Here is a 71,774-nt window from a genome sequence, read left to right as displayed (position 1 = left end):
GGTGGAACTTTGATGGGTATTGCATTAAATTTGTATGTGTCTCTGGGAGAATATTCATTTTGATGATATTTATTCTTCCAATCCATGAGCATGGGATATCTTTCCATTTCTTGGTATCAGTTTCTATTTCCTTGAGTAGCGACTCATAGTTTTCAGCATACAAGTCTTTCACTTCTTTGGTCAACTTTATTCCTAGGTATTTGATTGATTTTGCTGAAACAGTAAATGGGAGTGATTTCTGGATGTCTTCTTCTTCAGTTTTAGTGTTTGCATAAAGAAATGCCACTGATTTTTGTACATTGATTTTGTAGCCTGATACCTTGCTATATTGCCTAATAACTTCCAGTAATTTTCTACTGGATTCTTTAGGTCTTTCTATGTATACTATCATATCACCTGCAAATAGTGAGAGCTTGACTTCTTCCTTTGCAATCTGTATTCCTTTGATTTCTTTCTCTTGCCTGATTGCTATGGCAAGAACTTCCAATACTATGTTGAAGAGTAACGGTGACAGTGGACAGTCCTGTCTAGTCCCCGATCTGAGGGGGAATGCTTTCAGCTTCTGTCCATTGAGTATGATGTTGGCTGTAGGTTTGCTATATATAGACTCTACTATCTTGAGGAATTTCCCATCTATTCCCATTTTTTGTAGCTTTTTGAGCATGAATGGGTGTTGGATTTTGTCAAAGGCTTTCTCTGCATCTATTGAGATAATCATGTGGTTTTTGGCTTTGCTTTTATTGATGTGGTGAATGACATTGATTGACTTATGGATGTTGAACCAGCCTTGCATTCCTGGGATGAATCCCACTTGGTCGTGATGAACAATCTTTTTGATATGTTGCTGTATCTTGGCCAAGATCTTGTTTAATATTTTGGCATCTATGTTCATTAGAGATATTGGTATGTAGTTTTCCTTTTTTGTTCTGTCCCTATCAGCTTTTGGTATCAGGGTGATGTTGGCTTCATAGAAGGTGGAAGGGAGTGTTCCTGATTCTTCAATCTTATGGAAAAGCTTAAGAAGTATGGGTACTAACTGTTTCCTGAAAGTTTTGTAGAATTCGTTTGTGAAGCCATCTGGTCCAGGACTTTTGTTGTTGGGGAGATTCTTCATAACGGTTTCAATTTCTTTGTCTGTGATTGGTGCATTTAGATTTTGTAGTTCTTCTTGGTTCAGTTTTGGAAGGGCATAGGTTTCTAGGAATTGTTCCATTTCTTCTAGATTCTCTAGCTTGGTGGCATATAGTTCTTTATAGAAGTTTCGCAGGATTCTCTGGATTTCTGTGGTGTCAGTTGTGATATCTCCTCCATCGTTTACAATTCTATTAATTTGAGTCTTCTCTCTTTTTTGTTTGGTGAGTCTGGCAAGGGGTTTGTCAATTTTGTTTAATCTTTCAAAGAACCAACATTTGAAACCAACATTCATTAATCTTTTGTATGGTTCTTTTATTTTCGATGTTGTTTATTTCTGCTCGAACTTTAGTGATTTCTGTCCTTCTGGTTGCTTTAGGGTTCCTTTGTTCCTCTTTCTCTAAGTCCTTGAGGTGTGCAGTAAGGTCGTTCATTTGAGCTTCTTCTTGGTGTTTAATATGTGATTGTATGGCTATAAGTTTCCCTCTCAGTACTGCTTTAGCTGTGTCCCAAATATTTTGATAGGTTGTGTCTTCATTTTCATTTGTTTCCAGGAACATTTGAATTTCCTGCTTGAGTGAGTCTCTGACCCAGTGGTTCTTAAGGAGTATGTTGTTTAGTTTCCAAATTCTGTGGCTTTAATAATTTTCTGTTGTTAAATGTTAGTTTTACTTCGCTGTGGTCTGAGAAGATACTTGGGATGATGATTTCAATGCTCTTGAATTTATTGATGCTGTCTTTGTGGCCTTACATGTGGTCTATCCTTGAGTATGTGTTATGTGGATTTGAAAAGAAGGTGTTATTCCAGTTTTTTGGCGTGGAGGAGTCTGAAAATGTCCAAGAGGTCTAGTTTGTCAATCTCTTCATTCAATTCTCTTGTATCTTTATTGGTTCTCTGCTTTGTTGATCTAAGTGTGAGAGTGGGGTATTGAAGTCTCCCACTATTATTGTATTACTATTGATGTATTTTTGAAATTCTTTCAGTAGATGCTTAATGTATTTAGATGGTCCCTCGTTGGGTGCATAGATGTCAATAATTGTTAAGTCTTCTTGGCTGATTGAGCCTCTAATCATTATGTAATGTCCTTGCCTATCTTTTATTACTTTATTTAATTTAAAAATCTATCGTGTCTGAGATGAGAATGGCTGTTCCTGCCCTTTTTTGTGGTCCGTTAGCCTGTATGATAGTTTTCCATCCTTTCACTTTAAGTCTGTGTTTATCTTGTTTTGACAGATGGGATTCTTGCAAGCAGCATATGGTTGGGTTATGTTTTCTGATCCATCCCCCCACCCTGTGCATTTTGATGGGTGAGTTTAAGCCATTGACATTTATTGATATTATGGATTTAATGTATTGTAGTGCCATTGTTCTAAAAAAAATTTGTTTGCTCTGATATATTGTAAGTATTATAGTGATGTTCTTGTTTATAAGAGGTCTTTTAGTACCTCTTTCAGGGCTGGCTTGGTGATGGTTGCCTCCTTTAACTGTTGTTTATCTAAGAAGGTTTTGATCCCTCCATCTAGTTTGAATGAAAGTCTAGCAGGATATATTATCCTTGGTTGAAACCCTTTTTAATCCAGGGCTCGATAGATATCTTGCCATTCTCTTCTGGCTTTTAGAGTTTGAGTGGAGAAGTCTGCAGATAATCTTATGGGTTTTCCCTTGTATGTGACTTTTTGTTTCTCTCTTGCAGCCCTTAGGATCCTTTTTTTAATCCTTACTTCTTCTCATTGTGACTATGATGCGTCTTGGTGTCTTCAGGTCTGGGTTGATTCTGTTTGGTACTCTCTGGGCCTCTTGAATCTTGATGTCCTTTCTGTTATTCAGGTCTGGGAAGTTTTCTTCTATTATTTCCTCTAGAATGTTTGCTTCCCCTTCCTCTCTTTCTTCCTCTGGCAGGCCAATTATACGAATGTTACTTCTTTTGAGATCATCTCATATGTCTCTGTTGTTGTTTTCAGTGTCTCTCAATCTCTTTTTAAGCTCTTTCACCTCTTTCTTAGTTTTCTCTAACTCATCCTCTGTCTGACTAATTCTGTTTTCTGCTTCTGTTAGTCTTCTTTCCCTTGCCTCAGCTTCTTTCTTCATTACAGCTATTTCAGCTTTCAGTTTTCTAATTGCTTCAAGATAATCAGTATTTTCCTTGGGGGTCTCAACTGTTGTTTCCCTAATACTGCCATTCCTTTCCTCCAATGTTGTTTTCATTTTTGTGATTAATAAGTTTATTATTGCTTGCATACTTTTCTTAGCTATGGTTACTTCTGGCTGATTTGTAGTTTCTTCTGGGCTCTTGTCTTCATTCATTGGAGTAGCAGTTTTATTTGTTTTTGATCTACCCATTTTTTTTTTGATTTATGTGTTTCTTTTTTTTATGCTCTGTTGTTCTTCAGTTGTTGTGTCTTGAGTACAAGTAACACTGTAATAAATACCTTTATGACAATTGCACTCACCAACCTCAGGAATTACAGTAGCAACTGAAGTAAGTATTGAAGTAGTTTAATCCTTACCAGTTAGCCAAACAATTTCTCCAGTCCATGAAAAAATAGTAACCAAATCCCAGTGAGGAAAGAGAAAAGAAAGAAAGGACAGCAAGAATAGACAGTTATGCAAATCTACTATCCGTTGTATATTCTAGGGGTAACAAGAGGGGAAGGGAACTAGAGCAGAGATACACACATAGAGAGTCCACTCTGAGTCAGATTTATTCCCCAAAATTATTCACAAATTCAGAAAGGCAATGAAGAAGGAAGAAGTGTATGACAAGATTTAAAAAAAAAAAGAGAGAGAGAGAGAGACAAGAGAGAGAAAAGGTAGAAGATAAGAAAAAGAGTTGTAATTAAAGAGCAGTGAAAGGAAATTCCCAAATGTGTATCAGTGAATTCAAAAAAGCACCCTGTTTGGTGGTGTGGGGGATCCTGCTAGGAGCTGGTCCCCAGGGACTGCTTAGGTGGGGGGCGGGAAGGAGGTATGCTTGAAAATTAAAAGGAAGAAAAAAAAGTTTTTTTCCCCTTTTTTCCCTACTCTAATTCTTAACCCAAATTAAGTTATAGTCACCTCCTTGGTGTCACCGCTAGGACCCCTTATTGGTTGGCCTGATAAAGGCAGAAAATCCTACCGTTTCCAGGAGATGTAGTCGGAGCTCAGCTGCTAGCAGCTTCTCAGTCCGCCATCTTCCGGGAACCCCCCCTCTCCAGACTTTTTTAAAGGATTTCTCGAAAATGAAAACTAGCTCCAAGTCCTTTGACCCAATGAGAGCTGTACTCAAGGATGTCCTCGGATCCGCCCTCAGGGTCACGGTGGTCCCCGGAGACTCCCAAGAGAAAGCCCCCGAGGTACAGTGCTCCCTCCCGGTCCTCTGCCGGTCACCCATCAGTGCTCTGCAACTGGCGGAGGAGCCGCCTTCCTGGGCAGAGGACAGTGCCCGGCGCACCCACCTTGCCTACTGCCGCCTGGGAAGTCTGGAGCAGCTGCCCGCTAGTCTGTGCCACCTTTACTCTAATTCTTAACCCAAATTAAGTTATAGTCACCTCCTTGGTGTCACCGCTAGGACTCCTTATTGGCTGGCCTGCTAAAGGTAGAAAATTCTACCGTTTCCAGGAGATGTGGTCGGAGGTCAGCCACTAGCAGCTTCTCAGTCCGCCATCTTCCTGCAGTCCTCATTCATCAGTCCCCCCTTTTCTTTTTAACTAATTGACCATAGTATCAGAAGTGTGGGGGTGAACAGAAACCTATATCTTACAGGCATTTTCAAAAATGAAACTTGCACAAACATGGAGGAACAAGTAAGCGAGCAACAAGAACCAGTGTGCTGCCAAGGGAAGGCCTGAGGGGGACTTTTCTTGCCTCTGTGGACAAGGCTTTATCAAGCTAAAGGACCTTTCTTGCCTCTGTGGGCATCTCTTGCCTCTGGGGCGTTATTTGCCTCGATGGGCCTTTCCTACCTCTGTGGGCATTGCCTAGCATGGGGGATGGTATTGCTTATAGATAAAGTCCCATGGCAGCTGGCTGCAGTCAGTCTTTGGGAAACCCAGAAGCATAAAGAGAAGCTGCTAGTTTTATGCAGTGTCCAAGAGGTGTACCAGTGAGTCCGATAGAAGTGCCAGTCCAAAGCAGATGTCTACGGAAGAATGCCAGGGGGTGGAACGTTGTATGAGGAAGGCCAGCTGCTGGAATTCTGCTTTTCTGTAAAGAACTTGACAGCTGCAATTAACTTACTATGAAACAAAATTTGTAGCAGGTTAGAAGTTTACCACAATTGATAACTTGATGATTATAATTGGTTTAAGTATAAATTTGGAAGGTCTTTTTTGTTTCATTTTAAGACTCTTTAACCAATTTAAGCTCAATAAAATGTGGTAAGGCAAAGAACCACTGCTAGAGCCTCAGGCATGAGAATCATTAGCATAACCATTGTGCAATCCACTGTTTATAATTGAGAAGGTATTTGAGAGTTTTACATATCAACAATGTCTTATTTAACCTTTTGTTATACTCATTCAAGATAAAGACACACCCTAGGTGTGCACAGATTTCTTTTAGACCAACTCAGTTAAAATATATTGATTTTTAACTAATTTTTACCTCAGACTTTAAATGTAAGTTAATTTTACCTTTATGAGAACTATGTTGTAAACCTTTTTCATTTAACTTTGCCTGGTAATATTGTAGCCTTAAAGTTACATTTCTAACCTTAAAGTTAATGTTTACCAAACTTTAAACACACACATAAACATGGTCTTCAGTACACAAGGAGAAAAACTTTTGTTACGAAGACATGTCATTTTAAACACGATTTTAGATCTGTACTGTCTAGTTGTTTGGGGATGCATTGTCCGGCGGTGGCTTCTTGCGCAACTTCAGCTCCAGGAATTGTAGGTTGCGATCTCTGCAGGGATCTCTGTGTATTCTAGCTCCTCTGCCTTCAGAGCCGAGCTGGGGATCTCGGCCAGGGGGCCCAGTCCCGGCAGGGAGCCCGCGGTCTCCAGGTGGTCCAGGATCTGCCCAGACTTCATAGCAGGAGGGCGTGTGGGCCAGCTGTGCAGAAGGCGTGGGCCGAGGTTCCCCGGGGTGGTGGCCAGGATGGGCTGCACCCCTGCCCGCCATGTCTGCTGCCCTGCTCCCGAGCAGCGTGGAGGGAGCCCACACCCAATGCCCTGCGCCACACGGTGGCGAGCTGGTTCTTGCGAGCTGGCATTGGGCGGAAACCACAGTGTGGCCAAGAGAGAAATGTTCCAGAAACAGAAAAACAGTCTCATGAATAAAGGGCAGAGGCCTTTGGAAACCTCTTCACAAGCAGAAAAGCAGCCCATAGTAGATAAATAGCCAAATTGTCTTCACTTAGCTGAGAGACGCGCAGGTCAGGCCCCACGTTGTAGCACCATATGTTGTTTGCGCTGGGCTGGCTTCATGGGTGGGTAACAGATGACCAGAAACACATGGCTGAGCTGAGAACACAGTTTTATCTTTATTCACCAGCAGACAAACAGTCCAACACCTAATCACCACACAGATCTGTCTTGCATCTTTCTCCTCCTGTGTCAGCGGCAGGAACTCTGGAAGTATGTAGGGTAGGGGGTGGGGAGAAGGAAGAAGTGCAAAACTAGCAAGGGCTAAACCAAGTCTCCTGGAGATGGGGATAGTGAGAACAAACCAATGTAACAGAAAAGACCATGTAAATAGACGACAATGTCAAGCAATGTAAGAGAGGCAGAACTAAGTCCCAGAAGCAGAACTAGAAGCATACCCACACCCTGTAATTCATAATGCTTGTTATTTATGGACTTTGCATTAGAACCAGTCATGTCAGAAATTCTTTGCTTTGCCATTCCTGTCTCCAGCCTCCAGAAGTGTTTGGTCATTATCAAGGTGAACACAGATAGATCAAAAGACACTGCAGGTGAAAGAAGTCTTATTTTATGCCCCTGAACTCTGCCTATGTTCTTGAGGTGAGGTGAGGAGTTGCAGAGTAAACATAGAATCTGATGTAATCATTAGAATTGGAGATGACCAGTCTGATATAGAGTGATTTACATACTCGGAGAGACATTCTTCAAATATGTAATCCCCTAAGATGTTTATATGCCCCTTAACATGTTTATATATGACACAGCTTATATGCACATGATCAATAAAAAGATGGATGGGGAAGCCTCTGGATGTCATACTTGGAGAACTTTCAGCTCAAGAAGAACCCCAGTGTTCACCTCTCCAGACTTTTCTCTCACCACTGATGGTGTGATGAATTAATTCTTTCTTTTGGGATATTTATCTATATATTATTTTTTAGACAGAGATAGAGATCACAGCACAGAAGCTGCCTTTAATACAGTGGAGACTGGGCTTTCATATGACAAAAACTATCCACATGAGCTATTTTGCCAGCTTCTATTTGCTCACTCTTTCAGGGCAGACTTTGAATGAGCACTTATGTGTTAAGTGCCAGCAGGTGAACAGGGACTGGGCAGCAGTCCCTGTCCCAAGGAAGCAGCCAGTAAGTGGAGGTGGCAGGGAGTGAGGAGAGTTGGGCCAGAGGCTACTGTGGATGGTATGAGCTGCTGGTGAAAATGGCACTGAACAGGCAAGGCCACTGCAGGAGGGGAAGTGGCTGATGCACAAAAGTGAAGACACAGGTGGGGGACAGTGAACTCTGTGTCCTTCTGTGAGTGGTGGCTTGAAGTCTCCAAATGTTAGATCATGAATGGCGGGCTAGGGAATCTAAGTGCAAAGGAATTCAAGGTTCACCATTTAAAAATATTCTATTTATTTATTAATTTGTTTATTGGATAAAGAAGAGAGAAAATGAGAGAGGAAATGTTGGGACTATGTGTAAGCCTGATAGAGCTTAGGTAGAACCACCCCCATCCTTAGATGGAGGTCTGAGAAGATAACCTCTTGGTAAGTCTTTCTCAACCGAGGTGAGCATAAGGGGGGAAACTCAGACTTGGTTCTTTCCTTCTTGACTCTCAGGCCCACAGAAACCCTAGTACTTCCCTCCATTAACTGCAGGCCACATGGTCGCAGATTCACTTATTCAAAGTCACCTTCTGATCACAGAAGAACACACCTTATCACACACTTCATCACACACCTCAGACCCCAGACAAGAGAAATTCCAAACTATATGGCCTTTTGATATCCATCTTCTCTTGTCTCACCCTACGGGTTTAACCCCTATGCTTCTCTCAAATACCTCTGGATAATTAAGTTGCTTGCGTCATGGAGAGTAACTGTCTTGTATCTCAACAATTCCTGTCATACCAGCTCCCTACCTTAGGGGCATGCTAACCATTAAGAAATCTGTAATTTCTGACATATTTCAACAATAATTCCCTTCATTGTTTTTCTGTTTAACTCATGTCTACCTTGCTAATAAACGAGTTCTGAGTTCTGAGTTAACACGCTGAGGAGCTCCCTGGTGTCTTTTACTTCGTGTCACCCCTGTCGTGAGCGAGAAAGAACCAGTCTGTTACCTTTCCCCTGGAGATCACCCCGCCAGAGAGATACCCCGAAAAGGAAAAGCAGATAGAGAGGGAAAGAGAAGGAGAGACACTTCACTGCTTGTGAAGCTTCCCACCTGTATGTGGGGTCCAGGGGTTTGAACCCGGGTCCTTATACATGATAGCATGTGAGTTTGGGCAGTAGCACAGCTGGTTCAGTGCACGTGGTACATGATAACATGTGAGCTCAACCAGGTGCACTACCCAGACTCCTATAGAGGAACTCAGACCTCCTTCCATCTGGGTTGTTGTCCAACAACATCTCCTTCAGGATAGTGTGATGGCGGCTTGCAGAAGGTGATGGGGAAGCCGAGGAGCAGACAGTGGTATCCCAGATGCCCTCACTCATCACTGATAGTCTCATATTACTTTATCATTTAAAATATTACATTTAAATGTTATATTGACTATTTAATGATATCATAATCATAGTAAGCTAGCCCCCCTTTTTACTGGATAGAGACAGAGAGAAACTGAGAAAGGGAGAGATAGGGAAGGAGAGAGACAGAGAGACACTTGCAGCCTTGTTTCACAGCTCAAGAAGTGTCCCCCTGCAGGTGGGGACCAGAGGCTCAAACTTGGGTTCACATACATCATAAGATGTATGCTATACCAAATGGGACATCCCTTGCCCCTACCATTAGCTTTTGTCACCAAGGTGGCTGCTCTGTTCTCCTGATCCTTTGCTGGGATTGATAGTTGGGGTCTCTCAGAATCATATCCCTGGCCATGTCTGTGTGGCATCAGAGTCAGGCAACTCCCCCTGCAGCCTAGGCAAAGACCCCAGATACCATGGTATCAAGCAGTGACCTGACTGATGCCAGACTACCTAACCACATGCCTCCTCAGATAAAGTTCAATGTGATCTTCTGGATAGAAATTTCATTTTCTTTTTCTTTTTGCAGAGCCTGGGCCTTGCACATTTTACTGTTCTGGCAGTCTTTTAGAGAGATTGGGGAGAGGTACAGAGTCTACCAAGGGCTGGAAGTGGAAGAGTGGGGAGCCAGCATTTTCTGGGGATGGAGTTTTGTTCATGGAGATGAGAGAATTCCAGAGCTGTATGATGGTGATGGTTGGGTGAAGGCACTAATGCCACCAAAATATACAGTTAGAATGGCTCCAACAGATTTTGTTATGTATATTTTATCACACAATTAAAGCTACAGTCTGAGAGTCTGTAATGATCTTTTTTAAAAAAACTATTTATAAATTAAAGAGAGAGAGAACACCAGAGTGGTGCACAATGCTAGGGGCATTACTGTCAACTAAGTGCTATTACAAGTATGTTATGTATATCATTTAATTGAACTGTCACAAGGATTTTATGAGATAGGCATTCCATTTTATGGAAGAGGAAACTGAGGCTAATATAGCTCACTTGGGATTACACATCCTTGAATGGCACACCCAACCTTGAAGCCTCAGAGCTCATATCTGTTGGCCACACAAATCCACACTCTAAACCCATGCTAAGGTGGACAGAATTTATGCATGTTTTGCTCAACTGGGACTTGTGCTCAGTATCTTCTCCCAGTTTAGACTAGCTCTTCCTTTTTTCCATGTGCTTTTCCTCCTTGAGTCTTCAAATCTGTGTCACTTCTTCTTTGAATCTTTCCATTCAGTTCACACTGGGAGTCACTTTTTCATTTGTAACTTCAAACTGCATTCTGACTGAAAGTAGTGTTAGCTGAGCACTAGGTGACTGTCCTCCACACAGAGCCATGAGGTTTGTAGACAAGGACTATGACTGGTTATATATATACACTCAGGGGCTGGGTGATAACACACTGGACTAAGCACACAGTGTGAAACACAAAGATCTGGGTTCAAGCCTCCAGCTCCCCACCTGCAGGGGGGTCTCTTCACAAGTGGTGAAGCAGCTGCAGGTGTCTATCTTTTTCTCCCTCTCTCTGTCTCCCCCTCCTCTCTCAGTTTCTCTCTGTCCTATCCAACAACAACAGCAGCAACAACAACAACAGTCGGAAAAAATGGCCACCAGGAGCAGTAAATTTGTAGTGCAGGCACCAAATCTCAGTGATAACCCTGGAGGGGAAAAAAAAAAAAAATCAGCATTCAAGTCCCATCTCACAATTGACAGTCTCGGGATCTTTAGTGAACATCAGTGAATGAGATCTCTTGAACATATTACTGTTATGGAAGTAACCACAAGGGGGCAGTACCATAGAGTCTGCTTAGGAGTGCCCTCGTTTATATCATAGCAGGGAGACTGGAGTCCTGTGTAAGAGATATTGTCTGACAGGAGATGGGAAGTATAAAGTGGTGGGCAGGGGAGACAGCATAATGGTTCTTCAAAAGACTTTCATGCTGAGGCTCCGAGGTCCCAGGTTCAATCTCTAGCACCCCTGTCAGCCAGAACTGAGCCCTGCTCTGGTATGTATTTCTCACTTTCTCCCTAGCTCTTTTTTTTTTTTAATTCATTTTTTATTTTGGATAGAGACAGAGAGAAATCAAGAGGGACGAGGAGATAGAGATGGAGAGAGAAATAGAAATAAAAACACCTGCAACACTGCTTCACTACTTGTCAAGCTTCCCCTTGCAGGTGGAGACTGAGGGCTTTAACCTGGTTCCCTGCACACTGTAATGTGTCCACTCAACTGGATATACTATCACTTCTCTCTCTCTCTCTCTTTCTCCCTCTAAAACACATACATATATACAATCAAAATATGCTTAGCCATCCAAACAATGATGTGAAGTACAGGAGAAAAAAATTGTAAGAAAGTAAGATTTTTTTTTTACCTTTATAAGAATCATCAAACAGGTAAGTGCAGTAAAACTTGTCAGGAGTGGGATTTGAACCCACGAAGTGCAGTAAAACTTAGGGTTAGCTTAGACCCTACTAAAATCCTAGGAGTATTTTATCCTTAATTTGAGGCCAGACCCCATAAACCTAATAACAGTTGGGATATAATAAATGACACTCTGATTTAACAACTAGGATAAAGTCTAAACTTGTCTACAAAGTAAGGACTACAAAAGTTGATAAGGACAAGAGACTGGCTCACTTAATGATGGCTTTTTGGGTCAATATCAGGCCACCCCATCATCTAAGGCTGTAGTCAGGGAATCCTCCCACATAAATACAATGGGTCTAGACCTCTACAGATCCCTCTCTTCAACATCACTGGTCATTTCCATCAGGAACATCATCATAAGCCTTCTTGTGGCCCTCTTCAGGGCCTTGCCTTCAATGTAGAGCAGCAATGATAGGGACTGCCCCACTCTCCAAAGGAAGGCTGGGTCATCCTACTCTGCCACTCAAGGAAGACTGGTCCTGAAATGAGTGCAGCCTAGAATGTTCCCAGCTGTAACCATGAACTGTGAGCTCAGACTGACAGGGACTCGGAGGTTACACAGGCTCCTGTGCTAAATATGAATATATATGGGCCCTGAGTCAGATCAATAGGGTAAACAGTTAAATGTATTTATATATTTTCTTCAATATATTCTTGGCCCTAATGCAGCCTTCTAGCCCTATTTTCAACTTTGACACCATCTTCCCAGAAATATTTCTAGGTCACCTGCATGTTAGCTATCAAGTTCAAGCAAAAATTACCATAGTCACGCCCCCCTAGGAACATACATAAAATAGACTCCTAGCTTCTATTCACCCTAAGATTCCTATTCTCATCTGCTCTACTCCTACTTTTTGTTTCCTGTTTATTAAACATTTTGTTCTGTTTATATTTTACTGCCTTTTAAAAATTAGTTATTTAATGATTATTGATAAGATTGTAGGACAAGAGATGTACAATTCCATACAGTTCCCACCACCAGAGTTCCATATCCCCTTTCCCCCTATCCCTTAGAAGTTTCCCTATTCTTTATCCCCTGGGAGTATGTACCAAAATCCTTTATGGGAAGTAGAAGATGGAAGGTCTGGCTTCTTTAATTGCTTCTCTGCTGGACATGGGCATTGACAGGTTGGTTCATATCCCCAGCCCATTTCTATTTCCCTAGTGGGATAGGGCTCTGCAGAGGTGGGGTTCCAGGACACATAGGTGAGATTGTCTATTCAGGGAAGTCAGGTTGGTGTCATGGTAGCATCTACAACTTGGTGACTGAAAAGCATTAAGATATAAAGAACAACAACTTGTTTAATAATCAGGAACTTAAATAGTGTAACAGGTGAAATTAGGGATTTTCATTATGGAAGAATTTAGGAAGTCTATGTTAGATATATTCAGATAGGCCCATAACTTTATTAACTTTTGCCTGAGCCCAACAGCTAACATGAAGATGTAATAAGGGTATTATTTGGGAAGATGGCCACCAGATGCTACTATCAGCATATGCTACTGTGATTCCATCCTAACTTCTCCCAGCAGAAGACCTCACCAATGTGCCCCAGGACCTTACCTCTCCAGAGCCCTACCCCACTAGGGAAACATAGAAACATAGGCTGGGGGTATGATTTGACCTGCCAACATCCATGTCAGAGAAGCAATTACAGAAGCCAGAACTCCCATCTTCTGTAACCCAAAGAGAATTTTGGTTCATACTCCCAGAGGGGGAGAAATATTAGGGGAAGATGACCAGAGGTCTATGGACTTCAGTTCCATCAGGACCTGTAGAGAGAAATGGAAAAAGAAAGGACATTAGAAAGTAGTAGCAGATATAGGTGTGACTTAGAAAGGAAGAGAAGGCAGGACCATAGAAAAAAAATAATAGTCAACCCATATCTGTGACCTTGGGAAAACTACTGCAGTTTCCAACAGAGGTAATGGGTACACAGAACTTTGGTAGGAACAGAGGGGTAGGGAGAGGGAGAGGGAGAGGGAGAGGGAGAGGGAGAGGGAGAGGGAGAGGGAGAGGGAGAGGGAGAGGGAGAGGGAAAGAAAGAAGGAGAGGAAGGGGAGGGGGAGGGGGAGAGGGAGAAGAGAGGTGGAGAGAGAGGGAATCAGAGCACCATTCTGGTACAAGTGATGCTGGGGATTGAACTATGGACTTCATGCTTCCATGTTTAGTGCTCTAGCAGCTGTGCCACCTCCCAGATCCCAAGATAGAGAGATTTTTAAAAAATAACTGACTTGATTAAATAGTGATTTATAAGACTATAAGTTAATTGGAGTATATATTAGTGCCATTCCTGCCACCAAAGGTCTGTATCCTTTTAATTAGTGCTTAATTAGTCCCTTTAATTAAGGCTTTGATGATTGCGACCCCACAGAGATCTTTTCAAGACTGCAGAAGGCTAGAAGTAAAGGGACCCAGTGGATGGTTGTGCGACTCTTGCCTAGACATCATCAAGGTGGGCAAGAGGTGGGTTTCCGGCTCCTTCCAAGATTAAAAAGGCAGTAGTCTGATGCCACTCAGATCTCCACCTTCACCCCCAGAGTTTGGAAGAATGTGTGTCTTTATTGGGACCTAGTAAAGACCACTCATAGGAAGGAAGTGGGGCTTATACCCTATCTATTGCAGCCAACTAGAGAGGTTCTCTCTAGTTAGCCAGAAGCTACAGGTGGACTTCTTGTCTCTAAGCACTGGGAAAGGAGTGGGTAAATGACATCCTGCCTGCCCCCCCCCCCATGTTAAAGGCTAGTGGTATTCAGAGACATGGAGCGTTTCTGAAGGGTCTAGAATGGGGAGAGAGTCAGTTTTGGGAATTCATTCATCCCAGAAAGCATCACTCCAGCCTGCTACTCAGGTAAGAATTTCACTGCTCGCCTCCCTGGCTCTCATTTTCTTCTGCACCTGTAGAAGGACCAGAAGCCACCAGGTTGCAAGTGAGGGAGGAGGCAATTAAGGACCCCAGGCCAATCTGCCCACCTGAGGCTAGTCCTAGCTGGAGCTGGGAACCTTCAAATGAAGATCACTGTTGTCCAAGATTACTGTTTCTGAGCTGTCTTTCTTTTGCACCTTGGAATGGCCATTTAACATTGTATTAGATGAAGTGGTGGTGGTAAACTGTTGGTATGCTTCTAATTCTGCTTCTAAGACCCCTTCTGTTTTGATCATCACATTAGGTTCGCTTGCATTGCTTAATGCTGTGGTCTATTTACATAATCACTGCTTTACCTGAGAACCGCCCTACCTACAGGTCATTGGTTTAATTCCCACTGGTTAGCTTGATATGCTCGCGCTTTTTCCTTTTCCCCACCCCCTATCCTACATATTTCCTCTTCTGACCTGACACTTGCACCTCAGGAGATATAAAGGACAGGATTTTCTAATGAATAGATATTAGATTAATTGCATTGCATCCCTGCTCATCAATAAAGATTGAACTGCGTTCCCAGCTCAGCCATGAATCCCTGGTCATCTGTCTCCCACCTTCGAAGCTAGCCCAGCAGTAAACAGAGTTTTAGAATATTTCACTTGTGAGAGGCATTTCAGCTCTTCTCCTAAAACCAGAGGAAGGAGGGGGAAATGGAATTCTGGTCATGTAAGTAGTTTTAATGTCCTTTTGCTGCACTGGAACCTGGGTGCTGGGCCCCAAGTCCTGACAGTGGACACAAAGCCCACTGTGGTGCTTCTGCTTGGTCCATGTATGGAGATGAGTGGTCAGAGAAAGGAAACCCCAGACAGTGGTGGATAATTAGGTGGAGAATTAGTTTATGAAGAGCTTCCTGTGGTCAGTATCTCTCTCTTTCCTCCCTCCCTCCTTCCCTCCATCTATTCCTCCCTCCCTCCATCTCTCATTCCCTCCCTCTATCTCTCCCTCCTTTCTTTATTTCTTTTTTAAATTTTATTTACTTATTTATTGGACAGAGACAGAGAGAAATCAAGAGGGAAACAGGAGACAGAGAAGGAAATAGGAGACGGGAGGTGGCACACCTGGTTAATCACTCACATTATAGTCTGAAATGACCGTGTTCAAGCCCCTGGTTCCCATCTGCAGGGGGAAAGCTTTGCAAGAGGTGAGGCAATGTTGCAGGTATCTCTCCTTTTCTGTCTCCCTCTTACTCTCAATTTCTGGCTGCCTCTATTCAATAAATAAAGATAAATTTAACAAAAGAGAAGGAGAAAGATAGAGAGACACCTGCAAACCTGCTTCACCACTTGCAAAACTCCCCCCTACTCCACAGGTTGGCAAATGATTCTTGATCAAGTGCATCACTGCCTGGCTCCCCGAATGTCTTTTAAACTTAAACACGTGGTTTACAGAGTCTGTTGACTCAAATGTCCCATCTTATTGCACCAGAGCTTTTTAGCATTTGAATGGCCAGTGGTACTAGGCACAAAAGTGACTCTTGAGTCCCCATTCCCTTCCTCCTCCACCTTTGGATCAGAATTTCCTGGAGCTCAGTTGGGAAATTTGCATTTTCACATGCTCTTGGGTGGTCTCTTTCACTTTTGAGAAAAGATGCGTCTTTTTTATCTCATGTGAGATAGAGAATATCAACTAAGAGCGAAGCCAGAGCACATGTGGTGCTAGGGATTAAATTTAGGACCTCAACCAGGCAAATTCTTTATTCAGCCAGCTGAGCTATTTTCCCAGTCATTTGAAAGATCTTTTTAAAACATGAGTGTGTGAAAGGGTGGGGATTATATCTACCTTGTTTCCTCAAGTATATTCAGACTGAGTCCAGTGAGAATGGAGACAAGGTGCAGATGACTGGTTCTTGACATCATGCTTGAGAGTCCAGTGCTGTCTCCACTACACCACTTCCTTTGCTATGAGATGACTAGTTCTTGATGGAAGCAAGTTAAAGAAGTGACTGTTTATTGTTATAAACAGGTGTCTCTCTGGCTTTGATCGGGGCAGAAAGGGAGAAAGGCTGTTGCCTTACCTGGGTGGCTTTTTTCTCTCTCTTGTGAGCCAAACATCCCAATTGCTTCTTCTTATTCTTTTTATTTTTATTTTTTTGTCTCCAGGGTTATTGCTGGGGCTCAGTGCCTGCACTAAGAATCCACTGCTCCTGTAGGTCATTTTTTCCCTTTTGTTGCCCTTGTTATTTATCATTGTTGTTGTTACTATTATTGTTGTTATTGCTGTCATTGTTGTTGGATAGGACAGAAAGATGTCAAGAGAGGAGGGGGAAGACAGAGAGGGGGAGAGAAAGATAGACACCTGCAGACTTGTTTCATCACTTGTCAGGTGACCCCCCCCGATCCTTAAGCCAGTCCTTGTGCTTTGCACCATGTGTGCTTAACCCACTGTGCTACCACCCAGTCCCCCCCTTTTTTTTTAAATATTCTGTTTATTTTTGATAGAGACAGAAAGAAAGTGAGATGGAAGGGGGAGATAGAGAGATGCCTGCAGCACTACTTCACCACTTGTGAAGCTTCCCCTCTGCAGGTGGGAACCAGGGGCTTGAACTTGGGTCCAGTGCATGGTAACATGAGCACTTTACTGGGTGTGCCTCCACCCAGTCTTCATCCTGGGCTTAAGCCCCTGGCCCTTGTGCATAATGATGTGTGCACTCAACCAGGTGCACCATCACTGGGCCCCTGCGTTTCTTTTCTTTTCTTTTTTTTAAAGATAGATAGATAGAAAGAGAGGGGGGGTGGGAAGAACAGCACTGAAGCTTTCTCCAGTGTGGTGGAGGCCAGGCTTGAACCTGGGTAGTGTACATGGCAAAACAGCTCACTATCCAACTGAGCCACTTTGATGGCTCCTCCCCAGCTGTCAAATACTGTGTGGCCCACGCATGCTGTTTTGCCATGTGTGTGACCCAAGCTGGAGCCCAGCTCCCTCCATATTGAAGGAAACGTGTGCTCTGATGTCTTTCATGGATCCCCAATAACTCAGAGCACCTGGAGTCTGGACTTTCTTTCTTTCTTTTTTTTTTTTTTGAATCTGGACTTTCTGCTTCCCTCCGTCTGTCTCCTTGAGACATGTATGTGTGTGTTGTCGGGGTGGTGGTGGTGGTGGTGGTGTGTCGAATTCCATGAAAGTCAATCACAAGCCAGAGATGCATGATTAGTTTTTTTTTTTTCTCATGGTCAGTTTTAATAGGTGGAGTCAAACAGCTTAGAAGAACGTATAAAAAGACCTTTTCCTTTCTCTCTCTCTCTCCTTTTTTTTTTTTCTTTTTTCTGGAACATGGTATGGTTTGTGCATAGCACATACATATTGACAAAAATAGAGGCGTGACAAAAATAGTAGCTTCTGATTTGTCCCGTGTGCTGAACCCAGGCTTGAGGACGGCTCAGTGCTGGGTACCCCATGGCCCGAGTTACTTACTGATTTGTAGAAAAGGGGAAACCAAATGAAGACACAGAATGCTGGTGTTTCAGCAACTCACTGAAGTATACGAACATGATTCAGCACTGGCCGTCTGCATGGGGGTTAGATCGAGACTGCTCTGAGCAGAATCCATCCCCTCCTCAGCCCAAATGGAGGAAGATAAGCCCCAATGCAGCTACAGACATGGGCTGGAGCATTTCTGTCTGTTCTCCTGGCCTTGTCAAGAACAGTTCTGCCTTTGGAGGTTTGTTTTTGTTTTTGTTTTCTGAGAGGTAGCAGAATGAATGGTCAGCTCCTTACTGGGAGAAGGGCTAGGAAACAGACAGGAACCCGCTTTGCAGGTGGCAGGTGACAGGGGATGATTCCTTGCTCTCAGCAAAACTTGAGTCTTTTGCAAGGAAAGCACCTGGGTTGGTCAGACACAGGAGTTTCTCAGCCTCTGTCCATAAGAAAAGGGGCAGAAGGCACTAGAAGGTGGAGGGCTTATTGGTTTCTTGAGGGACACCAACCACGTAGGGAAGATTCATTTGGCTGTGGCACTCTGTGGGTGAAGACAATGGACTTCCCACACTGGAGGAAGGAGCAGTACAACTCACAGAGACTTTCTTCTTCTTTCAGGATTTGTGCAAAGGAATAAATAAATCTCAAGGGTCTGAGATCAAGACATACCCAAAGCCAGAATACGACAGGAAGGAGAGTTCCAAATAGCTCTCAAGAGAACTGGGATCTGGAGACACATCACAGGGTCTGGGGAAGAACAGAGGTCTTATCTGGAACAGAGGTCTGTAACCTGGGTCAAATGGCAAAGAAAATAGTCTCTTTCTTAAGCCTTAGACTAGTGTGTGTGTGTGTGTGTGTGTGTGTGTGTGTGTGTGTGTGTGTGTGTGTGTGTGTGTGTGTTGCAGGTGCTGTGGGACGTAGTGGCAGAGGGAAGTTCAAAACTATCTGGGAATCAGGGAAGCCATGGTGTTAGAAGACAGTGAGCCATGAATGGAACCTCAGTCAATAGCTTGATGGTGTTTTCTGGTGTAAAAATCAACAAGGCCCTCATTGTTCTAGAAGCTAAGTCTGTCCTCAGGGGCATGAGCACAAACTGCTCTTTTCTTTCTTTCTCATTTTCTCTTCGAGAGGGAATAAGGGAGGATCCAGGTGATGGCGCACCTGGTTGAGCACTCACACTACAATACACAAGGACCCAGGACCAAGCTCCTAGTCCCCACCTTTAGGGGGAAAGCTTCACAGGTGGTGAAGCAGTGCTGCAGGAGTCTCTCTTTCTTCCTCTTTGTCTCTCCATCCCCTCTCAATTTCTCTCTGAAATATCCAATCTAAATATCCAAATAAATAAAAAGTAGATTTTACTATACAAATAAATAAAAAGTAGATTTTTATCTATCCAAATAAATAAAAAGTAGATTTTATATAAAGAGGGGGATAAAGCAGTCTCTGGGCTCCTGGACCCCTAAATTTGCATGAAGGTGTCAGAAAGAGAGCGAGAGAGGCACCAATTGTCCACAGAAGTCTATGAGCCTTGGGTTATATAGCCAGGCCTTAGAGTGTGGAGGACCCAAGTCATTGATAGAATATCCTTAGTGAGGAGGTGAGCACACTCTCATTCCCTCTCCTTATGCAATGTCTAACTTCTGATGCTTTCTGGATCCAGTGGGTTGATATCTGAATTCAGGACTCAGCAGATGTGGTGGTGATATAGGACACATGTGCACTGACACAGGAGAAAAAAAGAAAAGGAACTGGGAAAGTGCCCACCTGATTTTTCCTGATGCCACCCCTAGACCCACAGGGAGGGATTGTCTTTCCTTAAGCTTGAATCACTCCTGGGTCACGAAGAAAGTCCCGGAGAGGATTGCTTGCATGGGAAGGGTTTTAAAAAGTCAACAATGCACCTCTCCATCCAGACATGATATCCAACATACTTAATAACCACTGGCTGGATGGTGGCACACATTTCTAATCTCCAGGTTCTGAATTCAGGGCCTCAGTCACCACCTATAGGGTTGGGAAGCTTCATGAGTTCTTAAGCAGTGCTACAGGTGTCTCTCCCTCTCTTTCTTTCCCTCCCCTCTTGATTTCTCTTTGTCTCTATAAAAAATAAATAAATAATAGGCAGGGGTAAGACTGCCTGGAGCGGTGGAGTTGTGCAGACACCAAGCTTCAGTGGCAAACTAAAAGGGAGGAGGAGGTAGAGGAGGAGAAAGAGAAGGAGGAAGAGGAAGAGGGGGAGGGGAGGGAAGAAAAGAAGAGAAAGAAAAAGAAAAGATTGAGTGCAGTGCAGCTTGGGCCTGGAGTCTGTTAACAGGGACCTCCAGCTCTGCACTGACACTGGCCAGAGACCTGTACACTGTGGACCTCTTGTTGTTTCTTCTCCTTCTCACTCTACCAGGAAAACTGGGAGTAAGCACTAAGGGTAAGGCCCAGCCAGGTTCTGATCACTATTATGAGCTTCTAGAGAGTGTCCACTCTCATGCCAACCTAGCTCAGAGATATAGGGAGGAAGGAATAAACACTCTGGGATCTCAGGTTTCTTTTCTCCTACCCACTTCCCAGTCCCTCTCTCTCTCCAGCCTTCTTGACCCCCAACCAGGTTTAGTGGTGTTCTGAGGACACCAGTTTCTCTTTTTTTCCCTCCTCTTCCTTCCTTTTAAGACAGAGACAGACGGAAGGAGAGAGAGAGAGAACAGCTAAGCATTGTACTCTCCAGGTGAGCTATTTCTCCAGTCCAAGGGAACATGGTACGTACTCTAGGCCAGACTTCCCAAGACACCATTGGCTTTGCCCACTGCCTACAAACAGCCCTGCACCTGGAATACTCCACACCATCAAAATGGAGCAAATTCTCCTCCTCCTTCCATTTTCACCACAAGCTCACAGGCTTATTTCAGTTCTAGCCAAGGCATGACCGTGTCCACTCTGGACCCTGAGCTCTGTCCATCCAGTCTCCACTCACCTGGGGGTGGCCTTTCCCTCCTCACCAGCCCCCTGGAGAGAGGAGGCAACCAGGACCTATCTATAGAGAGGCATGTGGAGAAGAAGGAGGCTGTCACAGCAGTTGGGGGACTGTCTTGCAGGCAGCCCCCCTTTCCCCCCTAAAAGTCACAGAGGGCTCTGGGGCCGTGCCACAGTCCTGTGGTTCACAGGCCAAAAATATTTGCACAATGGCATGGCTCTCTCCGATTTCAGGTTTAGGAACGTTCCAATGCTTCAGGAATCCCAAGGCTGCAGGCAAGGCAGGATTTATAGTCATTCGGGGAACCTCTGCTTAAAATACCCTCCCAGGACAGGAGGGGAGTCAGGAAGACACTGGACATCCAGGAGCCACTTCAGCTTGGCTTCTTGGGTTCCAAGGATTATCACTCTTCAGCTTTCCTATAGGGGGGCCAGGCCCAGAAGTTGGGGTACATGCAAGGGGAGGGCACCTGAGGAGGAAGTGAGGGTATCAGGTGAGAAGCTGGGTGAGGTTCCTGGATGTAGCTGGAGAGGAATTATCATCTGGAATCCAAAACCTCTCTACTTCCTTCGTGCCTGGTTCCGTACTTCCTCAGCACTGGCCAAGGAGGCTGTCATTATTAGGATCCTTGTCATCTGAGGTTAAAATAAGATCCGGTTCAAAGTGAGGGGAAGCTCTGGGCAGACAGCCTGACCCTGGCTTGTTCTTGGGAACCTTCCTTCCCATCTCCTCGGCAGTCATGAAGCTCAGAGGGAAGATGGTTCTCCCCAGGCCATGCAGGTCCCTCTTTACCTCTAGCAGGTTAGCCCCCCCATCCCTTTCCTCCCAGAGGGGAGCCCATTTTCCTTGATGATGTGTCCCCAGCACCAGGGAAGGAGCTGAGTTTGAAATGGCTGCCTGATTTCTCTCTGGCCTGTTGTCTTCTCTCTCTCTCTCTCTCCCTCGCTGCCCCTGCCTCATCCACATGGAATACAGCTGCACCCCACCTCCCTGGCACCCCAGGGCAGCTGGTGGTCTCCAGGTGGAGAGATGATTGGTGGAGGGAGAGGGGTGTCACATTGATCCTGCTGGCTTGACAAGTGGGGTTGCTGCTGGCAGATTCCCCCAGTGAGGATGCTGGGAGCAAAACACTGGTTGCTTGAAGAAGTCGTCTGCTCTGACGGCACCCGCAGAGGTCGACACGCACATCCATACACACAGGCTGCCAGCCTGGCCCTTCCAGGGGACAGGCTCACATGCCGCAGGTGAGCTCAGTGTGTGTGATCCACTGCCACCCAAGATGCCGGCTGTACCTCCCTCACCTGTGTGGGCCACCTGCCATGGGGTCTAAGGAGGGGCTCCCTGGGGCTCTGCCCAGGTCTCCCCATATTTCAGGAGCTGCCTGTCTTCAGAGTCATGGGAGCAAAGTGAGTTGGGGAAACCATTCACATGTGCAAAATCCTGTTCGGAGAGGCCTCAGAGCTGTCACATCCTGGGGAGAAAGTGGGTGACAGTCATGGTGGGGGACACCTTACTGCCCCGCTTGACCCGTCCGTGTTTGCTCAGCGCAATGTAGGCTCCTCTGTGCACATCCGACTCATAGGCGTTGTAGTTGTTGGGCAGCAAAGTCTCCCGGAACCTGCACTCCACCTGGAAGCTGGGCTGTGGGGAGAGGACAGACATACAGACAGAGGCTCAGTGACAGGTGAGAGGAGTAGTGGACACAACAGGAGAGCAGACCCTGGGCCCAGGATGGGGGAGGCCAGTCCCTACTGACCCTCTGGGTACCTCTCCCCTCCCCTTTGTCACAGTGGAGACAGCAAGGCCCAGGACACAGGTGGTCCCTGCCCCAGAGGATGGAGGAGTTTGTTCTCTTCTGTGTTCTTGGCCTCCCTTCCTCCCTCACCCACTCCCTCCCTTCCTTCCTTCTTTCTTTCTTCCCTCCCTCCCTCCCTTCCTTCTTCCCTTCATCACTCCCTCCTTTCCTCCCTCTCTCCCTTCCTTCCTTCCTTCCTTCCTTCCTTCCTTCCTTCCTTCCTTCCTTCCTTCCAGGATGGGGGCTGGGTGGTGGTGCACCCAATAGTGCAATCATGTTACCATGTGTAAGGATCCTACTTCAAGCCCCTGGTCTCCACCTTCAAGGGGAAAGCCTTATGAGTGGTGGATCAGTAATACAGGTCTCTCTCTCTCTCTCTCTCTCTCTCTCTCTCTCTCCCTCCCTCCCTCCCTATTCTTCCTTCCTCTCTTCTTCCCTCCTCCATCCTCTTTTCTCTGCCTTCCTCCCTCCCTTCTTTCCATTCCTCTGCCCTTCCTTCTTCACTCCTTTTTCCTCCCTCCTCTCTCCCTCCCTTCTCTCCCTCTCCTCCCTTACCTTCCTTCTTTCCTACCTTCTTTTCTTTTATTGATAAAAATAGAGAGAAATTGAGAGGAAAAAGGAGAGAGAGAGAGAGAGAGAGAGAGAGAGAGAGATCTGCAGCATTGCTCCACTATTCATGAGGTCTCCCTGCAGGTGGGGACCAGGAGCTTGGACAGGGTTCTTGTGCATGAGAACATGAGTGCTCTCCTGGCTGTGCCCCCACCCAGCCCCCATCCTGGGAGCTTTCTCCTGGATGCGGAGATGATACTTTATTCTACTCTGAGGAAGGACCAGGAAAGATTGTCATATGCCGTTTCCTGATTTCATTGCAAGGGAGTGAGAGTTGGGGTGCTTCTCAGGGGTCTCTCCACTTTCTGGTGTGTGACTGTGGGCACTGCTCCCACTCGACCCCCCTCTTTTGCAAACACTGTGTTTGGAGAGCAGATGAGAGGTGAAGTGGCTTGTGGAAGGGCGAGGAAAGTTGGCTTCTAAGTGTTTTCCAGCACTGCCTTTTGAGTATGCTCTCTTTTCTTAATTTCATTTTTTAAAAAAATATTTTTTAAACTTATTTTGGGGTGCCAGGTGGTGGCGCACCTGGTTGAGAACATATGTTACAGTGCGTAAGGATCCAGGTTTGAGCCCCTGGTCTCCACAAATAGGGGGGAAGCTTCACAAGTGATGAAGCAGTGCTGCAGGTGTCTCTCCGTCTCTCTCCCTCTCTATCACCCCCTTCCCTCTCAACTTATGACTATCTCTATCCAACAGATAAAGATTTAAAAAATAAAAAAAAAACTTATTTGGGGTAGAGAGAAATTGAGAAGTATGAGGAAGATAGAGAGACTCCTGCATGAGGGGCTGGGTGGTGGCACACATGGTTAAGTGCACATATCACCATGCACAAGGACCCAGGTTCAAGCCCTTGCTCCCCACCTGTAGGGGGGAAGCTTCACGAGCAATGGAGCAGGTCTGCAGGTGTCTCTCTATCTTCTTCTCTATCTCCACCTACCCTGTCATTTTCTCTTTACCCTATCCAATAAAATAGGGGAAAAAAGGATACAAGTCACCACACCTTAGCCAAAATTATGTGACACCCTGCCTCCCAAGTCCACTCACCCTACCACCCTGACATATATATATATTTACCAGAGCACTGCTCAGCTCTGTCTGATAGTGGTGCTGGGGATTGAACCTGAGACCTCAGAGTCTTAGGCATGAATGTCTTTTTGTGGAACCATTATGCTATGTTCCCAGCCCCATGATCTGTATGTTTAACAAATCACTCCATGCACTTTGAGAAGCCTCAGTCTGCAAATCTAATCTTGCCAACAGTGCAGCCACACTGCAGCTGATGTCTTGCCTGGACCCTGCAGAATACTTCCTCACCCCCCCCCCCCCCACATTCCCTACTCCTCTCTCTTGAACATGCAAGCCTAGATGTGCAGTAACTCACCCACCCACTGGCTGGATAAGGACCCAGTGGGGGGAGGGGAGGGATCAGCCACTCAAAATAAAGATAAGAATGTGGGAGTGGGTGGTGGGTGATACACCTGGTTAAGCAAACATATAATCATGCATGAGGACCCAGATTTTGGCCCCTGCTCTCCACCGGCAAGAGGAAAGCTTCACAAGTGGTAAAACAGGTCTTTAGGCGTCTCTATCTTCCCTTCCTTCTCAGTTTTCTCAGTCTCTGTCTGTTCTATTCAAAAACAAACAAAAACAAAAAAAAAGAAGGAAAAGAAAAAAGAGGAAAGAAAAAGAATAAAGAAATGGTGTAGTAGCAATGTATGTATAGTAGTAGATTATAGTGTATAGTAGTAGCAGTGTATGTATAGTAGTAGTATATAGTGTATATAGTGTATAGTAGTAGCAGTGTATGTATAGTAGTAGTATATAGTGTATAGTAGTAGTAGTGTATGTATAGTAGTAGTATATAGTGTATATAGTGTATAGTAGTAGCAGTGTATGTATAGTAGTAGTATATAGTGTATAGTAGTAGCAGTGTATGTATAGTAGTAGATTATAGTGTATAGTAGTAGCAGTGTATGTATAGTAGTAGTATATAGTGTATAGTAGTAGCAGTGTATGTATAGTAGTAGATTATAGTGTATAGTAGTAGCAGTGTATGTATAGTAGTAGTATATAGTGTATAGTAGTAGCAGTGTATGTATAGTAGTAGTATATAGTGTATATAGTGTATAGTAGTAGCAGTGTATGTATAGTAGTGGTATATAGTGTATAGTAGTAGCAGTGTATGTATAGTAGTGGTATATAGTGTATAGTAGTAGCAGTGTATGTATAGTAGTGGTATATAGTGTATAGTAGTAGCAGTGTATGTATAGTAGTGGTATATAGTGTATAGTAGTAGCAGTGTATGTATAGTAGTGGTATCTAGTGTATAGTAGTAGCAGTGTATGTATAGTAGTGGTATATAGTGTATAGTAGTAGCAGTGTATGTATAGTAGTGGTATATAGTGTATAGTAGTAGCAGTGTATGTATAGTAGTGGTATATAGTGTATAGTAGTAGCAGTGTATGTATAGTAGTGGTATATAGTGTATAGTAGTAGCAGTGTATGTATAGTAGTGGTATATAGTGTATAGTAGTAGCATTGTATGTATAGTAGTGGTATATAGTGTATAGTAGTAACAGTGTATGTATAGTAGTGGTATATAGTGTATAGTAGTAGCAGTGTATGTATAGTAGTAGTATATAGTGTATATAGTGTATAGTAGTAGCAGTGTATGTATAGTAGTGGTATATAGTGTATAGTAGTAGCAGTGTATGTATAGTAGTGGTATATAGTGTACAGTAGTAGCAGTGTATGTATAGTAGTGGTATATAGTGTACAGTAGTAGCAGTGTATGTATAGTAGTAGATTATAGTGTATAGTAGTAGCAGTGTATGTATAGTAGTAATATATAGTGTATAGTAGTAGTAGTGTATGTATAGTAGTAGTATATAGTGTATAGTAGTAGCAGTGTATGTATAGTAGTAGTATATAGTGTATAGTAGTAGCAGTGTATGTATAGAAGTAGTATATAGTGTATAGTAGTAGTAGTGTAAAAAGAGTAGTGTATTCACAGTGCAGACACTGAGTCCAAGCAATAACCCTGGTGGCAGTATAATAATAATAATAATAATAATAATAATAAAGGGCACCAAAGTAAAAACCCCGTGGTGAGGGATAGACATGCGGCTTCTTGGGCAGGTGGAAGGTGGGGGTGGGTGGGTGGGATGGGACACAGTCTTTTGGTGGTGGGAATGGTGTTTATGTACACTCCTAGTAAAGTGTAGTCATATAAATCACTAGTTAATTAATATGAGAGGGGGAAAATTAATTGTATGTCTCAAAGTTTTAAAAACACAGACTGAGTCTTTTTAATATATAGGCTGTGTATTTGATATGCAGACTCTCTCAAAAGCCTAGACCAAGTAGATCAGAGGCAACCAGTGGCACAGCTATTTACAAGATACTGGGTACTATACAGCAAACCCTAACAAAAGGACTTTTCAAAGTTAATCCAATTACCAAATAATATGATGATAACATTAACTATCCATTGTCTTTTTGAACCCTAAGACAGCAGGAACCTCACATCTCCACTATAGAGCCTATATTTCTCCCAGTCCTGGAACCTTAGGATAGGGCCCACTTTCCCTCATGCCTCTCCCAATCCATATCAAATAATATTGCATCAGCTGATCGCAACCTAATCAATGCAGCGATTGCCACCTCAACATGCTTCACTTCAGACTGTGTCCAGAGACTTCACATGTGGAATGACAACCCTTCAGCTTCATTACTCGTGTGAGACCTTTCCTTTCATAGCATTCTCTAATTCCATCCCAGGTGGGCCACTTTCTAACGAAGTCCCAAAACCTAGCTATATACCAAGTTCTGTGAGAGGCAGCATATGTTCACACGTATCCATAAACTAGTGCAAAATATATACCTGAAAGCAGAAGTACACTAGAGTTTGCAGTGAGCACCCCCCTAACACTTCCTCTCCACTATTCCAGCCTTTGGGTCCATGATTGCTCAACAATTTGTTTGGCTTTGTATGTTAACTCTCTTTTCAGCCACCAGGTTCCAGATGCCAGGCTTCCCTGGACTGAAGACCCCACCAATGTGTCCTAGAGCTCTGCTTCCCCAGAGACCCATCCTACTAGGGAAAGAGAGAGGCAGACTGGGAGTATGGATCGACCAGTCAACGCCCATGTTCAGCGGGGAAGCAATTACAGAAGCCAGACCTTCTACCTTCTGCAACCCACAATGACCCTGGGTCCATGCTCCCAGAGGGCTAGAGAATGGGAAAGCTATCAGGGGAGGGAATGGGATATGGAGATTGGGTGGTGGGAATTGTGTGGAGTTGTACCCCTTCTACCCTATGGTTTTGTTAATTTATCTTTTCTTAAATAAAAAAATAAATTTAAATAAAAATAAATAATAATAATAATAATAATAAAATTAAGGAGAGAGACCTGCAGTACTATTATATTACACAGCTCACGATGCTTTCCCCGCTACAGGTGGAGGCTAGGGGTTTAAACTCAGGTCCTTGAGCATCTGGGTTGTAATGTGTGCACTCTACCAGGTGTGCCACTGCCTGACCTCTTTTTTTTTAATTAAATTTTTTTTTAATTTAAGAAAGGAGACATTAACAAAACCATAGGATAAAAGGGGTACAGTTCCACACAATTCCCACCACCTGATCTCCATATCCCATCCCCTCCCCTGATAGCTTTCCCACTCTCTATTCCTCTGGGAGTATGGACCCAGGGTTGTTGTGGGTTGCAGAAGGTAGAAGGTCTGGCTTCTGTAATTGCTTCCCCGCTGAACATGGGTGTTGACTGGTTGGTCCATACTCCCAGTCTGCCTCTCTCTCTCCCTAGTAGCGTGGGTCTCTGGGGAAGTGGAGCTCCAGTACACATTGGTGGAGTCGTCTGTCCAGGGAAACTGCTTGACCTCTTTAATTTCATTTTTCAAAAGATTTATTTATTAATAAGAGAAAGAAGAAGGAAGAGAGAGAATCAAAGCATCACTCTTGCACATATGTTGCTGGATTCAAACTCAGAACCTCTTGAGAGTCCAAGACCTTATCCACTGCAATACCTATCTCCCAGACTATATTAATTTCATTTTTAAAAATTTCTGTATTGGAGGCATTAGTGGTTTACAGTGGGCAGCAAAATATGGTAGTTTATACATGCATAACATTTCCCAATTTTCCACATAACACTTCAACCCCCACTATGTCCTCCTCTACCATCATGTTCCAGGACCAGAGCCTTCTCCCTTCACCCCAGTCTTTTACTTTGGTGCAATACACCAACTCCAGTCTAAGTTTTGCTTTGTGCTTTCTCTTCTGTTCTTGTTTTTCAAATTCTGTCTGTGAGTGAGATCATACCATATTCATCCTTTTGCTTCTGACTTGTCTCACTTATCATGTCTCACATGATTCCTTCAAGCTCCATCCAAGATGAGGTGAAGAAGGTGAATTCACCATTTTAAATAGCTGAGTATTCCATTGTGTATATAGACCATAACTTGCTCAGCCACTCATCTGCTGTTGGACACCTAGATTGCTTCCAAGTTTTGGCTATTACAAATTGTGCTGCTATGAAGCTAGGTATACATGCATCTTTTTGGACGGGTATGTTTTGTTCATAGGGTAGGCTCACTTCTAGCCTTCTGAGAGTTTTCTGGACTCTCTCCACATTCCCACCAGCAGTGCAGGAGGGTTCCTTTGTCTCCACAGCCTCTTCAGCATTTTTTGCTGCTACCTTTTCTGATGTATGACATTCTCACAGGAATGAAGTGGGATCTCATTATTGTCTTTATTTGTATTTCTCTGACTGTCAATGACTTACATTTTCTCTTATGTTCATTGGCCTTTTGGATCTCTTCTGTGGTGAATATTCTGTTCATATCCCCTCCCTATTTTAGGATAGGGCCATTTTTTTCTTGCTTAGTTTGGTGTGCTCTTCATTGGTTATTAGCCTCTTGTCTGATGTATAGCATGTAAAGATCTTCTCCCATTCTGTATCTCTGTTTGGGTGGTGGTATCTATTACTGTGTTGGAGCTTTTTAATTTGATGTAGTCCCACTGGTTTATTTAAATTCATTTTTTAATGGGGTTCTAGGAACAAATCCAAGGCCTCAGGCAGTTTATCTGCTGAGGCATTTCTGGAAAATTTATGATGCATTTTTGAATAAAAATTATATTTTATATTTATATGTACTATGTTTACATATTATGTCCATTGTATTATTAATTCTACATTATATACTATATATAAATTTTATATATGCAACATATGGTTGTTGGAAAAGTCATGATGCACTTTTGCATAGAAAAATACTTTTCCGGGGGTCGGGCGGTGGCGCAGTGGGTTAAGCGCATGTGGCGCAAAGCGCAGGAACCGGCGTAAGGATCCCGGTTCGAGCCCCGGCTCCCCACCTGCAGGGAGTCGCTTCACAGGTGGTGAAGCAGGTCTGCAGGTGTCTTATCTTTCTCTCCCCTTCTCTGTTTTCCCCTCCTCTCTCCATTTCTCTCTGTCCTATCCAACAACGAATTGCGTCAACAAGGGCAATAATAATAACCACAACGAAGCTACAACAAGGGCAACAAAAGGTGGGAAAAAAAAAGAAAAATACTTTTCCAACAACCCAATATATATTTATGACAGAAAGAGGCAGAGTGAGAGCTGGAGCAGAACAGCACTCTGCCACATGTAGTTAGTACTGGGGATTGAACCTGGGGCTTCTGGCATGGATGGCATGCACTTTACATACTGACTGAGCCATCACCCTGTCCCTGAGCTAATTCTTTCCACTGTGTGCTCACTGTCTTTCTAAGTCTAAGCTGCAAGTGTGCTAGCACACAGAGAGGCCTGATGCCTCCCAGGTGTTTTAAGCCCTCCAAGGAAATACAGAAACAGTATAGGAGAGGTGCCAAGAACCTGGTTTCTTATGAGGCAGGTGGTGCCATGGAGTCTGGGGCAAGAGACAAGTCACCCCCTTTGCTGCTAATTTGGTAGAGGAGCCTGTAGACACCTGTTCAGAGGATGAGTACTGACTTTCTACCCACATCAACAAATTCATTCCCAATAAATCATCTCAGTCCTTCTTTATTCCTAGAAAAGAGGGCTCTTTCCTATGGCATCCTGGATGCTGCTCCAAGGAGGCTAGAGTAATTTCTGTGCTCTATTTTTTTTCTTTTACTTGTGGTCAGAGTTATTTTATTGTTGGGGCTCAGTGCCTGCATGTCAAATCTACTGTTCCTGGTGGATATATATGTATATGTATGGAGAGAGAGAGAGAGAGAAAATTTGAGAGCATAGGGGGAAATAGAAATAGAAAGGGAGAGAGAAAAAGAGACACCTGTAGCCCTGTTTCACCTCTCATGAAGCTTCCCTCTCCGCAGGTGGGGCTTGAATCCAGGTCCTTGCACATGGTAATGTTCGTGCCCTATGAGTTGGACCACTGCCTGCTTCAATTATTGTGCTTTTAAAAGGAAGGGGCTTGGTAGGAGGGAAAAAAAGAGGAGTGTGTGTTCACAGACCTGAGATTGAGTCAGTCTTTGAAAACAGAAACTGAGGGGTCAGACAGTTACACACCTGGCAGAGCACAGGACAGGTTGAAGCCCCCTCCCATCTGCAGGGAAAAGCTTCATGAACAGTGAAACAGTCCTCTCTCTCTCTCTGTTTCTCTCTCAATTCTTCTCTGCCTCTATCCAAAACAAACAAAGAAAGAAAGAAAAAAAACAAACCAAAAAGTAAATTTAAAAAGATGTAGAGACTAGAGGCATGGGAAGTGGAGCCTTGAGTAATGTGTAGGATTCTCAAGCATGAGATACTGAATTCAGTTCCTGGCACTGCATGTGCCAGAGTGATACTCTATTTCTATCTCCTTCCCTCTGTCTCATAAATAAACAAGTCTGAATGACAGGAAAGGAACAAAAAAGAAAGACTGAAGCAGAGAGAAGAATCAGTGGAGCACAATTTCTCACTCCTTCTGGCTGAGAGCCTCTTGCTGTTAGGAACGGCGGTGGTGGGGGAGGGGGAAGAAGCTGCCTGATAAAGTCTCACAGAGGCTCAATTCCCCCACCAGGAGACCACCCTGACAGCATTTCTAGAAAAAGCTGTGCAATCAGTAGTGTTGCTTGTTGTGTTGCAGTGTTGTGTGTTGTATTGTGTTTTTTTGTGTATTGTTTGTTGTGTTGCTGTGTGCTATGAGTTTATTGTGTTGTGTTGTCATGCGCTGTATATTATTGTACATTGTATGTTGTGTTGGCATGTGTGTTCTGTTATGCTTTGTTGTTTTGTGTATTATTGTGTGTTGTATGTGTTCGACAGATGTTGTAGACTTCATGTCCTCTGAGACATGGGTTGCCTCTTGTGAGCACACAGTGCTAAATGTGACAAGTTAGTGGGGATGAAATTAAAGCACATGGTTATATCCTCATGGAGACATTTTTTGCTGCAGTATGACGTCGAGTAAATGGTGGGCATGAAGACAATACCACACAACCTTCACCCACAAAGGAATGGGTGTTCCCTATGCACCTCTTTGCCCCCAGGTTATAGTTTGCAAAGCCTGTTCACATATGTGAATCTGCTTGTTGTGACCTTGACCACTTCCCCAGGCACTGCCCACTGGATTCCATCTTTCTCTGTGTTACGGGTGCTCAAAGGACTTGTAAGGAATGGGCGAGGAAAGAAGAAACCAAGCAAACCAAGGGATGGATATATTTGCATAGTAGCTTTGAGGCCAGATTAATGATGATGGTTCAGTCTTAGTTCTGTGAATGTAGGTGAATTAGCTAATTTTCTAAGCCCATGTTCCCTACTTGTGGGACCAGTGAGTATAATTTAGTGGGCACTCATGGGACTAATCCATGGAAAGTCCTTTTCAGGAGGGCTAAGGAGATAACATAATGGCTATGCTAAAGGACTCCCATGGCTGGGACTCTAAGGCCCCAGGTTCAATCCCTGGCACCATTATAAGACAGAATTGAGCAGAGGTCTAGGAAAAAAGAAATAGAAAAAGAACATGGGTTTTCCCCACTGTTTGTTCTCTTCATTCTCTAGTCCATCACATATTCCTAAGCTTCACCAGAATTTTGTACATCAATAGTGGAAAGAGAGTAAAAGATAGTGTTCTCTCTTCCCTTCCCCATGCCCACTCCCTCCATTCCTTTTCCCCTGGGGTAAGACTATCAGTCACCCTGAGTTCTTTGGTGTTTCAGTGGCTGGGACTTCCTGCCTCCCAGTTCAATGCTCCATACCTGTCCCCAGTCCTCCAGGCTCAAGAATGTTGGCTCCTCAGCTCTGGTGAAAAAAGCACTCCCACTGAGTGAACATTGCTACCGTATATTATTACTTGAACAAATGAGAATAATTCCACTGGATCACATTTCCCAGGCCTGCCAGGAATCAAGCCACAGTGTGACAATGCCATACATTCCATGGAAGTCTACTCAGTCTCATGTGGAACCAGCTAACGCATTCAGCTCTCACTGTGGACAAGGGCACTTTGCATAAAAGAAAGGTTTCAGCATAAGCTACACTAGGCAGAAATGCCCTTTACACATGGGGTAGACCAGACATCTATCCTGTCTTCAGGTGGAGGTAGATTTAATTATCTTGTTGTTGTTGTTATTGGCACTATGGGTTTTTGCTAGAGCTCAGTGCCTGCAGGACAAATCCACTGCTCCTGGGAATCCTCCCTCCCTTCCTTCCTTCCTTCCTTCTTTCCATCCTTTCTTTTTTTCTTTCTCTCTTTCTTTCTATTTCTTTTTTTCTTTTTCTTTTTGGATAGATACAGAGCAATTAAGAGGGAGATAAAGAGATAGATAGACATACACCTGCATACCTGTTTCACTGCTCATGAAGTTTCTTTCACTGCAAGTGCGGATCACGGACTTAAACCTGTGTCCTCGTGCATAGTAACACAGCATTTTACTGAATGGATCACTCCCCAGACCCTGGAGGTAGACTCTTATCTGTAAAATTCTTTCTCTTGGAAGGTGGGAGGAGCTTTGGTGGTGGGTGCAGTGTGGAAATATACCTTGTAATACTACAATTTTGTAAATGATTATTAACCACATTTTTTTTAAAAGTGGCCTGAGACCTGGGTGATGGTACACCTGGTTAAGTGCACATATCACTAAGGACCCAGTTTAGACCCCCGGCTCCCCATCTGTGGGGGGGAATGCCTCCCAAGTGGTGAAGCAGGTCTGCAGGTGTCTATCTTTTTTTTCCTCTTCTCTCTCAATTTCTCTCTATCTTATCTAATAAAAATTGGAAAGAAAAAAAGGGGGGGTAAATGGCTACCAGAAGTGGAAATTCATAGTGCTAGCACTGATCCCCAACAATAACCTTGGCACTAGAAAAAAAAAAAAGATTGCTTGCTTGTAAAATATTTCTTCCTCTTGGAACTCCGATTTTCCCGAGTGTGTGTGTATGTGGGTGAGGGAGCATGGTGGGGAGGGCTGGGGAGTGAGAGGGTAGTGAGGGGTGGTTGTGGGTGAAGGAGATAGACTGTGAGGGAGAATAAAAGAAGCTTAGTTCTAAGACCCTTTTCTTCTACCACCCCTGACTTTTTTTTTCTTGTCCTTACCAGGAATGGATATATATAGATATATATATCAGCTCCCTTCACTGAAAAGGTCTGCACATTCAAACCTCTTCTTTCTAACACACACCCTCACTGGCAATGTGGAAGAGTCTGAAAATGTTTTCACCAGGTGTGTCTGTTTCATTGAGGCAGACCAGAGACATAGCTGTTATGGGAGATTTCTCTCTCTGTGTGTATGTTGGGGGGGTACGTGGGTGGATGAGTGCTTGTGTATGCCACCTCCCTGAAAGATGGCAAGAGTCACAACCTAGGAGTTTGTGCAGTAGCTAGTGTTGGGACTCTCAAATGTGAGGTCCTGAGTTTGATACCAGAGTGATGGTCTAGTCCTCTCCCCTCCCCAACCAATGAAATAAATAAGTAAATATATTTTCTTTTAAAGTCAGGAAAAGTAGCTAAGGGGGCCATAGAAAGAGCTATCGTTTTCTCCTCTAATGAAATCACCACGTGATCAAGGAAGGCCTCTGTAGATGTAATGACTTCTCTCTCTCTCTGACATAAGAAATAAATATTTTTTTGTTTTGTTTCATTTAAAATTTTTTTTTTTACTATCTTTTATTTATTGGATAGAAATACAGCCAGAAATTGAGAGGGAAGGGAGGAATAGAGAGAGTGAGAGACAGAGAGACACCTGCAGCACTGCTTCACTACTTGTGAAGCTTTCCCCCTGCAGGTGGGGACTGGAGGCTTAAACCCAGGTCCTTGCGCATTGTAACATGTGCGCTCAACCAGGTGCGCCACCACCCGGCCCCAAAATAAATATTTTTTATAGAGACAGAGGCACAGAGAGAGAGACAGAGACAGAGACAGAGACACAGAGAGAGAGAGAGAGAGAGAGACTGAGACCATCACAACAATTCTTAGATGCAGTGAAGGCCAGGTTCTAACCTGAGTCATGTACAAGGCACAGCAGCATACTATCCATATGAGCTATTTCACCAACCTAATAAAATAAATCTTTAAAAGGTTGGGGAGGGGCTGGGCTAGTGGCACACTCAGTTGAATACACATGTTACCATGCTCAAGGACTCAGGTTTAAACCCCTGGTCCCCACCTATAAGAGGAAAGTTTTACAAGTGGTAAAGCAGAGTTGCATCTCTCTCTCTCTCTTTCTATCTCTCCCCTTCCCTCTCAATTTCTCTCTATTTCTATCCAATAAATAAATAATAAATAAAATATTTTAAAAAATAAATGAAAATTTGGGGAGACAGCATATAGGGGTTATGCAAAAGCCCCAGGTTCAATCCCTGGCACCACCATAAGCCAAAGTTAAGTGGTGCTCTGGTTAAAAAGAAGCAAATACATACAAACAAAGAAGCTCAGGTCCTTTTGCAAAGCAAGGACAAAGATCCAGTACACCTGTGTGTGTGTGTGTGTGTGTGTGTGTGTGTGTGTGTGTATGTGTGTGCACTCTTCCTAGGTGGGCTTTCTTGGCTTTTGTCCTCTGACCTTGTCCTCTGTCCTATCCCCCAGGGAGAAATCCCACTTGGCAGCAGCAGCAGCTGAGCTGCAAGGAAAGAGGCCACTTGCTCACTGGCTTGGGGGCTTAAGAAGAAATGGTGTGAATGAAATCACTACCCAGCAGGAGTCTTCCTGGCTCCAGGGATCAGTTGGCAATTGTTTTTTTAGACAGTGATGGGGGCCCTTAAAGGGAGGCAGAGGGTAGAGGTGGTTCCGGAGGGCAATCTGGGGGCAGTGACACCAGGAAAGTGGCAGGTGGCCAGGCATGAGGCGCTGTCCGCTGAGGACACCCCAGCTAACCTTACTCTGCTGGGTCCTGGGCTCCATGGTTCCAGGGAGTGGAACCACCCCCTGGGAGGAGGAAGAGGGGCTCTTGGGCCAAACACTGCCATCAGGGTGGGGCATGGGCATGGGAGGGCCCCATAGCCCTTTGCTGGGACTCTGCCTGTTTAGTTTAGGGAGCACTGTGGCCAGCTACCTGTGTCACCTGAGGTAGAGGAGCCCAGGTTCTCCAGCAGCTACTCTCACCACTCGCCCCGGTACTTCCCAGGATGGCTCTGTTCTCTTCTTTCTTTTTGTGCTCTGAGTGTTTGACACCTGGGCAGTGCTTCCTGTTTCCTGCTGTCCCAGGCAGGATCATGTGATTCAGAGTGGGGCATGGATAGATTTCCTCTCACCCCCTCCTCTTTGGACCCTCTGAATCATCCCCAGTTTTTGGGTTGGACTCTTTCCTAGCTAAGGAAGAAGCACTAAGTGTGGCCTGGGAAGTGGTACATGCCCTGGGTGAACATGCATGTTACCGTGTCCAAGGACCCAGGTTCAAGCCCCCAGGTCCCACCTGCAGGGGAGCAGCTTCATGAACTGTGAAGCAGGGCTGCAGGTGTGTTTCTCTCTCCTTCTCTATCTCCCCCTCCCCTCTCAACTTCTCTCTGTCCTATTGAATAAATAAATAAAACAAATTTTAAAAGAAGTACTAAATAGCTTATTTATAAATGGAACTGGGTTTCTGTAATTTGGGCTTCCTTCCCAGAGATTTACCTGCTAAAGAGTTCCTGGGGGGTGTGTGTGGAAGAGAAAAAGGAGATTGCACAGAGGCAGTACACAGGACTAGACTGCAAGAGGTCCCAGGCTCCAACCATGGGGACACTATCAATAGCTAGAGCTCAGTCATGCTCTGCAGTAAATAAATAGTCATCACCTACGGCATACTTGCAATTCCCTTATTCTTGAATTCTCAGCCAGTGGGATTCCAGCATTTGCTGATGGGCCATCATGCCTCTCTACATCTGGCTTGCTCCCAGCCTGCCTCCTGTCTTCTCCACCACTTTGGCAGAGGCAGGTTTAAGGACACTTGACAATTTCAAGTCTCACCTCCCCAGCTTTCTAGAGGTACAGTCTGGCGATCCTTCCAAGACAGCCTGTGCTTCAGAAACAGTCAAGATGCAGCAAGGCAGACTCATTTCTAGACCCCTATCATGAGCCTGCAGAATAAAGGCTTCTGAGGGCTAAGATGATGTGGTACTGATGATGTGGTACTCTCTCATCTTCTGGAAGGAGGGGTTGCAGGGCCCCTGGCAGTGGGCCTCACTCTCCCAAGACACCCACTGTCTGATGAACTCCCTGTAGACTATTTTTTCTTTTTCTTTAATTTAATTAATTTATTTTCCCTTTTGTTGCCCTTGTTGTCCTTTTATTTTTGTTGTAGTTATTATTGTTGTTGTTATTGATGTCACCGTTGTCAGATAGGACAGAGAGAAATGGAGAGAGGAGGGGAAGACAGAGAGGGGGAGAGAAAGATAGACACCTGCAGACCTGCTTCACCACCTGTGAAGCAACTCCCCTGCAGGTAGGGAGCCAGGGGCTAGAACCAGGATCCTTACGCTGGTCCTTGCATTTTGCACCACGTGTGCTTAACCCACTGTGATACCGCCCGACTCCCTCTCTTGTTCTTTTTGGCAATCTCCTTGGTTTTCTTTTTAAAATATTGTATTTATTTATTTTGGATAGAGACAGAGAGAAGCTGAGAGAGAAGTGGGAGAGAGAGAGAGGGGGTCACCTGCAACCTTGTTTCACCATTATGAAGCATCCTCCATGCAGGTGGAGGTTTGGGGTTAGAACCTAGGTCCTTTACACTGTAATGAGTGTGCTTAATCAGGTGTACCACCACCCAATCCTGTGGACTGCTTTCTATTTGTTCCCCACCCCATCCTCCTGCACCCCTGGAAGATGCATCTGAGTTTTGTTTGTGTGTTTGTTTAAATAGAGACAGAAAACAGAGAGGTAAAGAGAATGAAAGAGCCCATGGCACCAAAGCTTCTTTCAATGTGGTGGAGCCAGACTTGAACCTGGGTCATGCATATGGCAAAGCAGAGCACTATCCAAGCCAGTTATACCCCCAGCCATATGCATCTCAGTTTTATATTCATTTTATAGATGGGGGCCCTGAATCTTCAAGGTCTTATGTCCTGTCACAGCTGTGTGTAGATAGAAATGCACCTGGGGCAGCGGGGTGGGCGGTAGTGCCACGGGTTAAGTGCATATGGCACAAAGCACACGGACTAGTTTAAGGAACCCAGTTCAAGCCCTTGGCTCCCCACCTGCAGGGGGGTGGTAGTCGCTTCACAAGTGGTGAAGCAGGTCTGCAGGTGTCTATCTTTCTTTCCCCCTCTCTGTCTTCCCCTCCTTTCTCCATTTCTCTGTCCTATCCAGCAACAACGACAGCAATAACAACAACAACGACAGCGATAAACAACAAGGGCAACAAAAATGGAAAAAATAGCCTCAAGGAGCAGTGGATTCATATTGCAGGCACCAAGGCCCAGCAATGACCCTGGAGACAAATAAATAAATAAATAAATAAAATTTTAAAAATAAAGAAAAGAAAGAAAAAATAAATGCACCTGAGGTAGGTGAAAACCAAACTCGGGCTCCTGCCTTGCCTGTGTTGTGATTTTACTCCAGGCCCCACAGCCACGTAAGCCAAGCCAGACCAAGCTAAAGATCATAGGCATGGGCTGCTACCTGGGCACCCCACTTGGGGATCCAACAGATCAAGACAGTCTCTCAGAACTCCTTCCAGAGTTCTCTGCTCAATTTCTGACCCCCACTCATCTCCCAGGAGAGGGGGACCAGCCTCCACACCCACCCCATAAATAACTCTGGTATTCCTCTGGGCTTGCTCAGCAGGCTTCCTTTTTAGCTTTCTTATTTCTGTCCATGGCACTCTCTGCTCCCCACCCAGACTTCATAGGGGTGGCCTCTCAGCCCTATGAGAAAGCGAAGACCTGGGTAGATGCTCTCAGAATTGGGCCTAGATGAGCCAGTGCTGGCCTTCGCCCTCCCAGGGGTGGGCTGTGCTGGGGAGCAAAGTGGAGTGGAGCTAGATAACAGCCATGGGGTATAATAGGAGGGAGAGGGGCTGCTGCTTCAGCCCCTGGGGTCAGACTCAGAGGACTTTAAATTATAAAGTAGGTTGTACTGTTATATGGAAAACTGGGAAATATTATGCATGTACAAACTATTGTATTTACTGTCAAATGTAAAACATTAATTCCCCAATAAAGAAACTAAAAAAAAGAATAGGAAAGCTATCAGGGGAGGGAATGGGATATGGAATTTAAAAAACCCACAAAACTATAAAGTAGTGGCCCTGATAGATGGTAAAGTGGATAAGGCACTGGACTCTCACATCTGAGGTCCTGACTTCAATTACCTGCACTGTATATGCTCTCTCTCCCTCTCATAAATAAATATAGAGAGATTAAAAAATAAATTAAAATTTCAACACACTGACAGGCTCCTTTCCGTCTTCTGGCTCCAAGTTTGGGGAACCTCTAGGAGCATCTGACCAGCCCAGATGGCAGGCTTGTTCTCTGGGTCTCTGTAGTTCAGGGCCTTGAACCCACTGCAGGCTTGGCTGCCAGCTCTAAACCGGACTGCAAGTCTCTCCCAGACCCAGTGCTCCTCTGAGCTGTGGTTCTGGCTTCATTACAAAGGGCCAGGCAGGCAGGATGGGGAATAACCTAACAGAAGGCCAAGGACAATGAACTCTGCAGATAGAGGAAGTTCAAGGCACATTCACTTTTTCTTCCCTCATCCTAGACAAGCACTCACTTCTCTAGGCTTGGTGTCAGCTGCGTGGGGGTTTGGTGGTGGTGGGGGGAGGTAGGGCCAAGGCTCCCTGGGGCTCCCCAGCTCAGGAACTCACCGTGGCGTACAGCCTTCCTTTACTGTTCATGGCGACAAAGAGGGCACTCCTCACTCCAAAGAGACTCACCACACCACGCTCCACAGTGGAGATCTCCAGCAGGCCTGGCAAAGACATGGGGGCCATGTCACCAAGGCCTGTATAAGTCACAGTGAAATGTGTACCTCCCATATCAGCCCCCTCCCAGCTCTACGAACACCCTGCTTTAGGAGACCCCAGTCTCAGACTCAGCAAATGCTGCCACTCTGCTCTCACAAAGCCAGCTCAGCAAGAAGCAGTTTTGACACCTGAGTGAGTTAAGGTGTGCTGGGGGGACCCCTGGAGATCTCCTGAAGCTTGATTCTCACTGACTTTATCACATGAGGCCCCTCCCTTGGGTAGCAAAATGAATTTTGATTTGTATTTAAATTTTTTTTGTATTAGAGATTGACTAGTATCATACAAAAGTATAAGATTCTAGGGGTGTGATATCATGCCCACACATGGTACATATCATCACACCCTCTGCCAAAGTTATGTGACACCCTGCCCCCCAAGTCCACTCACTCTACCACCCTGTTTTTTGTTTGTTTGTTTGTTTGTTTTTAACCAGAGCACTGCTCAACTCCAACTGATGGTGGTGCAGGGGATTGAACATGGGACCTCAGAGCCTTAGGCATGAATGTCTTTTTGTGGAACCATTATGTTGTGTTCCCAGACTCATGATCTGTATGTTTAACAAGTCCACTCCATGCACTTTGAGAAAACTCAGTCTGCAAATCTAATCTTGTCAACAGTGCAGCCACACTGCAGCTGATGTCGTGCCTGGACCCTGAAGAATACCCCCCATACACACACACACACACACACACACACACACACACACACCCTACCCCCCCCCTTCTCTTGGATATGCCAGCCTAGATGTGCAGTAACCCATCTACCCACTGGCGGGACAAGGACCCAGTGGGGGGAGGGGAGGGGTCAGCCATTCAAAATAAAGATAAAAATGTGGGGGTAGGTGATGGTGGTGCCCCTGGTTAAGTGCACATATTATCATGCATGAGGACCCAGATTCCAGCCCCTGCTCCCCACCTGCTGGGGGAAAACTTCACAAGTGGTGAAGCAGGTCTTCAGGCATCTTTTTATCTCTCTCCCTTTCTATCGCTCCATTCTCTCTCAATTTCTTTCTGTTCTATCAAATAAAATTAAGAGAAGAGAGTAGGGGAAAGGGGAAGGGAGGGGAGAGGAGGAGAGGAGAGGAGAGGAGGGGAGGGGAGGGGAGGGGAGAGGGGAGGGGAGGGGAGGGGAGGGGAGGGGAGGGGAGGAGAGGAGAGGAGAGGAGAGGAGAGGAGAGGAGAGGAGAGGAGAGGAGAGGAGAGGAGAGGAGAGGAGAGGAGAGGAGAGGAGAGGAGAGGAGAGGAGAGGAGAGGAGAGGAGAGGAGATGACGCTTTGGCTGGAAAACTTTGCTACCCTCTTGCCTTGCCCTCTCAGGGAGAGATGCTACAGAAAAAATAGACCAGAGTCTAATTTGGTCCAGGCATCCTCACCCCTTCTTCTGTTTTCAGCTTCTGCAGGATGATTAGTTCTGTGTTCCATAGATGGTTGCTGCTGAGGTTCACAGTGCTACAGGGGCTCCTGGGCTGCCTCAAGGGGCCCCAGGATGCTGGAACCTTTGCCTAGCTATTGCACCTGCTCTCTATAGAATCTGACCACATGCACCAAGCAGGGAGCCACCCCCTCCCTTAAACTGCAACCCAGAGCCAGCACCCCTACCCCACCCCTACCCCCACCGCATTTCTCCAGCCTGGACACTCACTGTAGGGGCTCTCGTCGTGGGTCCCGCTGACCCGGCCCTCGGGGGACACCTGCAGGTGGAAGCCGATGCCCACGTTGCAGTAGAGCCTGCGCTGCCGCTTGATGCCCAGCAGGTAGCCGCTCTCCCAGCCGAGCACGGCCAGGTCTCCGGCCAGCCCGGAGCGGGACCTGGCCAGCAGGGTGCCCAGCAGCGTGGCGTTGGCGCGGGGGCCAGTGGGCGAGGACAGCACTAGGCCAGCCAGCACGGTCAGCAGCACAAGCACCCGCAGCCTGCCCGCTCCAGGGGACATAGTGCCGAGCAGCCTCAGCTGCGGGCCGGCCACCTTGCCCAGCAGGCACGTGGTCAGAATTAATGGCCCTAAAAATACCGCCCTTCTTGCCTTCCTCCCCTCTGCATGGCGGCAGGGGCTTATTTTTGGAAGGCAGATGAAGGCTGCTGACATGAAACCGAAGCCTGGCCTGGGAGCTCGGGGCGGGAGTAGAGGGACCGGTGAGGACCATGGCTGGGGGACCCTGCTCTGGCTGCCCCAGACCCAGTTATATATATGGCTTTGTCCCATTTTTATAGCCGGGCGGCCCGGCCTGACGTCATCCAGGGCTGTAACTTAACCTAGGCCTGGCTGTCTCCCCAGCCGGACCCCTGTCACCCTCCCCAAGCCCCAGGGACACCCGGGAGCCACTGTCATCCCAGCTATGAGATAGGAATGAAGAGTAGCTTGCAGCATCTTCCAGGGAGGAGGGAAACCTTGGCTGGGGGCCCGGGGGAGTTGAGAGACGAGAGGCCACCCAGGACCCAAGTTAGGCAGAAGTTCTGGGCCTGGCAGCAGGCTGGCTTCCTTATTTAGAGGGTAAAGGGGAAGGCGGGTAGGTGTGGGTGGGGGAAAGGTCTTGTGGCTGGTGATGGCTATGCCCAAGTCACCTTAGAGCTCACTTCATGGGAAGAGTGCACAGCTGAGGGCGAGAGAGGGCTGAGAAGACATTGAAGGGCCTTGCTCTTTCAGCAGAAGATGTGTGTAGACTCAGGGAGCAGAGGGGGCAGTTGGAGGTATTTTTGGATTTGGTGGGAGGGCTAGAGAGGACCAGGGTCCTGCTTCTGCTCACCCTGTGTGGCGTCCACTCTGCGTCCTCTCCTGCACAGACCCTGCAGACCATTCCCTGCCTCAGCTCTTGCTCTGCATTTGACTGAGAGTCCCATTTTACAGATGGGCTTACTGAGACTTGCCTGAATCACCAGAGCTGGTAAGTGGCAAAGCCAGAACTGAAAGGAGCCAGCCTAAGCCCCCAAGTTTGTACCTTTAACTCTGCACAGTTGTCTCTAGTGAAAATGGTGTGTCTAGCCTGACTCCCTGATGGGCTCAGAACAGACCAAGAGAACATTGTAGAATGATTTCAATAACACAAAATTATCTGGTTGTGCCAACATGCTAGGGGTGCCCCCAGGATGAGTCCCACTACCCGGAGTTTCTGTCAAGACACCAGCCTCTCTCTTCTCTGAATCCAAGGTTGTGCCTTCTGGGAGCTTCTATGAACACTGTTGCTTTGGTGAAAATGTCTTCAACCATCCCATCCAGTTTTGCACCAGGCATGTTTATGGAAACCTCTAGAAACTTAGACCTCTTCTGTCATTAACTTCAGCAGGTAGAATGAGTGAAAACGGGTTGTGTGCCAGCTGTGAGCACTAACCTCACCCAGATTCCTGCCATCTTTTCCTTCCTGCTACTTTCATTAGCATCTGTCCCACCTTATACTCACTGACACCACCGACCCCCCTATCAAGGAAAGACTGGCACCTTGTGGGCGCAGACTGTGTCCACTATGTAGACCTTTGCAGGAAAAGATGTTAATAGTAGCAGTAATAATAGTAATAATTATCTTTCTTTTCTTTTTTTTTAATTTTTCTTTATTTATGTATTGGATAGAAATAGCCAGAAATTGAGAGGGAAGGGGGTGATAGAGAGGGAGAGACGCCTGCAGCCCTGCTTCACCACTTGCACAGCTTTCCCCCTGCAGGTAGGGACTGGGGGCTCGAACCCAGGTCCTTGTGCATTGTAACATGTGCGCTAATCCAGGTGTGCCACCATCTGGCCCCTATAATATATTTTTCTGCAGAGTGGAATGGTCATGAATAGTTCAAAGACAAATATTCCAGAAAGAATTTGACTTTGGTGGTCTGGGAGGTGGCACAGTGGATAAAGCATTGGACTCTCAAGCATGAGGTCCTGAGTTCCATCTCTGGCAGCACATGTACCAGAGTGATGTCTGGTCCTTTCTCCTCCTATCTCTCTCATAAATAAATAAATATTAAAAAACAATTTGACTTTGGATGTTCAGATATATATATATATGAATGAAGAGAAAGACTCTTAAAAGTTTTTAATATTTATTTATTCCTTTTTGTTGCCCTTGTTTTATTGTTGTTATTATTGTTGTTGTTATTGATGTCATCATTGTAGGATAGGACAGAGAAATGGAGAGAGGAGGGGAAGACAGAGGGGGGGAGAGAAAGAGAGACACCTGCAGACCTGCTTCACCGTTTGTGAAGCGACTCCCTGCAGGTGGGGAGCCGGGGGCTTGAACCTGGATCCTTATGCCAGTCCTTGCGCTTTGCACCACATGTGCTTAACCTGCTACACTACAGCCCAACTCCCAGAGAAACTCTCTGGATGCTCAGTCTGAGATCTTATGGTCATCATGTTTGCAGCCCAGAAACTTATGATTCATCTGCAATTAGCACTTGCCTTGGATAATTGGAGAGACATTTATCAGCGGAGGTCAGAATCTCTGTGAAATTCTTTCTGGAACCCATCTGCTTTGGGGCTGCCTTGGAGGAGAGCTTAAACCATAGCCAGAGCATATCACTATATCAATAAATGAGAAATATCTTCAGAATCACCTCATCTCAGACACGTCTCTGACAGACACTGCAGTTGTCTTCAGAGGCAATGGACTCTGAAATGGAAGGACATCTGGATTTATACCCCCTACTCCACTATTTTTGAGCTATGTGACCTCAGAGAAGTGTTGAACTTCTCTGACCCTTGCTTTCATGTACAAAAATGAAATTGTTGGGGCTGGGATAGAGACTTGGGATTCTCTATATAAAGGACCTTGTCCAGAGCACACAGGAGAGCGCTTCCTTGGCCCTGCCTCTGAAACACATGGCAGTTTTCCTTCATGCACTTAGTGGAGGATCACCCAGCCTCTTTCCCATCTCCAGGGATTTACTGCTGGCCACCTGAGCCTCTAGAGTGATGGCTGTTAACATATGGAGGAGCTGGCAGCCCAGATTCCTAAAATATTCTGAAAACCAGTAATAGCCTTGAGGTCGTCCCCTGTTAAATATAAAACTTAAGTAATTCATTCTATTAAAAAGCCTGGGTCTTATTTTTATCAGGTGATGTGATGAGGTCCAGTGCTAAATGCGCCTCCTAGGCCTGTCTCCATAGCAACCCCAACGCTGCTCACAGGACCTATGGATGGTCCCTTCAGCTAATTAGGCAGACAACTGCTAGGGCTTCTTGGTTTACTGGAATCTCGTACTTGACCCCTCTCTGAGGCTTAGGGACCCCTGTGGATATGAAGTGATAAAGAAAAGAGGGACAGGTGGAAGAGGCCTCCTGGTGGACCCCTCTTTCAAAGAGAAGCTCAGAAGTCTCTGGACCTACTGTCAATCACTCTTTCAAGATGAGACAAGAGTGAGTGGAACAGAGAGGGGAAAAAAATATGGTCTGTTTCTTATCCCCAAGTTGGTTCCATTTTGCCCTGTCACATGCATATTGCAGTGTGACCTCTGTGACAGGTAGTTGACTCCTGTTGATTATGTAACAAGTTCAAGCCTCTCAAAAGTGAGGCTGGGAAAAGGTAGAAATCTGGGAAAAGCCTTGTTTTATAGGTTGACTGTGAAAGGTCACATGGACTCCTGATTTTTACATTTAGTTTTGGAAAAGTAACATTTGCCTTTTGCTCTCGATCAGTTGTAAAGTAGAGGGAAAATGCTGGTTATAAAATAAAACAGTGGGCTGGAGAAACAGCTTATTATTTTTGCAAAAAAAACCTTTCATGCCCAAGGCTCTGAGTCCCAGGTTCAATCCCCAAAACTACCATAAGCCAGAGCTCAGTGGTGCTCTGGTCTCTCTCTCTGTATCTTTCTCCCTGCATCTCTCTCATTAAAATAAGTAAAATAGCTCTTGTTCTAGCTCAGCCCCCACTGCACTGAAGAAAGCTTTGGTTGGTGTCTCTCTCTCTCTCTCTCTCTTTCTCTCTCACTCTCTCTCCCCCCTTAGTGGCAACAAGTCACATTACTCTCCCTGATCACCTTCACCACACCTTAAATTGTCCAAAATGTATTGCTGGAGTTCCAGAGCCTGCCTCCTGTGTGGGTGTCTGTGGGACCACCCCATCCACCAGCCTTTAGCCTTCTACTTCCCACTGGGGTGCCATTGGGCTCACTTTTCCTATAAAATGGAAGCCCTCATGGGAGCCCATACTGCATTTTCTTCTCCCCTTCCCTCCCCTCCCCTCTCTTCCCCTTCTCTCCCCTCCTCTCTCCTCCCCTTCTCTCCCCTCCCCTCCCCTCCCCTCCTCTCCTCTCTTCTCCTCCCCTCTCCTCTCTTCTCTCCCCCTCTCCCCTCCCCTTCCCTCTCCTCCCTTTCCCCTTCCCCTTCCCTTTTCCCCTTACTTCTCCCCTTTCCCTTTCCTCCTCCCCTTCCCCCTTTCCCCTCCCCTTCCCCTTGCTCCTCCCTTTCTCCCTTCCCCCTCCCCTTCCCCTTCCTTTCCTTTCTTTCTCCTCTCTTCTCTTTTTCCCAGAGCACTGCTCAGCTCTGGCATATGGTGGTGCTGAGGATTGGACCTGGGACCTTAGGTGCCTCTGATATGAAAGCCTTTCTGCATAACCATTATGCTCTCTCTTTCAGCCTCAAACTGCTCTCTCAAACTGATCACTCTTGCCTGCATTGACTTGTGTCTAAGTAAGGTACTTAAAGAGTTCACAGTTGTGGAAATTAATAGTTGTTTAATGGTTGAAGCATAGTTAAAGCCTCTTTTGTTCTTTTTCTTCCTTGTAGGCTATGGGAGCCTGAGGGCTCTTTACCTATAAGCAGGTTTTTTTTTTTTTTTTTTAGCTTAATCACTCCCTCTTGATCAAAAGATAAATCAGGGTGGGGAAGAGACAGCACAGTGGTTATGTAAAGATACTCCCATGCCCTGAGGATCTAAAGCTCCAGGCTCAATTCCACTGCTTTGCCAGTAGCCAGGGCCAAGCTGGGCAGCACTACTTGGCCCTGTGAGTTTCCAAACAAATCCCGTTTATACTCTGTGGGTTCTGTGGCAGTTATTCACTGTGTCTCCCAATACATAAGGAGAACAACGTGGAAAGGCTCCCATTATACAACCCCATCTCTAGTCCACTGGGGTATAGATGTTCTCCTGAGTTTCCCAGCCAGTTTTCTGCCACCCCCCTGCCCCCCACCTGACACCTCCCCCCACCCACCCCTATGTCAGTATGGCGTGGGGGAGGCAGTAGAAATGGAGACTCACAGCTGCATTTGGTGAGCCTTAGGGGAGTCCTCTCCTCCCTTCAGCCATCTTTTTGTTGGTTAGACTGACTGGAGGTGTCCTGCTTCCAAGCAAGACTGACTGTCCTAGTTCCCTTCTTCATCATTAATCAAGTTTATCAGAAGACCATCTGGCCAGTACACCCATGTCCTGGTGACTCACTCATCTGAGTTTTATTTCAGACTCCTGGCCTATGAGTGTTTGTCATGGGCTGTGCTCATCATACCTTTCAGGGTAGAGTCTTTCATAGGAGGCCCCTCAGCTATCAGGCAAATAGGTTTCTGCAAGGGATGATAGAGTGTCTAAGGATGCCTGGATCCTGGATTATGCTTAGAGCAGAGATTCTGTTCCATGCCCAACCATCTGGACAACAGTGGAGCCCTGCACAACCAGTTCTGGTGCCTGGTTGTCCAACAGTTTGCAGAATCTCCTTCTTCTTTTTCTTTTTCTTTTTTTCTATTTTATTTTATTTTTTGCCTCCAGGGTTATGCACTACGAATCCACTGATCCAGGAGGCCATTTTTTCCCATTCTATTGCCTTTGTTGTTGTTATTGTTGCCATTGCTGCTATTGGTGTTGTTGGATAGGACAGAGAGAAGTAGAGAGAGGAGGGGAAGACAGAGAGAGAGAGAGAGATAGACACACCACCTCCCATGAAGCGACCCCCCTGCCCGTGGGGAGCTGGGGGCTAGAACTGGGATCCTTGAGCCAGTCCTTGAGCTTCATGCCATGTGTGCTTAACCTGCTGCACCACCACCTGGTTCCTCTTTTTTATTTTTTATATTATAGAATTACATGTCAACAGAGGTTTAAATCCACACCATTCATACCAGCAGAATTCTGAATCTTCAGTCATCCCGCTGCAATCCACCACAGTTCCCCTAAGGTTGATCTCTACACTATCTGTCCACATTTATACATAATTGTCCCCCCTTTTTTTTTTCCTGATTCAGTCTTTTCTTCCCCTCCAAGCCACTCATGATAACATAACTACCTCCATATGTCCCTCTCCTTTCTTCCTTTCTCTCTGAGTGCTGATGGAACTGGAGTTCAGAGCCCTTTTATCTTAGTCCTTTCACTTCTCCCTCACTGGAAGTATGGATCAAGGTTGTTTTTGGGGTGCAGAAGGTAGGGATTCTGGCTTTCTGTAACTGCTTCTCTACTGAACATGGGCGTTGACAGGTTGATCCATACCCCCAGCCTGTTTCTATCTTTCCCTAGTGGTCCAGAGCTTTGGAGATGTGAGGATCCAGGACACATTGGTGACGTCCTCTGCCCAAAGAAGTCAGAATGGAGTTCATGGTAGTTATCTGTAACTTGGTGTCTGGAAGGTGGCATGACCTAAGTTGAGACAAGATGGTTAATGAGCAGGAACCAAAAAGTAGGATTACAGCAAATGAGATTAAGGATTTTATATATTTATTATTGGACAGAGACAGAAAATAATGGAGAGGGGAGGGTGGAGATAGAAAGGGAAAGAGACAGAGAGACATTGGAGCCCTACTTCACCACTTGTGAAGCTTTCCCTCTGCAGGTGGGACCAGGGGCTTGAACCCGGATCTTTGTGCACTGTAGTGTGTGCCCTTAACCAGGTGCACCACTACCTGGCCCCCAGAGTCTGCTTCTTATTCAAGAAACTATCATGGTGCACGAAAGAGCTTAGCTATATAACCCTTTAACCTATAACCCCATCTTGCAGTCTCTGGGTGTAACTTCTTGTCACCCTCCTCTCCCTTTCTTCTTATTTACTCTCTCTCCCCCTGCCCCCATCCTAGAGGGGTAGCCAAGTGCCAAGGGGGCAGCAACTCTGAGCTGACTGAAACCCCTCCCACTCCCTCTGGGGTGGCACCTCTCAGCTGAATTTGCAAAGGCAGAGGGACAGAGGGGTTGGGTAACATTCTGGAACCTCCCACCATGACACCATGAGGGCATTCTGGCTCTGCTTAGAGTTTCACGGTTTCTCAGGTTTGCCTTCTCTGATCATCGTCTAATAATACCTACTGCGTGCTGAGGCGGGCATGCACCCTGACAACCTCCATGCAGAGTTATGGCAAAGAGTCTCCCTTGCTGGCAGGCTCCCCAGTGTGGCGCTGAGGGGCCTCTACAACCACTCCAGCTCCATCCCCAGCTTCTCCCTTGCTGAGAATTTTGCTCAGGGCCTGTTGTTCTTTTTTTTTTCTTTTCTTTTTTTTTTTTTTTATTTAAGAAAGGATTAATTAACAAAACCATAGGGCCTGTTGTTCTGGGGCTGCCTTGGTGCTGCCTGTTTTTCCAGGCCTTTGTCCTGCTGTGCCCTTTTTTGCTGGAGGAGTGCTTCCCATCTTTATTTATTGTTGTTGTTATTATTATTACCATATTTTTTTTGCTATCACTGGGGCTTCACCACTCCAGGATGATTTTTCAGATAGGAATGCAGAGGTAGAGAAAGAGAGAGAGAGAGTGAAAAATACCACAGCACAGAAGTCTGGTGGGGACTGAGCTTGAACTTGGGTCATATGCGTGACAAAGCAAGCTCACAAGAGAGCAACCTTGCCAGCAGCCTTTTCTCATCTCTCAAGATTCAGCTTAAATGTCACCTCCAGAAGCAGTCCCATCTGCTTAGTGTCCTCTCTCTTCCCTCATATCCTCTCTTCACTGATATCTTTCCCTTTCTCTCTCTCCTCTCTCTTTCTTTTTCTTTCTCTTTTTCTCTTTCTTTCTTTCTTTCTTTCTTTCTTCCATCCTCTCTTTTTTCTTTGCTCCTTTCTTTCTTTCTTTCTTTCTTTCTCTCTCTCTCTCTTTCTTTCTTTCTTTCTTTCTTCCTTTCATTTATTTTTTGCCTCTAGGGTTATCACTGGGGCTCAGTGCCTGCACTATGAATCCACTGCTCCTGGAGGCCATTTTCTGCATTTTTGTTGCACTTCTTATTGTTATTGATTTTGTTGTTGTTGGATAGGACAGAGAGAAATTGAGAGAGGAGGGGAAGACTGAGAGGGGGAGAGAAACATAGACACTTGCAGACCTGCTTTACTGCTTGTGGAGTGACCCCCCTGCAGGTGGGGAGCTGAGGGCTCTAACCTTAGCCCAATCCTTGAGCCTTGCACCATATGTGTTTAACCCGCTGAGCTACTGCCCAGCCCCCTCTTTCTTAGTTTTTATAAAGACAGATAACTTGAAGGGGGAAGGGAAAACAAAGTGTGAGAGGGATAGAAACACATTTGCAGCACTGTTTCACCAGTGGTGAAACTTCCCTTTGCAGGTGGGGTCCAGGGACTTGCACTCAGGTCCTTGCACATAGTAACATATGTGCTTCACCACTGCCTGGTCCCTCCTCACTCAGATCATGTCTGCATTTCTATCACTGTCCTTACCAGGTTGTATTATATTAATCTGGTGAGGGAATCACTTTGAGAGTGAAGTCCCTGAAGCAACAACTTATCTCTGGACATTCAGAATCTAACACACAGGCTGGCACATATAAGGCTTATGAAATGCTCTTCTTCTTCCTTTTTTTTCTCCTTTTAAAAAATTTATAAAATAGAAATATTGACAAGACTACAGGATAATAGAGATACAATTCCCACCCCCAGAGCTCCACATCCCATCCCCTCCCTTGAAAGCTTCCCTATTCTTTATCCCTCTGGGAGTTTGGAGCCAGGATCATTATGGGGTGCAGAACATGGGAGGTCTGGCTTCTGTAATTGCTTCCCCACTGAACATGGGCATTTGCAGGTTGATCCATACTCCCAACCTGTCTCTCTCTTTCCCTAGTGTGACAGGGATCTGGGGAGGTGGTACTCTAGGACACACTGAGGGGGGGTCATCTGCCCAAGGAAGTCGGGTTGGAATCATGTTAGTATTTGGAACCTGGTGGCTGAAAAAGAGTTAAGACACAAAGCAGAACAAATTGTTGAATAGTCATGAACCTAAAGGCAAGAATATTGCGGATGAAGATTTGGGGTCTCTGTTTTGGAAAAAGCTAGTAGTTCTATTATAGGTATATTTCTTTTTTTTTTTTTAATTTGGTAATTGGGTTAACTTTGAAAAGTCCTTTTGTTAGGGTTTGCTGTACAGTACCCAGTATCATGTATATAGCTGTGCTATTGGTTGCTTCCGATCTACTTGGTCTAGGCTTTTGAGAGAGTCTGCATATCAATTACACAGCCTATATATTGAAAAGATTCAGTTTGTGTTTTGAAAAACTTCGAGACATACAATTAATTTTCCCCCTCTCATATTAATTAACTAGTTATTTATATGACAACATTTTGCTAGGAATGTACATAAACACCATTCCCACCACCAAAAGACTGTGACCCATCCCTCCCACCCACTCCCACACCCCACTGTCCCAGGAAGCTGCATGTCTACCCCTCACCACAGGGTTTTTACTTTGGTGCCCAGTAGGTTCATTTTTTTAACAAAAACATTTTTTTAAGGGATCTCTAGATTGTTTTCTTTTTTTTTTTTTATTTAAGAAAGGATTAATTAACAAAACCATAGGGTAGGAGGGGTACAACTCCACACAATTTGCACCACCCAATCTCCATATCCCACCCCCTCCCCTGATAGCTTTCCCATTCTCCATCCCTCTGGGAGCATGGACCCAGGGTCATTATGGGTTGCAGAAGGTAGAAGGTCTGGCTTCTGTAATAGCTTCCCCACTGACCGTGGGTGTTGACGGTCCATACTCCCAGTCTGCCTCTCTCTTCCCCTAGTAAGGTGTGTCTCTGGGGATGCTGAGCTCCAGGACATATTGGTGGGGTCTTCAATCCAGGGAAGCCTGGCCAGCATCCTGGTGGCATCTGGAACCTGGTGACTGAAAAGAGAGTTAACATATGAAGCCAAACAAATTGTTGAGCAATCATGGACCCAAAGCTTGGAATAGTGGAGAGGAAGTGTTAGGGAGGTACTTACTGCAAACTCTAGTGTACTTCTGCTTTCAGGTATATATTTTGCAGTAGTTTATGGATACGTGTGAACATAAGCTCTCTCTCACAGAAACTGGTGTATATCTAGGTTTTGGGACTTTGTTAGAAAGTGAACCACCTGAGATGAAATTAGATTATACTATGAAAGGAATGGTCTCACCCGAGTAATGAAGCTGAAGGGTTGTCATTCCACATGTGAAGTCTCTGAACACAGTCTGAAGTGAAGCATGTTGAGGTTGCAATCGTTGCGTTGGTTAGGTTGTGATCGGTGGATGCAATATTATTTGATATGGATTGGGAGAGGCATACAGGAAAGTGGGCCCTATCCAAGGGTTCCAGGACTGGGGGAAGTAGGGGCTCTATAGTGAAGATGTGAGGTTCCTGCTGTCTTGGGGTTCAAAAAGACAATTGATAATTAATGTTATCATCACATTATTTGGTAATTGGGTTAACTTTGAAAAGTCCTTTTGTTAGGGTTTGCTGTACAGTACCCAGTATCTTGTATATAGCTGTGCTATTGGATGCTTCTGATCTACTTGGTCTAGGCTTTTGAGAGAATCCGCATATCAAATACACAGCCTATATATTAAAAAGATTCAGTTTGTGTTTTGAGAAACTTTGAGACATACAATTAATTTTACCCCTCTCAAATTAATTAACTAGTGATTTATATGACTACATTTTACTAGGAGTGTACATAAACACCATTCCCACCACCAAAAGACTGTGACCCATCCCTCCCACCCACTCCCTCCCCCCACTGGCCCAGGAAGCTGCATGTCTACCCCTCACCACAGGGTTTTTACTTTGGTGCCCTACTTACAATTTGGTCAGGTCCTGCTTTTAGTTTCCCTTTCAGATCTTCTTACTCAACTTCTGTTGATGAGTGGGATCATCCCATAACCATCTTTATCTTTCTGACTTAGCTCACTTAACATAATTCCTTCTAGCTCTGTCCAAGATGGGTCAGAGAAGGTGGGTTCATTGTTCTTGATAGCTGCATAGTATTCCATTGTGTATATATACCACAGCTTTCTCAGCCACTCATCTGTTGCTGGGCACCTGGGTTGCTTCCAGGTTTTAGCTATTATGAATTGTGCTGCTATGAACATAGGAGTACACACCTCTTTTTGGTTGGGTGTTATGGAGTCCTTGGGGTATAACCCCAGGAGAGGAATTACTGGATCATATGGAAGGTCCATGCCTAGCCTTCTGAGAGTTTTCCAGACTGCTCTCCACAGAGGCTGTACCAATTTACATTCCCACCAGCAATGTAAAAGGGTTCCTCTGTCCCCACAACCTCTCCAGCATTTGTTGCTGCTGTCCTTTCTGATGTATGCCATTCTTACAGGAGTGAGGTGGTATCTTAGTGTTGTCTTAATTTGCATTTCTCTGACAATCAGTGACCTAGAGCAGTTTTTCATATGTTTGTTAGCCTTTTGGATCTCCTCTGTAGTGAATGTTTTGTTCATATCCTCTGCCCATTTTTGGATGGGGTCATTTGCTTTTTTGGTGCTAAGTTTGCTGAGCTCTTTATATATTTTGGTGATTAGTTTCTTGTCTGATGTCTGGCATGTGAAGATCTTCTCCCATTCTGTGAGGGGTCTCTCTGTTTGTTTAATAGTTTCTTTGGATGTGCAGAAACTTTTCAATTTGATGTAGTCCCATTGGTTTATTTCTGCTTTAGTCTTCCTTGCAATTGGGTTTGATTCATCAAAGATGTCCTTGAGGTGTAGGTGGGAAAGTGTTTTACCAAGGTTTTCCTCTAAGTATTTGATTGTTTCTGGTCTGACATCTAGGTCTTTGATCCATTTGGAGTTGATTTTTGTTTCTGGTGAGATAAAGTGGTTCAATTTCATTCTTCTGCATGTTTCAACCCAGTTTTCCCAGCACCATTTATTGAAGAGAGCCTCCTTTTTCCATTTAATCCTTTGGGCCCCCTTATCAAAGATTAGATGTCCATAGGTGTGGGGATTTAGTTCTGGGCTTTCAATTCTGTTCCACTGGTCTGTGTGCCTATTTTTGTTCTAGTACCAGGCTGTTTTGATGATGATGGCTTTATAATATAGTTTAAGGTCTGGGAGTGTGATGCCTCCATTTCTGTTTCTTTTCCTCAAGATGGTTTTGGCAATTCTAGGTGTTTTCAGGTTCCAGATAAATGATTGTAGTGTTTGTTCTATTCTCTTAAAGAAGCTTGGTGGAACTTTGATGGGTATTGCATTAAATTTGTATATGGCTCGGGGGAGAATATTCATTTTGATAATATTTATTCTTCCAATCCATGAGCATGGGATATCTTTCCATTTCTTGGTATCAGTTTCTATTTCCTTGAGTAGCGACTCATAGTTTTCAGCATACAAGTCTTTCACTTCTTTGGTCAACTTTATTCCTAGGTATTTGATTGATTTTGCTGAAACAGTAAATGGGAGTGATTTCTGGATGTCTTCTTCTTCAGATTTAGTGTTTGCATAAAGAAATGCCACTGATTTTTGTACATTGATTTTGTAGCCTGATATCTTACTATATTGCCTAACTACTTACAGTAATTTTCTGCTGGATTCTTTAGGTCTTTCTATGTATACTATCATATCATCTGCAAATAGTGAGAGCTTGACTTCTTCCCTTCTAATCTGTATTCCTTTGATTTCTTTCTCTTGCCTGATTGCTATGGCAAGAACTTCCAATACTATGTTGAAGAGTAACGGTGACAGTGGACTATTTCTAATTTTTTTAGCCCACAGTTAAAATTAAATCTGATTGCCAATTTGAAGTCTTAAGTGCTTAGGTCGAAGGAACATATACTCAGAAATATGGTCTATGCATCAAAAAGTTTGAGACATTCAATCCATTTTCCCCTCTCATATAAATTGAATAGTGGCTTATGACACTTTAAGTTAATAGAAGTGATTATTAACACCATTCCCACTAGCAAATGTCTGTGTCCCAGTGTCCCACCCACACCCTGCCCCCATGAAGCTGAGCATCTATCTTCACCCTCCACCCAGAGATTCTTATTTTTGTACCATACTCCAAACTCAGTCAGATTCTGCTTTGAGCTTCTCTTTCTGTTCTTCTTTCTCAGCTTCTGTAGTATTCCATTGTGTATATAGACACCTTTTTCAGCCACTCATCTGTTGTTTGGATACCTGGGTTGCTTCCAGGTTTGGGCTATTATAAATTATGCTGCTATGAACATAGGTATACACAAATCTTTTTGAATGGGTATTTTTGGTTCTTTGGGATATATTCCCAGAAGAGGAATTGCAGGGTCATAGGTCACTTCTAGCCTTCTGAGAGTTCTCACTTTTTTTTTTTTAAGATTTTTTTTTATTCCCCTTGTTGTTTTATTGTTGTAGTTATTGTTGTTGTTATTGATGGATAGGACAGAGAGAAATGGAAAGAGGAGGAGAAGACAGAGAGGGGGAGAGAAAGATAGACACCTGCAGACCTGCTTCACTTCTTGTGAAGCGACTCCCTGCAGGTGGGAAGCCAGGGGCTGGAACATGGACCCTTCTAAGCCAGTCCTTGTGCTTAGCGCCACATGCACTTAACTCACTTTGCTACCGCCCAGCTCCCCTGAGAGTTCTCTTGACTGCTCTCCACAGGGGCTGGACCAATTTACATTCTCAACAGCAGTGCAGGAGGGTTCCTTTGTCCCCACAACTCCTCCAGCATTTGTCCCCACAACTCCTCCAGCTACGTTTTCTGATGTATGAAATTCTCACCGGAGTGAAATTGTATCTCGTTGTTGTCTTTATTTGCATTTCTCTGACAATCAAAGACTTGGAGCATTTTTTCATGTGTTTCTTGGCCATTTGGATCTCTTCTGTAGTGAATATTCTGTCCATGTCCTCTCCCCATTTTTGGATGAGGTCATTCGTTTTCTTGGTGTTGAGTTTGATGAGATCTTTATATATTTTGGTTATTAAACTCTTGTCTGATGTATGGCATGTAATGATCTTCTCATTCTGTGAGGGGTCTTTTTGTTTGGGTATTGGTTTCTTTTGCTGTGCAGAAACTTTTTAATTTGATGTAGCCCATTGGTTTATTCTTGCCTTAGTCTTTTTGTAATTGGATTTGTTTCATTGGAGATGTCTTTAAAATTTTGGTCCATATTCCCAGAGGGGGAGAAATGTTAAGAGAAGATGGCCAGAGAGCTCTGAACCCAAATTCCATAATGAGCCAGAGAAAGAAGGGGGAGGAGGCAAATATATATAAATGTAGACAGATAGTTATAGGATATGCCTACTCCCGCCCCACTAGGGAAAGAGAGAGGCAGGCTGGGAATATGGATCAACCTGTCAACACCCATGTTCAGCGGGGAAGCAATTACAGAAGCCAGACCTTCCACCTTCTGCACCCCACATGACCTTGGGTCTATACTTCCAGAGGATTAAAGAATAAGAAAGCTATCAAGGGAGAGGAGATGGACTACGGAGTTCTGGTGGCAGGAATTGTGTGGACTTGTACCCCTTTTATCCTATGTTTTTTGCCAGTGTTTCCTTTTTATAAATAAAATAAATTTAGACAGAAAAGAATTCTGCCAAGATCTTTCTCTAAATATCTGACTGTTTCTGGTCTAATATCTGAGTCCTTGACCCACTTGGAATTTACGTTGTGTTTAGTGAAATATAGTGGCTCAGTTTCATTCTCCTGCAGATTCCAACCCACTTTTTCCAACACCATTTGTTGAAAAGGCTCCCCTTTCCCCATTTAATGAATCATGGATTTTCTGATGAGAGAGACAGAGAGAGCCCAATCAGTGCTCAGCTCTGGCTTACGGTGGTGCTGGGGATTGAACCTGAGATCTCAGAGTCTCAAACATGAAAGTCTTGCAGAATCACTATGCTGTCTTCCCATCCCTGTTTGTTGCCTTTCACCTAATGTCTAAAAATAGAAGTTTCATGTATTAATCCACTCTTCCCACTGCCCATTCATGGAATTGCAAATGCAGTATAAGTTGCCCTCTCATAGTGAAAGGGAGATACCTCCAAATATAGTTATTTTCTTATGATAAAATGCAAGTCATAACTCTGAAAGCACTTTTTCCAAATTAATATGCACATACACACCAAAATTCTTCTCATTGTTGTCTTGAGCCTTATCTGAGATTTATTCATTTTTGTGAAATCAGTCACTCAAAGACATTTATACAGCAGCATTTATTCAAGCATTTCATAAGCCTAGGTGGGGGAGATAGCATAATGGTTATGCAAAGAGACTCTCATGCCTGTGGCTCCAAAATCCCTGGTTCAATCCCCCATACCACCATAAGCCTGAGCTGAACAGTGTTCTGATAAATATATACTTTAAAGCAAAAGTGCACAATAATTTTCAGTGAGTCAATATGTAAAGTAAGAAATGATAACATTAACTATCAATTGTCTTTTTGAACCCTAAGACAGCAGGAACCTCACATCTCCACTATAGAGCCCCTACTTCCCCCAGTCCTGGAACCCTTGGATAGGGCCCACTTTCCTGTATGCCTCTCCCAATCCATACCAAATAGTATTGCATCCACCGATCACAACCTAACCAACACAATGATTGCCACCTCAACATGCTTCACCTCAGACTGTGTCCAGAGACTCCACGTGTGGAATGACAACCCTTCAGCTTCATTACTCGGGTGAGACCTTTCCTTTTGTAGTACACTCTAATTTCATCTCAGGTGGTTCACCTTCTAACAAAGTCCCATAACCTAGATATACACCAGTTTCTGTGAGAGAGAGCTTATGTTCACACGTATCCATAAACTACTGCAAAATATATACCTGAAAGCAGAAGTACACTAGAGTTTGCAGTAAGTACCTCCCTAACACTTCCTCTCCACTATTCCAAGCTTTGGGTCCATGATTGCTCAACAATTTGTTTGGCTTCGTATGTTAACTCTCTTTTCAATCACCAGGTTCCAGATGCCACCAGGATGCTGGCCAGGCTTCCCTGGATTGAAGACCCCACCAATATGTCCTGGAGCTCAGCTTCCCCAGAGACACACCTTACTAGGGAAAGAGAGAGGCAGACTGGGAGTATGGACCGACCAGTCAACGCCCATGTTCAGCGGGGAAGCAATTACAGAAGCCAGACCTTCTACCTTCTGCAACCCTCAATGACCCTGGGTCCATGCTCCCAGAGGGATAGAGAATGGGAAAGCTATCATGGGAGCGAGTGGGTTAAGGAGATTGGGTGGTGGGAATTGTGTGGAGTTGTACCCCTCCTACCTTATGGTTTTGTTCGTTAATCCTTTCTTAAATAAAAAATTTAAAAAAAAATGAGAAATATAGAAAAAATGGTGAATTCACCTTATTCACCTCATCTTGGATGGATTATGTTAAGTGAGATAAGTCAGAAATGAAAGGATGAATATGGGATGATCTCACTCATAGACAGAAGTTGAAAAACAAGATCAGAAGAGAAAATGCAAAGCAGAATTTGGACTGGAGTTGATGTGTTGCACCAAAGTAAAAGACTCTGGGGTGGGGTGGGGGGAGGGTTCAGGTCCTGGAACATGATGGCAGAGGAGGACCTAGTGGGGGTTGAACTGTTATGTGGAAAACTGGGAAATGTGATGCATGTACAAACTATTGTGTTTTGCTGTCAACTGTAAACCATTAATCCCCCAATAAAGAAATAAAAACAAAAGATACAATATCACTTTTTTTTTGTAAGTTCATATTCCATTGAATACATACTAACTCGGTAGAAAAAAAAAGATGAGACTGTATCTTTTGGAACAAAATGGATGAATTTGCTAAGTGAACTAAGAGGTGAAGGAAAACTACCAGATGTTTTCTCTCATATGTGGAATATAGATGACTAAAATAAATGAACTTGCAAAAAAACAAAAAAGTAGCAAAGCTAGATCTTGAACTTTGTGAGAACGATGGCTGATATGGGGGTGAGGAGCTTTGCTAGAGCGTGTGGAGACTTACACTGATCATGCACGTTTATGGAAATATACACTTGAGGGGGCTGGGCGGTAGTGCAGTGGTAAGTTAAGTGCAAATGATACAAAGTGCAAGGACCAGCGTAAGGATCGCAGTTTGAACCCCGGCTCCCCACTTGCAGGGGGTGGGTGTCACCTCACAAGCAGCGTGGCAGGTCTGCAGGTGTCTCTCTTTCTCTCCCCCTCTCTGTCTTCCTGTCCTCTCTTGATTTCTCTCTGTCCTATCCAACAACAATGACATCAAATAACAACAATAATAACTACAACAATGATAAAACAGCAAGGGCAACAAGAGGAGGAAAATATAGCCTCCAGGGGCAGTGGATTTGTGGTGCAGGCACTGAGCCCCAGCAATAACCCTGGAGGCAAGAAAATAAATAAATAAAAATAGATAATTTACATTTATAAAAAGTGTACACTTGATTTATTATCATTTTGGATAACTCTAAAATCGATACTAAAAATGGAGAAAAAATGTACTGATCATACACAGATGCAGGAAAATATGAGCCATAAAAAGGAGAAAGTTCAGGTCCTGGAGCATGATGGTGGAGGACCCTGTGGGGGTTGTACTGTTATGTGGAAAACTGGGAGATGTGCTGCATGTACAAACTATTATATCTACTGTAGACTGTAAAACATGAATACCCCAATAAACAATTAAAAAAAGGGGAGGGACTTTAAAAAGTAGGAAACAGCACAGAACTGATAAATGTTTCCATTAATAGACAAAGATATTAAAATAGTTTAATTTTTTTTGTCTTGTTTTGTTTTTTTACCAGAGCACTGCTCAGCTCTGGTTTATGGTGGTGTGGAGGAATGAACCTGAAACTTTGGAGCCTCAAGCATGAGGGTCTCTGCATAACCATTATGCTGTCTATTCACACCTTTAAGATATTTATTTATTTTCCCTGTTAAAAATCTGCAGTGAGATAAGCCAGGTTTGTATATATGATATAAAAGAGCCCAAATCAACATTCTAGATATGAAAGCCACAATCACGAAACAATAAACACATAAGATAATGATACAGAGGTTAGAGGTGGCACACCTGATAGAGAGCACATGCACGAGTTTAAGTCCCCAGTCTCCACCTCCCTCTCTGCTGTCCCCTTCTCTTTCTATTTCTCTTTGTCTCTATCAAAAAAAAAAAAAAAAAAACCAACTCATGACAGAGTAGGCTCCCAAGTTCTCATTTCCTGTAGTGTAATCATTAGCAAGTTATCACCCTAACATCTTTTTTTTTTGTTTCCTGCTTTGTTCTTCTTGTTGGAGTGCTCATTTGCCATTCACATGTGAATTTGTGAATGTGGAGGAATGAATGGTTTTTTTCTATGTCTCTTTCCTCCATTCTTTCTTGTTCCCTAATAAGAATAGGTAGAATAGCAGAAACATTGAAATTTAAAATGACTTATGAACTAAAAAATATTGTGCATGGAAACGGGTGGTGTTTGGTTCTAGAAACATGTACATGTCTACATACACACACACACACACACACACACACACAAGCCCACTCACACATAAACCCAGACTGGGTGAGCTTGGCATGGGGGTGCCATAGTCTGAGTTGTAATCACAGAGCACTTCTCAGCACTGGCCTTTCAAAGAGGAAGAGGAACATGGGTAATTCCAGCTTGTACAGGCTGCTGGGCACCAAATGAAATACTTAGCTGTAAATTGCATATAATCAGAGAGGAAGACTTTTATTTCTCTGTGGTTATGAATGGGGCTTTTCCTTCCTCTCATCTAGGAGGAGAGGCACTGGTTTAGATCAGTCTGGGGGAGTTTCATTTGGCCAAGATACCAGGGCCCCTGCCCTATTTTCTGAACCTGGATTAAATAGAAATCCTCATGTCTCTTTTCTTATATCAAAATGTTGCACCTCACCCTACTCCACTAGGGAAAAATAGATACAGGCTGGGGGTATGGATCAACCTACCAGTGTCCGTGTCCAGCAGAGAAGCAATTTTGGAAGCAAGAACTCCCACCTTCTGCATCCCATAGAGAGTTTTGTACCCACCCTTTTCCAACTGCGACACCATCTCCCCAGTTAATAACCTGGGTCCACCTGCATATTAAATGTCAGGCTCAGGCAAAAACTAGTAAAGTCATGGGGCCCTTGGAATATACCTAAAATAGACCTACTAGCTTTTTCCAAAATGGAGATCCTAAATTTTCATCTGCAGTATTCTTGCCTTTAGGTTCATGACTATTCAACAATTTGTTCTGCATTGTGTCTTAACTCTTTTTCAGCTACCAGGTTCCAGATGCTAACATGATGCTAACCTGACTTTCTTGGGCAGACGACCCCCCCCCCCCCCCAGTGTGTCCTAGAGTACCACCTCCCCAGATCCCTGTCACACTAGGGAAAGAGAGAGATAGACTGGGAGTATGGATTGACCTACCAATGCCCATGTTCAGTGGGGAAGCAATTACAGAAGCCAGACCTCCCATGTTCTGTACCCCATAATCATCCTGGCTCCATACTCCTAGAAGGATAAAGAATAGGAAAGCTTTAAAGGGTTGGAGTTGATATGGAGTTCTAGTGGTGGGAATTATGTGGAAATGTACCCCTCTTTTCCTTAGTCTTGGCAATATTTCCATTTTATAAATAAAAATTTTTAAAAAAAAGGATTTTGGCCCATATTCCCAGAGGGGAAGAAATATTAGAAAAAGATGACCAGAGGGCTCTGAAACCCAATTCCATCAGGACCTGCCAGGCTAGCATGGGGGTGCCTCTTCCTGGGCACATACACTCTGGGTTGGAGAGAACGCGACCAGAGCCAGCCTGGGCTGCTACTCACTCAGCGATGCAAGGGACAGGACTCAGGAACAGACTCGTGGTGGAGAGACAATTCAATTCTTTACTGATCAGAGAGCCAAGGCTTTTAAAGGGCAGCCCCAGAAATGGCAAGTTAGAAATGGAAATGGCTTGACATGGTTTGGAAAGGGGCAGAGAAAGGCAAAAGGGGTTGGAAAAAGTAGGAACTTCCTTAGCAACTGTTTCGAGGGTTTTAACTGGTAGGATTAACCCTGCAGGCAGGGAGGGTCTTGAGGGTAGAAAGAAGATAGATCAAAGGAATGGAATGGGTGGGGATCTTTCAGGCAAAACAATGATTATGTAGATAGTAAATCTGATAAGACAAGAGGATGGATGTCCCCTCAAGTCAAGCCCTACCAAGCTCAACCACATCCTCATAATTTTCCGACAAGGACCCTGAGCAAGAAGTAGAAAAAAAGGACACTTGGAAGTAGTAATGGGTGTAGGTACGACTTAAAAAGGAAGAGAAGGCAGAGCCACAGGAAAAAAATGGGCAAAAAATTACATAAATATAGATATAGAAATAATAGTAAACCCATATCTGTGACCTTGGGAAAACCACTGAAGTTTCCAATGGAGGGGATGGGGACACAAAACTCTGGTGCTGAGAAAGGTATAGAATTATCCCCCTGTTATCTTATAATTTTATAAATCAATATTAAATCACTAATAAATATATTTAATGTTGCTCCTCCTAATCCCATGATTTCTCTCCTTAAGACCAACTACCCCCAAGTATAAGTGTTAGAAATTGTCAAGTGCTTGGGAGTGATGGACACAGACTATAAACTCTTGCTGATATAAAACATAAACTCTTTTCAACTTTATCCATTTAGTGTCTACCTCCTCTGGATCTCAAAATTTTATGGGAACCCTAATTACATGGAAGCTGCATTTAATCAGAGAGGAAGACTTTTATTTCTCTATGGCTATGAATGGGACTTTTCCTCAGCCATGAAGATTTGTGCTACTGAGCATCCAGAGTGTCAGGGAAGTGTGGATAAGGTTAAACCTCTGAAAGTGACCTTTCCAGTTGGGGGAGACAACATAATTGTTATGCAATCAGATGCTCATGCCCAAGGTTCTGAGATCCCAGGTTTAATCCCCTGCACTACCATAAGCCAGAGATATGCAGTGCTCTGGTAAAATAAAATAAAATAAAATAAAATAAAATAAAATAAAATAAAATAAAATAAAGGCTCTCCCAGGGCTATTGGTGATGTCCTACAGGGTGTTGGTAGTAGTCTCTGGAGACTTGAGTGTTCCTATTTCTATACCAGGACTAATCTCCAAAATATTTTCTTATTCCCACACTGGGTGACATGAAAAAAAGTAGAGAGAGTGGCAGGTCCACTCTTATAAGGGACACAGTCTTCTGGGGTGGAGACAAAAAATGGCATACATATAATAGTTTACAAACCAGACAGATGTACTTCTGAATTGTACGGAGAACTGTTCCGAGGTGGAGGAACATCATCTGAGTAATAGAGGATGAAGTGAGGCTCTTGAGAGTGGGATGGGGAAGGAAGATGGGCAAGGATGTCCATCCTAGAGTCTGGAGGTCGTCTGACCCTCCCAGCCTAGTCTTCATTTCCATTCTTGCATTTATCATCACCTCAATATATATTTTTAATTTTTTTTTCAGATAGAGACAGAAATTGAGAGGGGGAGGTAGAGATAAAGATGGAGAGAGAAAGAGAAACACCTGCCCTGTTCCTCTGCTTATGAAGCTTTCCCCCTGCAGGTGGGGGCCAGGGGTTGAACCTGACTCCTTGAATATTGTAATGTGTGTGCTCAACCAAGTGCACCACCACTGCCACCCCCACCTAAACATTTTTTATTTATGAAGCATCTGATGCTATCTTGTACACTTCATTTAGCATTTGCCATTTATCCCTATCCACTGATCTTCCACTTATTGTGTCCTCTCCCTGGTATCCACATTGTCTTTTATCCTTAATAGTCCTCTTTCCTCTTCTGTAACACCCCTACTCATTTTTCTACTCTTATTTCCACACAAAAATTTTCTTTTTGCTGTTCTTATCACCGCTGGTGTTTCACCACTCTCGGTAGACTTCTTCAGGCAGAGAGAGAGGGAGAGGGAGAGGGAGAGGGAGAGGGAGAGGGAGAGGGAGAGGGAGAGGGAGAGGGAGAGGGAGAGGGAGAGGGAGAGGGAGAGGGAGAGGGAGAGAGACCATAGCGTGCAAGCTTCCTCCAATGTGGTGGCGGTTGAGATTACACCTGCATCATATAATTGACAAAGCAGCACACTTCCTTCTCCAGCTGCTTGTTGTGGTCTCATTAATTAATGTCAGCAAGCAGATATAGCACTCATTCTTTGCCAGGCAGTCCTAGAAATGTTTCAGGGGCCAAGCGGTGGCAAACCTAATTAAGTGCAAGCATTACAGTGCACAAGGATCCAGGTTCAAGTCTCTGGTCTCTACCTGCAGAGGGAAAGCATCATGAGTGGTAAAACAGGGCTACAGGTGTCTCTCTCTCTCCCTCTTTCTCTCCCCTCCCCTTCTCAATTTCTTACTGTCTCTATCCAATGACAAATACATAAATAAGAAAACAATAAATAAATAAATTAAGATAAAAAATTAAAAATAAATGTTTCACATATGTCAATCACTTGGGGTACACACAACAACAACATGAAACACAATTGGTTTCCATTGCTCCCTTTTGCAAGGAGGCTAAGGTACAAGGACAGACCCTGGGTCCCATTGCTCATCAATAGTGACATCAAGGTCATCCCAGTAAGTTAACCACTGTGAACACTAGCTCTCACAGAGCTTCAACTTCCGTCACGTGGTTCTGAGGCCCAGCCTGATAAGCTAGTGGTTAGTGATGTCTCCAGCCTTGATGGGTCTCCCCAGCACCCCGAGTACAGGAAAACTCCCAGGAGTTCTATGCAGAATGCTTAAGAGACAGGCTCTTCTGGTCTTTGGTCCATACCATTAGAGCTGACTGTACTGCTTTGGGAAGGAGGAGCCTCTTTTGAGGGTCAGTGCCTGGGGAGAGGGCCTGCCATTAAGTCTCCAAGAAGTAGTAGGCTTTCTCCTCCTCTGTTCTCCCTCCCGTCATCAGGAACAGAAACCACTGGTTCTTCAATACTTGGGGAGACCCCTCTACCTACTCTGTTCTCTTTACTCTGCATTAGTGCTCTTTGCCCCCACCAAAGGTCTCCACTCTCTTCTCTCCCAACATAGCCCCAACACAGAGCTCAGAATTGTAATAGTCAGGAAGGGAGGCTGTCCTCCGACACCTGGCTTTCAACCTGTCTCCTTAGAGCACTTAAGCTAGGGACACAAATGTGTGGTCACTCTCTTGGATTAAGCAAGGAAGACAAAGTATAGATTCTTATGAGTTCAGAGTCTGTAAGTCCTCCTCTCAGGGCTGGAGTGACAAGCCTGACAGGAGATGGTACCACTGCACACACACTATCCTGGCTCCTGTTCTTAGGACTTTAAGGCCCTTATCTTACCTCTGTGTCCAGTTTCTACCCACTTTTGCAATAATTCTTGCCTTCATATTGAATAGTTGGTGTGATTTGCTTTAAATGTAATTTTGTCCTCTTAATTCACTGTTCTGAAATATTCAGGAGGATGATGTCTGCTTTGAAGTCAGAATGTGATGGGGGTAGTTGATTAACTTTGTGGGTTTTTCTTCCTTTCTTTTTCTTCTCTTTTCTTTCTTTCTTTTCCCCTCATTTTTGTTTTTAGATACAGAAAAGGTATAGAGGCAGAGAGAGAGAGAGACCTTGTGTATTATAGCATGTGCACTCAGCCAGGTGTGCTTCCACCCAACCCCCCAAGGCCTTCTTCAGTGATTCTTCAGTAACTCTCAGGTCACCTCTTGTGACTCATCTTCTCTCCTCCTCTAGCCACATCATTTCTTCTACCTGAAACCCCATTCTACTTCTGTGCGTAAATCTCTATCTCATACTTTCCTCAAGACCAGTTCAAGTTCCACCTTCTCAGTGGACCATTAGTTTTTGTTGATATCTCAGATTTGAAACCCTCTTTGCACTTTGCAATCCTGTGTTGGTGTGAATTTTAGTAGGATGACAGTTCCTTAAGTGAAGGGACCTTCTATTCCACCTTCGTGGCTCAGCAGCACACAGTGTCTGGCACTGAGTGGGTGCTTTGAAAAGTATGTGACAGGGTCAAGGAAAGAGTGCAGCAGACTCACCTGTCCAAGGCCACAGGCTAGAGGTTAAGTGCTCTGGTCTCTCTCTGCCTCATGAAAATAAATATTGAGTTGTCATAAAATTTATTTTTGCATAGAAAAAAATGTCATGACTTTCCCAACAACTCAAAACATAGAATACTTTTAAAAATATTTATTTGTTTCATTTCTGTTGGAGAGAAGGGGAACAGGCAAGAGAGAGAACCACATGCAACACTAGGGATCGAGCCTGGGACCACATGTCCAAGAGCCCTATGCTTTATCTGCTGTTCCACCTTCCAAGTCACAGAAATATTTTTCAAAAGTACATGAGGGGGGGAAGGTGATGGTACACCTGGTGAAGTGCACAGTGTACATCACAGTGTACAAGGACCCATGTTCAAGCCCCTGGTCCCCACTTGCAGGGTGTAAACTTCATGAGTGGTGACGTAGGGCTATGGGTGTCTTTCTGTCTCTGTTTCCCCCTTCTCAGTTTCTCTCTCTGTCTCTGTCAACTACATACATACATACATAATAAAAAGTACATGAGTAAACAAGTTGTGTTTTACTAGTCTCTACATAGTTTGTGTGTGCTTGGCTTTATTAATTTATTTTAATTAATTTATTTATAAAATGGAAGTATTGACAAGACAATAGGATAAGAGGGGTACAATTCCATATAATTCCCACCACCAGAATTCTGTATCCAATCCCCTCCCTTAAAAGCTTTCCTATTCTTTGTCCCTCTGGGAGTATGGAGCCAGGATGATTATGGGGTGCAGAACACGGGAGGTCTGGCTTCTGTAATTGCTTCCCCACTGAACATAGGCATTGGCAGGTTGATTCATACTCCCAGCCTGTCCCTCTCTTTCCCTAGTGGGGAAGGGTTCTGGGGAGGTGAGGCTCTAGGACACATTGGTGGAGTCAGATTGGCATCATGGTAGCATCTGGAACCTGGTAGCTAAAAAAAAGTTAAGATATAAGGCAGAACAAATTGTTGACTAATCGTGAACCTAAAAGCAAGAATATTGCAGATGAAGATTTGGTGTCTTCGTTTTAGAAAAAGCCAGTAGGTCTATTTTAGGTATATTCCAAGGGGCCCATGACCTTACTAGTTTTTGTCTGAGCTTGGCATCTAAAAGGCTTTATTTTACTAACCCGAGTGTCAAGTCCTATGGGAAAGATTTCAGTCTTTTTAAAATATATATTTTATTTATTTTACTTTAGAGAGAGAGAGGCCAGAACACTGCTCAGTTCTGGCTTATGGTGGTGCAGGGGACTGAACCTTGAACCTCAAAGCCTTAGGCATGAAAATCTTTTTGCAGATTTTTTTTTTTTTTTTTTACCAGATCATTGCTCAGCTCTGGCTTATGGTGGTATGGGGGATTGAACCTGGGCTTTGGAACCTCAGGAATGAGAGTCTCTTTGCATAACCATCATGCTGTCTATCCCCACCCTTTTTGCAGAAATGTTATGCTGTCCCCTCAACCTGGGAAGATTTCAGTCTTTACTGGAGGTTCGGTACTAGTTGAGGACAGGACACATGGCTGACCCTCCAGTTATCTAGCTGTTGGGAAGTGGGTAGAGAAGATTGTGTGTCTTCTTGTTATTGTTGATGAGCCAGGAAAGGAAGACACTGAATGGGCAGGGAGAGTCCCCAGGATGCCTGGCTGAATGGTGGTTGTTCCACCCTAAACCACATACGGGGTCATTGTCCAATGCCTTTGGCATCTGTCACAGTATTTGGAAAGAGATGTAGCAATTTCCCCCTTGTGGCTTATTTTTAAAATCAGTGGCTGCAAATGTGTACCGGAACTGGGGTCAGAAAGCTCCCAGTTGCCTGTTGGATGGGGCGGGCATTAGCTCAGAGGCGACACAGTGACTGGTCCTCAACTCCAGACTCTACTTCCCTGGGAGAAACAGCTCGTGGAAAGGAGAAGGGTGAATTTTTTCCAAAACAGTTGACAGATTTCATGGAGATGCAAGCATCTAGTCTGCATCTAACCTCACCTGGAAGTTCTCAAATGGGACTGGGACAGCCAGAGGGAGGATAATGACCTCCATTCCTTCAATGGGGAAGAACAAAAGTCTTATTCAATGTCTGTATGTGCCAAGTACTCTGGAGACTAAAGTGTCTACATAACATCATTTCTGTCATAGTTTCTGGAAGCTAATAGACCAGTAGAAGAAGACAGACACACAAATAGACAATGTGTTGGAAAGGACTCCCACTGTGGATGCAGAGAAAGAATTTTCTAAAAACTGGCATCCAAGTTGAGATCTGGTGCTGAGCTGAGAAAGGAGAGAAGCACTCCAGACAGAGGGCACATCAGGTAGAATGAGGAGGGGTGCCAGTCCTTTCACAGGTAGTTTGGTTGTATAAAACATAGGCAGGCAAACATCGGCTGATAGATGAAACCCAGCCAACTTCCTGTTTTTTAATTACATTGTTAAAAATAAGTTTTATTTACTATATATGAGAGAGAAAAGGAAAGCTAGAAGCCAGAGCACTGTTCTGGTACATGCAGTGCCAGGGATTGAACTGTGAACTTCAGGCACAAAAGTCAGAGCCACAGCATAAATGCAGGAGGGCAGTGATAAGAAGGTCTCTACATCCCACTCAAGTAATAATGAGTTTAAATAGGTAGGTATATGTCTAAATGTCTTTTTAAGGGCTGGGAAGACAGCATAATGGTTCTGCAAAAGATTTTCATTTTTTTTGCCTCCAGGGTTATTGCTGGGGCTCAGTGGCTGCACCATGAATCCACCGCTCCTGGAGGCCATCTCCCCCTTTTGTTGCCCTTGTTGTTGTAGCCTTGTGGTTATTATTGTTGTGTTGATATCGTTCGTTGTTGGATAGGACAGAGAGATATGGAGAGAGGAAGGGAAGACAGAGAGGGGGAGAGAAAGATAGACACCTGCAGACCTGCTTCACTGCCTGTGAAGCGACTCCCCTGCAGGTGGGGAGCAGGGGACTCCAACCCACATCCTTATGCAGGTCTTTGCACTTTTTTTCACGTGCGCTTAACCCGCTGCGCTACCGCCTGACCCCCTGCAAAAGATTTTCATGCCTGAGGCTCTGAGATCCCAAATTCAATCCCCATAAGTGCTCTGATAAAACAAACAAACAAACAAACAACAAACTCCAAATAGATATGCCTTTTTATTAAATGTCACAATGAGTGGATCTGGTTTTCCTTCTGTCTAAATGAAAAATAAACTTGGCATGAAGGTGATTCATGTCCCTTTATGCTTGGTGACCAAACCGAACAATGCCAAAGCTGAACAATGTTCTGACACAACTGACTTTCTCTCCTTCTCTCCTTCTTTCCCTCTCCCTCTCCCTCTCCCTCTCCCTCTCCCTCTCCCTCTCCCTCTCCCTCTCTCTCTCCCCCCTTTCATAAAAACAAACAAATTATCCCTGAAAAGCAAGACAATAAAAATTCAAGGATTTGTGTTTTGTCTGGTTAATTTCTTCCCTTTATTTCCTTATACTCATGTATATGGAGTGAGCGCAGCTGCTATTTGTCTTTCTCCTAACTTATTTTGCTTAGTTAAATTCTCTCAGACTCCATCCACATTGTCCCAAATGGTGATATATCATTTTTGTCTCAAGCTTAACAGCATATCATTAAATGTATATATCACATCTTCTTTATCCATTCTCTTCTTCCATCATCCCTTCCTTCTTTTCCTTCCTTTCTTTCTCCCTTTTTAAAAATATGTTTATTTTTACATTTTATTTATTATTTGATAGGGCAGAGAGACACTGGGGGAGACAGAGATAGAGAGAGAGACTCCTGCAGCACTGCTTCACCACTCTAGTGAAGCTTCCCCCCTACAGGTGGGGACTGGAAGTTTGAGCCTGGGTCTTTAAGTATTGTAATGTGTGCTCAAAAAGGTACACCAGTGCCCAGAATGCCTCCGTCTTCCTTCCTTCTTTATCCCTTCCTCCCCACCTCTCTCCCACCTCCCTCCCTTTCCTTTCTCCTTCCTTCCTTCCTTCCTTCCTTCCTTCCTCCCTCCCTCCCTCCCTCCCTCCCTTCTTTCCTCTCTTTTTTTTTCTTTCTTTTTCACCAGGGTTATCACTTGGTGCCTGCACAAGGGCTTCACTATTCTAGGCTGCTATTTATTTTCTAATATTGAAAGGCAGAAATAGGGAGGGAAATAGGGAAGACAATGAGCACTGGTCCACTGTTCCTGAAGCTTCCCTCCCAGCAGTTGGGGACCAATGGCTTAAACCTGTATCTTTACTTTAATAGGTATGCCAATGCCCAGCCCCTCCAGTTATCCATTCTCAATTTAAATAGGTTCAGCTTAAATTTGAAAGCTTACTCATCTTATATATATGGTTAACATAAATGTGGACACATATATTCAATACTTATATATTTATGTATGCCTTGTAATTAATCCATTCAGGTTAAAACAGTGAAGTAAAAATAAATTATGAGGCTCAAAAATTGCTAGTTTAAGTTGCAAAATCAATATATAATGGAAAAATTTAATGACATCTAAAATGTAAAGTTATTAATTTACTTATTTATTATTAATATTATTATTAATATCATTATTATTTTTAACCAGAGCACTGTCATCCCTGGCTTGTGGTGGTGCTGGGGGTTGAAACTGGGACCTCTGTTACCTTAGGCATGAACAGTCTTTTTGCATTACCATTATGCTGTTTCTCCAGGCCAAATAAAATAATTTTCATCATGTTCCTTGATCTGAGTTTATAAATGGAATGGTACATCCACTTGACCCTGAAATGGAATAGTTTTGTAAATTAAGTTGAATTACTAATCATACTTTTAAAACTATTTATTTCTATTTTTTGTTTAATGTGTATTGTAGGTAGATGCCAATCTTTTTTGTTTGTTTTTTGTCATTTTGTTTTATTAGTGATTAAACACCTTATAATTCCATACAGTTCCTACCACCAGAGTTCTGTGTCCCAACCCCTTCATTGGAAACCACAGTAGTTCTTCCAAGCTCACTAATATGGGCTGATTCTATAAACCATCTATCTATTTTCCCCCATTTTTTCTTTTTTTTTGAAACATCATTAAAAATATTTTTAATTATTTTTATTTATTTATTGGATAGAGACAGTTAGAAATCTAGAGGGAAGGAGGAAATAGACAGAGAGACATCTGCAGCACTGCTTCACCACTCACAAAGCTTTTCCCCTGCAGGTGGAGACCAGGGTTCAGACCCAGATCCTTGAGCACTGTAACATGTGCACTCAGCCAGCTATGCCACTATCTGGCCCCATCTCCCATTTGCTCAATGGTCCTGCCATCACTCCCTTTCTGGTTCACCCCTACACCTATTACTACTTCCAAGTGTCTTTCCTTTTTGCCTCTTCTCTCTCAGATAAGCAAAACCATGCCTGGCTTCTTCTGGTATTTTCTAGATTCACTTTCCTTTCATTGGTGGTATAAAAACAAGATTCCTGGTGATAAATGCTTAGGGTCCTGGTGGAATGGGGGTACAGAGCTCTCTGGTTTACTTCCCTTACCCCTCAGAGTATGGACCAAAATTCTCTTCTTATTTATTTATTTATTTCCTTTTATTGCCCTTGTTGTTTTTTATTGTTGTAGTTATTGTTGTTGTTATTGATGAGATTGTTAGATAGGACAGAGAGAAATAGAGAAAGGAGGGGAAGACAGAGCGGGCAGAGAAAGATAGACACCTGTAGACCTGCTTCACCGCCTATGAAGCGACTCCCCTGCAGGTGGGGAGCTGGGGCTCGAACCGGGGTCCTTATGCTGGTCCTTGCGCTTTGCGCCATGTGCACTTAATCCACTGCACTACCACCTGACTCCCCTTCTTTTTTTTTTTTAAATGCCACTTCCCAACCCCTTCCTAGCAGTCACTTTATAGTTAACCTTTCCTTCAGCTTGAACTGAAATTCTTTATGGGGTGCAGAAGGTGGGAGGTCTGGCTTCTGTAATTGTTTCTCCACTGGACATGGGCACTGACAGGTTGATACATACCCCCAGCCTATTTCTATCTTTCCCTAGTGGAGTAGGGCTCTGGAGAGGTGAAGTTCCAAGAAGCACTGGTGAGGTCATCTGCTTAGGGAAGTCAGGATGGAATCATAGTAGCAGCTGCAACTTGGTGGCTGAAATGCAGTAAGGTGGAAAGCAGGACAAAATGTTTAATGAACAGGAACCATAAAGTAG

General features: G+C 44.3%; 1 protein-coding gene across 1 annotated transcript; it reads right to left on the bottom strand.

The window, feature by feature from the left end:
• Positions 1-20,162: 20,162 nt before the first annotated feature.
• On the bottom strand, positions 20,163-41,692 carry FGF6 (fibroblast growth factor 6). The gene is made up of 3 exons (XM_007526257.3): positions 41,185-41,692; positions 39,386-39,489; positions 20,163-22,385 (listed from the first exon to the last, which is right to left on the bottom strand). Exons 1-3 carry the CDS (start codon positions 41,624-41,626, stop codon positions 22,209-22,211), a joined length of 723 nt encoding a protein of 240 aa, XP_007526319.2. The 5' UTR covers positions 41,627-41,692; the 3' UTR covers positions 20,163-22,208.
• Between the last annotated feature and the right edge of the window lie 30,082 nt (positions 41,693-71,774).

Source organism: Erinaceus europaeus, chromosome 4, assembly GCF_950295315.1.
Source record: "Erinaceus europaeus chromosome 4, mEriEur2.1, whole genome shotgun sequence".
Classification (NCBI taxonomy): domain Eukaryota; kingdom Metazoa; phylum Chordata; class Mammalia; order Eulipotyphla; family Erinaceidae; genus Erinaceus; species Erinaceus europaeus.
The sequence above is the reverse complement of the archived record's forward strand: the minus strand, read 5'-3'. Positions and strand labels throughout refer to the sequence as shown.

What these genes read in the sequence shown, in the direction of transcription:
- FGF6 (XM_007526257.3), bottom strand. Translation starts at nt 41,626, where the DNA reads ATGTCAGCAGCCTTCATCTGCCTTCCAAAAATAAGCCCCTGCCGCCAT. An exon ending in CCACGACGAGAGCCCCTACA is followed by an intron (nt 39,490 to 41,184) that starts GTGAGTGTCCAG and finishes TGTCTTTGCCAG; the next exon opens with GCCTGCTGGAGATCTCCACT. An exon ending in AAGGAAGGCTGTACGCCACG is followed by an intron (nt 22,386 to 39,385) that starts GTGAGTTCCTGA and finishes CTCTCCCCACAG; the next exon opens with CCCAGCTTCCAGGTGGAGTG.